At 38.7% G+C, this 61,426-nt stretch overlaps 1 protein-coding gene across 1 annotated transcript; it reads right to left on the bottom strand.

Moving 5' to 3' along the window:
• Positions 1 to 15,936: 15,936 nt before the first annotated feature.
• On the bottom strand, positions 15,937 to 59,484 carry FAM120B (family with sequence similarity 120 member B). Its single transcript, XM_088143275.1, has 10 exons — positions 59,446 to 59,484; positions 50,411 to 50,591; positions 44,669 to 44,764; positions 38,609 to 38,781; positions 37,047 to 37,139; positions 23,965 to 24,171; positions 22,578 to 22,686; positions 19,925 to 20,062; positions 18,422 to 18,479; positions 15,937 to 16,117 (listed from the first exon to the last, which is right to left on the bottom strand). Exons 2-10 carry the CDS (start codon positions 50,553 to 50,555, stop codon positions 16,105 to 16,107), a joined length of 1,032 nt encoding a protein of 343 aa, XP_087999401.1. The 5' UTR covers positions 50,556 to 50,591; positions 59,446 to 59,484; the 3' UTR covers positions 15,937 to 16,104.
• Positions 59,485 to 61,426: the final 1,942 nt, after the last annotated feature.

Genomic DNA, 61,426 nt, shown 5'->3' with positions numbered 1-61,426 from the left:
AATGTATGACCCTTGCTTCTCTGAAGCAATTGTTATAGCTCACACAAATGATCATTTCTTTGACTCTTCACACAGTTGCTATGTACAGCCTCTCAGATGCAGTTTCCGCTATCTTGCATAAATCCAGCATCTTCCTGGGCATCCCCTTTTTTACAGCAGATTGTGGCAAGGGGATTTAACCTAGTAATAAATGGTTGTTCCTTAATGGTGCAGGTCAGCAAGGAAGGTGAAAACAGAACCTCTGCATGACTATTGGACAGGAGTCTGACAAGTCATTCAAGAAAAGATAAGGAGGAGAAAAAAAGGAGAAAAGAGGGAAGGAGAATTGATGACTATAAAGTCATGACAAGAAAGACCATAAGAGCAGGAGTGCAGAAGAAAAAGAGATGGTTATGAATGCTGGGAGAAGCACCTGCCTAGAATACATGGAAAATATTTCCCAGTCAGCTAGGTTAATGAGCAAGGCAGTTTCATAAAATATGCCATTCTCTCTTTTTTCCCTGTTGTCAGTCAACTAAACAAAGCCTTTGAGATGTATTGGCCTGTCACTCCTCAAATTCCCAGTCAGAACAACTGAAAGTTGGGGAACTTTGAAAATACCAACCAGCAGCATCCCTGGGCTGGGCTGGGCTGGGCTGGGCTGGGCTGGGCTGGGCTGGGCTGGGCTGGGCTGGGCTGGGCTGGGCTGGGCTGGGTGAGTGCCAAACCAGCCAATCTGACAGAAGTAGCATCACACTGGGAATGCACCTGAAAGGGGATAGAGCTTGCAGCATGATAGTGTGACCCTATTTTCTTCATTTAGATAAAAACAGCAGGAGTTGTAGACAGCTAAGATTCCAGTGCATCTCGAGGGTGACAGTTTGAGGACGACTAATTTGCCCTGTTCCCCCTTGATCACAGGAAGCTGGCTTTATTGTTGTGCAATTTTGCCGAAGTAAGGAGCACAACACTGAGGAGAAGAACCATGTTTATTGCAATGATCCTTGGGTGCTTGCTTCAGAAGAAAGAGGGACCCTGAACAATGGAAAAGCAAAGGTTTTCATAGAAGTTGAGGGCTAGAAGGCAGGAAATCCTAGGGATCTGTTTGGCTGGGCAGTTTGGGGAAGCTAGGCAGGTCCTTGTCAGTGTACCTGGGGTGAGTCCTATTGTTAGGCAAAATGGGCCTTTCAGGAGGGCAGCAGAGCTGGGGAAGTCCATTGTTAAGGAGGTAGAATGTTGAAGTCATCAGCTGATAAGAAGAAGGTTGGGGTTTCTCTAGGTTGCAATTTCTTGTTGCCCATGGGCTGGGCTGTGAGCTGGTGGGGAAGCTTCTATTCTTTGGTCTAGATGGCATTGCAAGGGGACTTTGTCTGGGGCAGGGAGGGTCAATTTGGGTCTGATGGGATTAGGCAAAGAGAGGAACTGGGTTTGACCTTGGTCATATCTAAAAGATGGGGGGGCGGGGGAAGGGTGCAGTCTTCATTTAGTGTATGAGCTTTATTTTTTCCACTACACTGTTTCACATCTAGCCCAGGATTTAGACAGTCTTTTTTGCCCACACCACAAAAACCAACCATTTTTCGCCCCTTTTGAGGATGTATGCTCACATAGCTAACCAATCTTGATCAGCCACTGGAAGTGATGATATCTTATCGGACTGCATGGGCACTTCATGTCATTAGCTAGTCATTAGCCCATCCATACCCTCTTCTTATCACCATCATGGGATGTAATACATCTCACTGCCAGTCAGGATCAGCAACTAGAGTCAGGATAACATGTCAGCAAGATGTTATTTTGATTTTAGGGCTGACTGATATTAGGAATCTCCAGACAGGAAAAACTCTTGAGAGATATCTAACATTCCCATTATGTCACTAGGAAGAATAATATGATGGTGGTGGACCTATGACTTCAATTGTGCTTTGATATGGTCTTTGGTAGCCCCATAGCTGACATCATCTTTAAGAGGTTATATGCACGTACTTTTTATTTATTTATTTATTTATTTATTTATTTATTTATTTATATTTCAAATTTGGTCACTGCCCATCTCACGAGGAAGTGACTCTGGGCAGTTTACAATAAAAACAACAAATAAATATTAATTAAAATACAATAAAAATAGTATAAAAATACAATAAAAACCAAATACATATATAAATAATAATATCTTCCAAGATGTTGCTGGTAGAAAAGATATTAACATCCAGGAGCATCTTCAAGGAGTATAAAAATACAATAAAAACCAAATACATATATAAATAATAATATCTTCCAAGATGTTGCTGGTAGAAAAGATATTAACATCCAGGAGCATCTTCAAGGTGCTAGCCACCCCAGGGTTGGTTGCCCCTTTTCTCACTCATGCAAGTTGGCAGAACCAGGTCTTAACTGCTTTCCGGAAGGTCAAGAGAGTAGGGGCCTGCCTCACCTCTAGGGGGAGAGTATTCCATAGGGTGGGGGCCACGGCAAAGAAGGGTCTCCTTCTGGGCCCTGCCAGTCAACATTCTTTCATTGACAGGGTCCACAGTATACCCTCTGTGCTTGACTGGGTGGGACGGGTCAATATAATGGGGGTGAGATGGTCCCTCAGGTAACCCGGTCCCATGCCATGTAGGGCTTTAAAGGTGATATTTTCAAACAATGGACCGAGAAGGTAATTTTAAAAATGTCTGCCTCTATAGGTAGACTGTGTTTAAAAGATGTTATGGAAGAGGAGCAAGTTTTACCTAACAAAATTGAGACAGATTTGAAAGTGGATTTAAAAATGACAAGAATGACATGGAAAAAGATGTAACATTGGACATACAAAAGAAACCAGGTGATGTCTTAATGCAGTGTTGTCCAAACTTGGCCACTTTAAGATGAGTGGACTTCAACTCCCAGAATTCCCCAGCCAGCATGCTGGCTGGGGAATTCTGGGAGTTGAAGTCCACTCATCTTAAAGTGGCCAAGTTTGGACAACACTGTCTTAATGATAGAGGCGTATCAAGGAAGGCTTTTTTGGAAAAGAGTGTTTAGGGTGATCCCAGTTTGAAGACACCAGTTTGCCACTACCTATATAACTCCATCTTGATATCAACTGTTGAAAAATTCTTATTAAAAGTTGAACATTTACAGATTCAAATGTAAAAAAAAAAAAGTTAAAAAATGTAAAAAAGATATTCTCAAAAATCTATCTGTCATCAGTCTCTGGGGTCTTTTGTACAAGCTTTCCTAACCAAATACAGTACAAGAAGAAAAGAGTAAAAGTGAAAGCCTTTATTTGCACAATTCTTGAAGTTGCCAGCCAGCCATTGCCATTGCAATTCTGTAGCAATGCCTAAAATTAGACCAAGTGATTTTTGTCAAAAAGTCCACTGAACAGAAAGGATTCCATAATGAATCTTTTGTATTTAACATATTTTCCCCCCTTCAAACTAGACCCACATCACACATAAACTAGGTGATTCTAAAATGTCTTTGAATTCATAAAGGAAAGACAAGTTTCCTGTTCTCAAATAAATGGATACATTTCCAATACAATTACAATGGCCATCTGAGGATTATAATAGGATCCAGGAAAACAGGACTTTCAGAAAACAGCTGATCTGGGTTCCTGAGTTCTGTGAGACTTACTTCCCAGTAAATGTAAACTAAGAAACATATATTTCCAATGCAATCACAGCAACATATCTGAGGGTGATTACAGCAGCTAGGAAACCTGTAGGAGCCTCCATTGAGAAACCAAGGAGCTACAACAATGCAGTCACATTGCATACACGACCTGCATGGGACGATCCTCGGTTGAGTTCAGTGGGACTTATTTCCCAGGACGCCCCTAGAGGACTGGAACCTTAAACCCCTGTGGCTATTTTAACCTGGCCGTCTCTGGAAGAGAGCTGGTGGAGGAGAGCTTGAGCAGGGCAACCCAGCCCTTCCCCTTTCTGCCATTCCTTAGCAGGGATAAAAGTGAAACCAGAGCAGAGAATGTTTGTGGTGCCCTTCGCAAACAAGGGTTCCGTTGCCCCAGTAACCGGAACACTTCATCAGCTCAGCTAACAGATGGCCAGTGAGCAACAGGCAGCATATGTTCCAATAAGCCCTGACATCAGCACAGATGGAGGGTGGGCAGGAGGCTGGCCCTGCAACATAACCTGACATTTCCTTCTCACTTGGTGCTGCATTGTTATAGCTCACACAGGAAGATTAGCAGGGAAAAGTGAATAGCATTAGAGAATCTGCTCAAGAACCAATTACTCACACTTCAATGCAGTTTTAGATTTTTTACTTCACCAGAATGCAACATTGTTAACAACATTCAGCTGCACAAAAGGAAATGCAGTGGGTTTAACGGAAGAGCCTTTATCTTCATCCATGGCAGGTTTTCCCAGGAACACTAATTAACGGGGAAAGCCAAATCCTAGATGTCCTACCCTATCATCTATCTATCTATCTATCTATCTATCTATCTGTCTGTCTGTCTGTCTGTCTGTCTGTCTGTCTGTCTGTCTGTCTGTCTGTCTGTCTGTCTGTCTGTCTGTCTATCTATCTATCTATCTATCTATCTATCTATCTATCTATCTATCTATCTATCTATCTATCTATCTCTTCCTAGATTAATTAATTTTAAACCCAAACCATACACAGAACTTGGGATCACATCAGATTGTTTGCATTCAAGTTTTCAGGGGCTGGTCTGAGAACAGTATTATTTTATAAGTAACAGCTTGGCCTGTAATTTTGGTTCTGGTTTCTTCTTTGTACGTAATAAAAGTCATCAGCTTGAATATCACCATTTTTAAAATGTTAAGGGCAACAACACTTTCCTCAAGGTTTCATCAAGCCCTGCTAATAATCTTAGAAGATGTAAAGTGTAATGAATAGGAAAAGATGTTGCAAACTTAAAATATATAATCTCGGTATCAGAAAGACAGAAAACACACCACACACCACTAGCAGCAGCAGCAGCAGCAGCAGCAGCAGCAGCAGCAGCAGCAGCATGTCAGCAGTAGTCAATGGAGATCGAAGAAACCCAGAGTTAGAGACACACACACATGCTTGAACCTTTTCTCATTTCAAAACATGAAAACAAGTTGCTTATTTGGCCACCATGCTTCCCCTTTCCTAACAAAGCTGAAACACACTGAGAAAATAATGGTGAAAAGAACTAAAATATTCACATGTAGCTTCCCTCTGATATGCTATAAGAGGTGTGTGGTGCCTTTCAGTGTGTGGGAGATTTTCACAGGCGCTTTTCTCTAATGCTAATGAGACTTGTATTTCCATCCATCTTCTTTATGTCAGTCGGGGAACAGACTTAAGGCGCTTTCACACAGCCTAGCAGTGGGCCAACATTGGGACCCCTATGGAATGAATTCATTGACGACTGACAGACTGAGACAATCAATAGATATGGGCGAGCATTCTGCAAAAGCCAGGGACGATTGTCCATACCTTTATTCACCCTACAGTTCACAGCTTTCTCTGCAGTTAATAAGTCAACCCTGGAAAGGATATCTGGTGTTAGGCTGACACTGAGAACCTGATGAGCTGCTGACCAAGTGGTGACTGTTTACATAGTAATGAAAACTTGCTCTTTCAAAGGTACAGAGAATACATGGTGAGCCTTCTCCAACCTAGCACCTTCCCCATGCATTGAGAGTGTCTGCGTGCCTTTGAGTCCTTGTGGACTCCTGCTGACGGCCTGGACAAATTCCTGCAGTTTTCTTGGCAAGATTTCAAAAGTGGTTTGCCATTACCTCCTTCCTAGGGCTAAAAGAGAGTGACAGGCCCAAGGTGACCCAGCTGGCTTTGTGGCTAAAGTACGACTAGAACTCACAGTCTCCTGGCTTCTAGCCCAGTGCCTTAACCACTACACCAAACTGGCTTTCTTCCATGCATTGAGAGTGCAATGATCAAAATCCCCATAAATAATTTGGACTAGAAACACCAGTCTATTCACAAAAATATGTTTCAGTCTGTGGATGGGTATCTGAAACTTTCAGTCAGACTACAGTAATTGTGGTACAGAATGTATTATTTTTTTCACTTTCCTCAAGATACATGAGGAAATTTCTTGGCTAAGTTTATTTTTCAGCCATGATTTCAAGTCATCCTTATCCCTTATATCAGACATTAACTATAAGTAAGGAGAGTAGAGGATATGCTAAACCAATGTTATTATTGTGGATGTTGTTACAATGAATGCTACTAGGATTTTAATTGAAGAACAAAATTACTGATGTAATGAATCAATGATAGTATCAGCTGTGTTAACTGTGGGAATATCATACTGTGTATGAGATGCTAGTATACCATTCCATTACCATGGCAAGTCCAGATGCAACAACCTGATCCACCTCCTCTTGTTTCATGGAAAGGAAACTGTATTGCAAAGGAGTATTTCCCTTTTATGTGCCTTCTCCAGGAAACTTTATGATAATATCAATCATAAACCACTGGTTGTGTTCAGATACCATGATAAACCATAGTTGATTGTCATGGAAATGAATCTAATCTTGCCATCTGCAAGAAAGAGTTGAGAACGTTGGTTTCTACTTTTATTCTTTTCAACCCAACAGAACGTTGGAAATAAGTCCTATAAAAGGTCTCAGGGCTGTCTATCTTCTTTCAGCAGAACAGTCCAAAGACAGAACGGGATGTGATCAAACTTGGTATGGCAGGAGAAAGTGACAAAAAAAAATCAAGTTCAAAAACTGGGCTGGATTTCACTGGGGCTGCAGAATAAAAATGTACTTGAAAACGCCCTCCAATATATCCTTATGAGAATGGTTGTTGGACAGCTGTTTGGAATGCTGGCAACTGCTCCATTCTAAGCCCTGATCATGTGACCCAGACTGCAGTGACTAAAGCAGGGTTTCTCAACCTTGGCAACTTTAAGACGTGTAGACTTCAACTCCCAGAATTCCTCAGCCAGCATATGCTGGCTGGGGAATTCTGGGAGTTGCAGTCTACACATCTTAAAGTTGCCAAGGTTGAGAAACCCTGGCCTAAAGCCTACCCAGACTTTCCAGTGCACAAACATAACTCAGTACAAATGGAGAGCAGAAATGTGAGCACATAAATTGAAACAACAAATTAATTTGTTTCACAGAAGAAAATACAGATGTCTCCTATGACCACTGCTGGTAAAGTGGTTGGAAAAAATTGAAAAAGCCATGCTCTGCTTGCTTCCTTTACCTTGTTGATTAACTGCAGCTTGTCATTTCATTTCAGCCTGGACAAATTATGCTTCATCTTAATTATGGTGAATAGAAATAGGCCAACTTCACATTTATGAAGCTGGTTTATAATTTTATTCACACTTTAGAGTACTGATTTGTTTAATTTTAACCATTTTTTTTAAAAGTCAACAAAAATGGGAAAAAAGGAAAGCATATAAAAAAGAACAAGAAAGAACAATAACAAAAGATATAAGAAAGAAAAAATAACAAAAAAGGGATTACAAACTATATATGTCACATATTCATCAAATATTAAAAATTTTGCAGCAACAGAGTATTATCATTTATTCTCCTTAATTTAGAAACTTTTAAATATTAATACTCTGTTGCTGCAAAATATCATGAAAGCTGTGCCAAAGGGAAACACAATGTGTCATTTTTTGATTAGTAGATAAAATTGCTTTTCAAAACCAGATAAATTACACATCTCTTGAATCCAATCCTTAATATCAGGAATAATACTACTTTTCCCATTTCTCAAAATAATTCTCTTAGCAATGCCCCAGGCCTGGTATAGTTCCTCAAAATAGTCAGACTCCAAAGTTTGGGGACATAATTTAACATAACATTAACATCTTGAACATTAAAAGATTTCCCCGTAAAGCTACCATATATGTTAAAATATTGTTCCAGAAAGATGTCAGTGAGTCACAAGACCAAATCATGTGAGTCAATGAAACCTCAATTTTTTTATATCACCAACAAAGAAAATCTGATGTCCATTCTTTCAAATACATTCTTTGGGGTGCCCACTAGACTTGAAATAAAATCTATCATGTTTGGACAATTTGCTTAACTGAGGTTAATCTAAAATGGAAGTGGGAGATTCTAATCTCCACTTGTGATCATGACAAAAGAATGGAAAGTGGGAGAAACATAGAATCTCAAGTAGAAGATACACCCACCTTTGCCATCATAAATCAATCAAGCACGATCATGGGAATCTTCAAAATGTGATTTATTCATAATTCTTCTTGGGATGAGACTTAACAGCTGAAGATATTTTAGTTCTATGTTTGCTTGCTTTATTGTAATATTTTGAAATGTGACATAAAAAGAAAATATTCTGAGGATCTGTCATAGAACCATAGGGTTGGAAGGGACCTTGGAGGTCTACTAGTGAAACCCCCTGACCAGGCAGGAACCTTGACACAATGCCAGACAAATGGCTCTCCAACCTTTGTTTGAAAACCTCCAGTGATGGAGCACCCACAACTCCAGGTGGCAGGCTGTTCCACCACTTAACAGCTCTCATGGTTAGGATATTCCCCCTTATTTCAAGTCTGGCTCTCTCTGTAACTCTTCCATCCATGGGCTTTTGTCCTAAGGTTAGCTGAACACTGTGTGTATCAGGCATGAAAGGGTATCCCACTCCAAAAGATGCCTTTGCAGATTTCTGCTCTTTCCTTCTTATGCCTGTGAGAAAACATCCATTTGTGATGGGGCAAAGTCTTGGTATATCCCCAGCACCATGTAGATATTTGGTTTTTGATGAGCCTGACTCATTTTCTACATGCCTCTTCTCTTATTGCAAGGTCGCGGTTCTTGGCGAAATGACTGTCAACATTGTGATATGTTGTGCCAAATAAAACACAGCTGTTACAGAATTCTCTTGGGGACTAAGATCTTGACCAAACTATGCCAATGTTATGCCCCAGCAGTTCCTATGAAAGGGTTGCCCATGTAATGTTGAATTTCCCCATTATTCTTACTCAGGGTAGATGTTTACAGAGAAATCTAAAATACAAGTAACAACAAACAGGAAGTCTGTTGACATTCTCAATACAAACTGTCCAAGATATAACTGTCCTAGCTGGTCCTAGGTTAAGCTACCTTTCTCAGCCTCAGTCTCCTTGTCAGCAACATGGGAGAAAATACAATTGCGTTTTGCTTAAAAGGTAATTATGGGGCTGATTACTAGATAATGAAGGTATTAGGACTACTTTGGAGTGAGTTACAGCTATGTTTTTCATTCTGTATATACACCAAATACCTCTGTGGTTTAATCTCAAAGGAGTAGGCTTATAGGCACGCTTTCCCTATGTTATTTGATATTGTATGCAAAGACGTAATTTTCTCCTTCGTAATTTAATCTCTCCCATTTTTTAAAATAGCAGTATTATTAGCAAATGTATCAATGCAGCACAATATATCTGGAAAACCTAACACATATATTTGCTGATAATGCTGCAATTGGCTTCCCTTTTTTATAGTATTCCAGGATTGGTAAGAAGAGAAGAGAAGAGAAGAGAAGAGAAGAGAAGAGAAGAGAAGAGAAGAGAAGAGAAGAGAAGAGAAGAGAAGACTGTTTATTTAATTCTTGAGAGATAAAGGCAATTATTTTGATAATGGGGGATGCTTGCTATGCTGTATCACCAACTGCTGGTTGGTGTTAAATGCATCTGAGCCTTGTGAATAACTGTTCCTAGATGTTGCATACATAACAGAGCTGACTTTGCTCTGCTCCTATAAAAAGCATGTTGCCTTGAAGTCCTTTTACAAGCCTTGCAGGTGCCTGAAAACAACTTGGGGGGGGGGGGGGAGAACAGAGTCTCTCCCTCCCACCAACCAGCTCTTTACTGTAGTTATAGGGCTAAGAGACTGAATGCTTTGTAATGAAGGTATATTGTAACATTTCTCACCAGGTGGCACTTTGTTAGCAACAATTAGATCCTGATTGATCTTTGAAGAGCTAATTCTTACACAGTTTTGCAAGGGTCCTAGAAGAAGCAAGTGTTGAGTGGGAGCACTTTAAGAGTATTAGTGGGGTGGGGGAAGAGAAAAGAAGAATAGAGCTTCAAGACATTTGCAATACAATGGCAGGGTCTCCTTTGCACCCCCTTAGCAAGCATTAGTTAGCACAGTAATTTGCTCTTACTCCTGTTATTATCCCCTTGGGCACTAATGGTCACTTTATTAATTAGTTGAAAATTGTATTCTAGGTCAAATGGCAGCTTTGTTCCTCCATTGTTGCAAATTGCTACTGGTAGAGCCCAGATAAATAGGAGGGTTATTATAAATTGGGAGTGATCCTTTGCTGTTCAAGATAAAGGCCATAGACCAGCTGCACTTTCCAGGACTCCAGAAAGGATTTTAAACAACACCTTTCCCCAAATTGGTTTTTAAGCAGTTACATCCACTTTTTTGGTACAATTTCTAATCGTGGTCTGATCCAATTTTACTGTATGTGCCAATCTTACATAGCAAACTTTCCCAAATTCAGAAGTACTCCCAGCTTATGGGTAACAAAAGAATTCACAGCTCTTGCTTGGTATTTGCAGTGTTCAATGTTTCTTCTCACCAGTGTGACACAAAGGTTGAAACCACCTCAGCACAGCTTCTACCAACCTTCCCAACTTGGTGCCCTCCAGTGCTCCACCAACAGCTGGAATTCATAGCTATCCATCCTAAGCTGCAAAAACTTGCATGGCAACAGGGAGGTGCAAAATACCACTGCCTAGCAGTCATCTGGATTTTTGCAGTCCGGATCTAGTAGCCCAATTGTACCCCTAAAATATCTGAACAGCCTCTGGTTGAGAAAGAGCTGCCTTATCTGCATAAGCTGGGACATCAGTGGTGCCCAATTTTAATCAAACCATTTTTATGTCAAAGTTCATGGGCATCATAATAAAACATCTCTTTAACTTTGTTTGAAAGTGGCCCCGTAGCCTTTTCACTCTATAATGGAATCAGTAGTGGTCTTTAGAAGGTGAGGTGGGAACAGACCTCTGTTGGGCATGAAAATAGCTCCACACAACCGTCTTCTGTTCTTCCTCATTTAGAAGCTGCAAAGTTCATGTGTAAATTAAGCAAAGTTGCATGCCACATTTGCTGAGCTTACCCAGAATATGATGTAGATGGTGCTCGTCATACACATTACCCAAACCCCCAAGTAATGAAGACCAGTACTTCAGATTCAAACAAATTATCTCAGGCTGTATTGCTAGAATGATTTAAATATGATAATGCTGTATTTCAGAGTACCCTTGCTCGCCAATAAGGGAGCTGTCTGTCTAACTTACAATGCACATGGCATTGAGGTTTAGAGATGGACTGCTTTCCAGAGAATTAATGCTAACCACACTCAGAAATATAAAATCCTGCTACAAAGGAACTGAAAATGAGGTCTAGCTTGGCACTGAGGACAATGTTTAATTTTTGCTGCAGGTTTTGTGAGTGCAAGGCCTAGTACAATCTATTCATGATAAGGTAATTGGATATAAAGAGGGAAAAAAAATCAATGGAGTGTAACACACCATCCAACTGGCATCTAGTTCTAGTTATTATCCTGTGCTTATGCATTTCCAGGATTATGGAAATAATTCTTTTTGTTCCTCACTTTATAATATAGATCTCATGAAATGATTTGTATAATGCCATAAGACAATAGGTACTGACAGTTCAATAGCCGTGCTGCTAGCTTCTTCAGAGCACACCTGATACTGAACAAACATTATGTCCCAATATACTGCCACACTCAATACAGTGCAATTCCCACAGCCAGTTGCTGAATACCAAGCAGATGAGAGCTGATTTGGATCCTACAATTAGTGTATAGCTAAAGTTGATAGGAAATGAAAGCTCTGTCATAAAACAGGTCTGGAAAACTTTAGGATTCTGGTGTAGTGGAACAGATATTTCTTCAAATTCAGTAGAAAGGCAACATAAACTCATAAACATCCAAATGATTTAAATAGGAAGGCTATCAACTTGGTGGTTAGCTCTACTGAACACATATGGCTATAAGGACATAATCAAGGTCTAGAAGTAGTTTAGGACAGTTTTGATATTAACTAGGAAAAAGTCACACAAAAGTAGTCAAAGTAAAGATTTTTTTCCCTTTAATAAAATGTTCATACATATAAGTATACGTGTGGTATTTATGTTGTTCTTATATAATGTGCTAAACAATACTCTTCATTTAGCTGTGTTAAAAGAAAGAAGCGATCAGGGAGGCTGAGTCCATCAGCACGAAACCGCTGATATTTGGTTCCTCCTATTTAAGGGCTATAACACATACAAGCAGAGGTACTTGAAGTTGCATCTCTTTCTCCTCCCTTTATCTTTTTATTTAACATTAATTTCTATGCTAAAAAATGAGTGCATTGAATAAACAGTGAGGAAAATAATGTGCATTTACATTTGACTGCTTAATTCAAGTGGTGTGAAAATGTATGAGTTTTGTTCTTTATAAAAGGAACCGATTGTAAATTTACATAGTAAACTAATGTATTATATTCTAATGCTATTTCACTGCACAAAGCAACCCAAAATTACAATTACCCTCTCTTCTGAATTGAAACTCTCTAATTACAGTGGAGCTGATATATAATTAATAACTATTATCATTTTTCCATTGAGGATTTTAAAAAATCAGAATAATTTCCAAAGTGATGGAGGTGGTCTTTCTGCCACCCCTTGCTTTTCGGTCATTTGGCTCAGAAAGTGGATTTTCCTCAGGTTTGCTTTTCTTTCCCTTCTGGTTTCATCTGGACGTTACCTTATCATCTTCACACTGGAAATATTTTAGTTTGAACTGCTTGTATCCTGACTCCTGGGGTGCTCTGCCCTTTTAAAGGATTCTTATTCATATTTGTCAGCATGCATAGCACGAGTGTCAGAATCCTGGGCTAACAAATGGTTTGCTACAAATGGTTTCCATGCAATTCATGCAGCACGGCCCTGTGCCCCGGCCTGTGCCAGGGAGGCTCCTCGTGGAATAATGAAAAGGGAAGGAGGGGTTCTAAGGCTCTGGTGTGCTCCGAAGTTAAACTTTGTTCAGGGTACCCCAATAGTCCCTCAGTTGGTAAGAGTTTTCAAATGCTGCATGCGTGAATTATCGTATCTTTGATACGAGCTGCAGACTTTAGCAACTAGTAGCATCCTTGTGAAGATTTGATTGCATCCTGCAAAAGCACATGGTACTCTTTCTAAGGGGAATTTCACAGTTCCTTTGTTCCTGATGTAGGACTGGAGTGAGCATTTTATACTCAGGACAGCATGCAGCCCACTGAATCTTCTTTTCAGTCCCATGGCGTCCATTTGGATCATGACAGCTGAAAACTGATGGTACTGATTTCCCGCCCTTTGAGATGGGGGACAGATGAAAGCTAGCATATTACAGTTAAAAACAAAGACCATGTAATGGGATGGGAGAATAACCTTGGGAGACAGGAGGAAGAGCCACAGCCTAGACAATGGTCTGATAAGAGAAATCTGAGTCCAAAGCAGGACTGGAGATGGAGAAAGTGCCTCAGACAGGACCCTCTCTAGCTCTCTGGAACATAAAGGCAGTGGAGAGGGTAAGGGTTTTCAGTTTTACAAGATTCTTTACAGTAACCTTACAATAAAGGCAGTATTGGTACTCACGGTTTGGGTTTCCTGTCTGGACAACCTCAAAGGGCTGATAGACCCTCCCAATTTCTCCCCAAACCCACTTCTGTGATAGCCTTGCCCACTTTGCATATCTGTCCCCCCCCCAATATTAGTGCACCTCTTGGTTACCAAAGGTTATGCACTAAAGCCATAGAAAATCAGACAATCTTTCGTGCTAAGACATTATCTCCCCACTCTTTAACATGCAACAAACAGATGATGCCTTGGCAGTCCCTTCCCATTCCTGCCACTCCTTTCTTTTGAGAAAATACCAGGCAAATGCACGCAACATGAAATAAAGACGGGGTAGAAGCAGAACATTAACTGAATGCTGTTTTTAGCGATCTCCAAGTTAGATGGAGGGAGCAATGGCTGATTTATGGCATTTACTCTCCAGCACTTGAGAACTGTTTAAATGACTGAGGGTGGGTTGGTTTCAAACGGTTTTTGAAAAAAATTGGAACTGAAAATTGGGGTACTTAGAGGTGCCCCTAGCTACCTATTAAGACCCTGGCCTTCCATGGCAGCTTACAATGTAAATGTTAAATTATAAAGGCATCTTAAATATGTAAACTAATTGAAAATGAACTAGTTATAATTAAACCAAACCAAAGACCTACTGTGCATTACATAATTAGGGTGGCATTTCAATATAAAAAAAATTAATTTGGCCTGAAGTACAAGGACAATTAAAACAAAAGTGATAAAAACAACAACAAAAAATTGAGTTGATCCTGAAGGTTATACTGGAGATCCTGAATAAAATAAATAGATATTTCCACAAAGTTTCATGGAAAAATAGCACAAAATATGTACTATAGATAGGTAAGAAATTTATTTTTATATTTTTATATTATAATAAATATTATATTTTAATAAATATATATATTTTTTTCCAGGTACTGGCCAATCAACCAGACATCGTGGTAGTAGACAAGGACCAGAAGACAGCAGTGGTGATGGATGTAGCGATGCCAAGTGACAAGCAACATCAGGAAGAATGTTTATGAGAAGCTGGAGAAGTACCAAGGCCTGAAGGAGGAACTAGACAGGATGTGGAAAGTAAAGGCCAAAGTGGTCCCAGTGATGGTAGGAGCACATGGGGCTGTGACTCCTAACCTGGGAGAGTGGCTCCAGCAGATCCCAGGAACAACATCAGAGCGTTCTGTCCAGAAGAGTGCAGTGCTAGGAACAGCTGAGATACTGTGCAGAACCCTCAAACTCCCAGGGCTCTGGTAGGGGACCCAAGATTGAGGAGGAATCATACCACCCATAAGAGTGAGAGGGGATTTTTTTTTTCCTAGGTCTGAGAGAGAGTGACTGAACCAAGGTCACCCAGCTGGCTTTATGGCTAAAGTGGGACTAGAACTCATGGTCTCCTGATTTCTAGCCTGGTGCCTTAACCACTAGACCAGACTGGCTCTCAAGGATTCAGATAAGAATACTTCAGATAATAAGCCATAATGACCATGAATTGTACTTAGAGAATATAAATATATCTAGTACAGACATAAGTCCTATGAACTTTTGTATCATGAATATTCTCAGTTTATCTGAATTGAGTACTCCCTACTTAACCTTCAGTTCGATCTACAGTATTTGATAACTGTAGAGTAGTTCATTTAATTAATTTCAAGTGCTGCTTTTGTACAAGTGACATCAAGTTTAAATTCTTGTTTTGGGATACTGTCCACAAGAATAGGTATTATGTACAGGCCATGCTGGCATGGACACATGCCAGAGATCAGCTACAGGATGCCAGAAAAAAAAAATGACAGTAGACACAGTCTGCATTTAAACCTCTTTGATCTCTGGGCATTGCCAACTGGCATTCATCCAAGATGCTTTCTGGATATGTTAATGTATAGACATGTAAGCGATTGTGTTTACAAATGGCATGGCTATTTCCTGAGAGACTTGGCAGAAAAAAAAATGAGAGTAGTACTGTACTTCTAAAAGGTCAGTTATGTGTGACTGATTGTTGCAAGTGAGAATAAAAACAGAACCCCCCACCCATACTATTTAGTGTATTTGATTCAGAAATCCCACTGATTTCAAAGGGCTTTTTTTTCCTGATGTCTGTGTTCACATGTCATATAAACCATGTTTTTTTTAAAATAATAAAGAAAGTAGCACCTGCCCGTTCCTCCCCATGTTTGCTCTAGCAGTCACAAGAAGAGGTTCTGGCAGCTTTGGATTGTCTTCAAATAATGCCAGGTTGTCATATAATCCAAACCCAACAAACTGTGGTTAATCTCAACTACAGTATATTTGAACCATAGATTCTGAAACTGCATGTTTAGAAGAAACCCTGTTGTCAATGGTGAGACAATATGACAGCAAGCAGTTTTAAAGAGCAAGGCATCATGCATTTTATTTCGCAAAAGATATACTGTGCCTCGTTATGCTTTACAAACTACAAAAACCAATCAATTCAATGAATCAAACAATTAATTACATATATTATAAGAACTCCTCCTCTGCTCAGACTTGTCTTATTCATTTATAGCCTTGAGGAGTGTCATCTTGGCCATCTAAAAACAAAAGTAAATAGTTATGAAGCAAAAATGAACAATTCATTCCAGTAAGTGAGAACCACTCCCCTTGAAGCATTTGCATAGGAAATTAATCATCATCATCATCATCATCATCATCATCATCATCATCATCGTTGTCATTTAGCAACCACAATTGGGACCGGCAACTTGGTCACTAAGTGAAACTGCAACTGTGCTTACAATCTTACTTCAGCTTTCCTTTGCTTTACAGACCCACAAAGGTCATAAATGAGTGGATTGGTTGCAAAGTTACTTTTTTCATCACTGTCATAACTGCGAATGGTTGCTAAACAAGGACTACCAATAATAATAATAATAATAATAATAATAATAATAATAATAATAATGATGATGATTTGTTACATTAGTTACATGCACGTTACATTGTTACATGCATGTAAATTGCATATACAAATCTCTGTTATTTTACAATTGCAAATAAAAAGAAAGAAAATACAACATTTTTACATGTCTATACTATATTTGTCTCCTTTGTTTCAAAAGCTGGCAGCACACATTCCAGATTCAGATAGTGAATCTGACTGGATGTCAAAAGCACTGATACTGTGATCTTGGTAGCTGGATCTAAATTTAAAGTTCTGCTTTGTATGGGTTGCTATTATGAAATCAACTTTTTAAAATTGCTTTATGATCTAGATTAAACCATCTGCAAGAGAAATCAACTATTAAAAGTTTGGGGGTAGGGAAAGCATGTTGAGTCTCTATGATGGAACAACTTTTATACTGCTGTTAAACAGTTTAGTGGGATAATGCATCAAAAATCATTCAGCAACATTTTGAATAGTTTTCTTGTCTTTTCTCTCCAATGCAAACACATATATGAGAGAATTTGACCCCTGCTTTTCAAAAATAGGAAGTAACGTTAAAGACACTGTGGATCTACCTTGGTATGTTCATCATATTTTCTGTTATTATCCATAGTCCCATAAACTGAATCAAAAAGGCTCCCTAGATGGAATGCCTGAGCCAAGGTTGTTAGTAGATGGGGCAAGGAAAACCAAACGAGAGATACTCTTGCTAGGGCTGTGCAAATGCTTTCAAAGAGGAGCATTAGAACATGATCATTAAAGCAGCTATGTCCTTCCCCAGGCTTGTATAGTTCCTTTGGAAGGTACTTTCATCTGGCTGTGCATGCACATGAAAGCGGAGGCAACTAGAAGCAGCTTCTGAGAAAGCCACGTGAGCCTAAAAAAAGATGCACAGTAGCTGCTTCAACAATTTGAAAAGAGTTGCTTTGCACATATTGTGAAACATCTCCTTACAGGAATTGCACAGCCCCAGGACAGCAGTATTATTTAATCCTTGTCTTGACAGACAGTGTCCCTATTATGCTCTTGTGCTTCTGTTATGCTCTTTCCACACAAAGCAAAGGAAAATAACGAAAACGAAGGGCTCCTTTGCAAAAGAGGTGTACCAATTCTCCTTCCTTCCCAGAAAACAATTCTTCCATCATAAAAGCATAAAACATAGTAAAAGCCCCAAATCAAGATAAAACAAATCTTCCATAATACAACAGGTGCAACGGTGACCATTCACTTCTCAAAGCCTCTCAGGAACAGCCATTTTAAAAGCCTCTGGAATGGTAACAGTGAGGGGGCTAAACTAGTATCTAGAGCAGTGTTTCTCAACCTCAGCAATTTTAATGTGTGGACCATTTGGCTGGCTGGGGAATTCTGGGAGTTGAAGTCCACTCATCTTAAAGTTGCTACGGTTGAGAAACACTGCTCTACCATCTAGGCCACCAGAGTTTGTATTATTGGCAGTCTCTGAGTGGTCTTTAGGGCAGCTGCATGTAGAGCATAAGACAACATGTAGGGATAAAGGCATGAGTTACTATGGCTAGGGCCTCCAACCCCCTGTTGAAGCTGGGCTAAGGTCCCTGGACCAAAGCCTCCATGTATTTATCTAGTAATAGTCATCAGTTCAGGAGGATCTGGAAGTCATGAATTTGCTCTTTCGGAGGAGTGCCACCCATTCAAGAATTATCACTGGAGCTGACAGAGATCCCTTCTGTACAAACAATAACTCTATCTTGCTTGAGTTCAACTTCAGCCTGTTTCATCCCATCCATATCTGAACAGCCTTCAACTACCAGGTCAAGAATTTCATAGCACCTGCAGCTTGGCCCAGGTTAAAGATGTACAGCTGAGTATCATCAGGGTATTGATGATATCTCACCTGAACCAATAGATGACCTCTTCATACAGATGTTAAAGCAGGGTTTCTTTCCCTTATCTCTTTTCTTCAGAACTTACTTACCGAGGAGCAAGCTGGAATTGTCCCCTCAAGGACTGGTGTCTTGGTCTATATTGTGGACCTGTGGTTTGGGAACAGATTATCTTATAATGTTCACAAAAAAGAAAGAAACACCTTCTTTAGAACATTTCAAATGCCATTTATTTCTTTTAGGAACTAATATCCCCCAAAATACCCAGAGTGACGTCCATGCTTGACCATACAGTCTTTCTATTTCAGTCCTTGCTATTTTTAGCTCATGTGCAACCGAAAGGTTTGTCAATCAGTCACAAAACATCTCAGAGCTATAACAACAGGAGTGGGAAAAGAAACTGGAAGGTTATATTTTGGATTTTATCATGGATCATATGATCTACAGTCTGAGGAAAAGATGTTCATTTTTAAACAGAGAGAGAGAGAGAGAGAGAGAGAGAGGAAGTAACATAACAAACAATAATGCTAATATTCTACATATAATCTCTCTCTTACAGAGCAAGATTCTCTAGACCATCCTCCTCCACTCTGGGGCCTTCCAAGCATATTGGCACTGCAACTCCTGGAACCAGCCATCAGTGTGGCCTTTGTTTGAAAAAGTAAGATAAATGTCTATAAAAAATATTGTAGATGGATGATCTGTCTTCAGAATGATTTGAGTGAAAAGTAGTTCCAGGTGAATTCTAGTGTTCCTCCAAGGAGCTTGCTGGCAAATTAAGCTAAAAAGTGATACCCACAAAAAACCCTTCCTAATGTTACCATAATTTTTTTTTTTTTCACTAGTATCCTATTCTGCCTCTCTCACAACGCTTAAGCAGCTAAGAAGTGCTAGAGACTTGATCAGACAGTTGTTTAAAATGGTAAATCACACTTTTGTCATTTCAGCTGATAAATTAACAGATGCTCTAAGCTTGATGTTTTAAGAGGACTAATACAAGGCTGCCAACTACAGACAATTACAGAGCCAAATTGCAGACAATTAAGTGTGATATTTTAATTGTCCCATTGAAAAACTGAAGAAAACTCAAGCTTGAAAGCAGGAACCGCCTTTATTGCAATTCGGAGCTCACTTTCAAGTATGTCCAAGAACCATTCAACAGAGATTCTGTACAAAAGCTTTACTGAACTGAGGAACAAATTAGAACAAGAGAGGACAGGCAACTGGTGTGCTGGCTAGTGAAATTCCTTAAGAATTTGATACAAAACAAACACAGAATGGCTTTGCTCAAACAGGAAAATCCTGCAGATATGTGAGAAAGAAAGATATGCTGGAATAAGATAACTTTGTTTTCATGTGCTTATTTATTTCTGTCATTCTTAGAAAAATTAGTTTTTGCTTATAATTAAAATGAGCCCTCTTCTTGTTCACTCACTATTTTCATAGTATAAAATCAATTAACAATTGTCAGGGGTTAAGATCAAGACTCTGACTCATAGCTTAACTTAAAAAAAAAAGTGAAATGAAAAAAGTTGGTAATAAATAATTTCAAGATTGTAGCTTGGTATTTCAGCTGTAAAATGTGTGATTTTTACCTGGAGGCTGCGATTCAGAGGAGAAACCAGCTTGCTGAGGCCCTCTCCACTGGCTTTCCTTGTACTGGTGCTGATAAGAATGAGACTGCATTCTGCTCTGAAGATGCAGGTGAGAACCTCTGCCCCTTTCGTGCTTCCCTGAAAAAAATGTTTCAACAGTGATAGTACGCTAATGAAAAAGTTGCCCTATATTTACATCTAAAATGAAGTTCCTGCAGATGAAACAGTTAGAATCCTGTTTTTAAGCAAGAATAGAAAAAAATATGGAGACATGTAACTACTACCTCCTACCTATCTTCCTTCTATCAAATTTATATGGCTGCCCATCTCATGAAAAAGTGACTCTGGGCAATGTACAACAATTAAATAAAACAATAAATATATTTATAAAAAGTCATTATTAAAATGTAAAACAATCATTATTAAAATATAAAAAACCAAAGACACAGGAGAGAGGAGTGGATATTGACTGCAATGATGGAGCAACAAATGTGAAGTTTGTTGTGCACATGTTTCAAGCAAGTTCAGATTGATCAATTTTCTGTATAAGCAGGATTAGGAATACTCTGAGTCAGTGTTGTCCAAACATGGCCACTTTAAGATGAGTGGAGTTCAACTCCCAGAATTGGCTGGGAGGAGAATTCTGGGAGTTGAAGTCCACTCATCTTAAAGTGGCCACGTTTGGACAACACTGCTCTGAGTGCATCCTGTCCTACATGAAGAATGCATCTCTGTTTTGCTGAAAGAATTGCCACTCATTCACATGTATATGGAACATTCTCGTTTTTTTACATGGAATTCTATTTACATAGGAAAGGAAATATGGCATTTATTTCTAGTTTACTTCTTCTTTGAGTACTTTGAGTTTATATAACAAATATTGCTGGAGCAAAGCGCACCAACATTTTAACTGGGAAGTTTCACATTACTGGATCTTATTACATTTTTTTAATCAGTTAAAAAAAACACATACAGTACTGTGCAAAACTTTTAGCCAGGTGTGAAAAAATGCTGTAAAGTAAGAATGCTTTCAAAAATATATATTGTAATTGTTTATTTTTATCAATTTACAAAATGCAAAGTGAGTGAACAGAAGAAAAACCTACATCAAATCAATATTTGGTGTGACCACCCCTTCGCCTTCAAAACAGCATAAATTCTTCTAGGTACACTTGTACACAGTTTTTGAAGGAACTCGGCAGGTAGGTTGCTCCAGACATCTTGGAGAACTAACCACAGATGTCCTGTGGATGTAGGCTGCCTCAAATCCTTCTGTCTTTTCATGTAATCCCAGACAGACTCGATGATATTGAGATCAGGGCTTTGTGGGGGCCAAACCATCACTTCCAGGACTCCTTGTTCTTCTTTACGCTGAAGATAGTTCTGAATGACATTGGCTGTATGTTTGGTGTTGTTGTCCTGCCGCAGAATACATTTGGGCCAATCACACACCTGATGGTATGGCATGATGGATAAGGATCTGCCTGTATTTCTCAGCATTGAGGACACCATTGATCCTGGACAAATCTCCAACTCCATTTGCAGAAATGCAGCCCCAAACTTGCAAGGAATCTCCACCGTGCTTCACTGTTGCCTGCAGACAGTAATTATTGTACCGCTCTCCAGCCCTTCGGTAAACAAACTGCCTCCTGCTACAGCCAGATATTTCAGATTTTGACTCATCAGTCCAGAGCACCTGCTGCCATTTTTCTGCATCCCAGTTCCTATGTTTTCATGCATAGTTGAGTCGCTTAGCCTTGTTTCCACCTTGGAGGTATGGCTTTTTGGCTGCAATTCTTCCATGAAGACCACTTCTGGCCAGACTTCTCTGGACAGTAGATGGGTATACCTGGATCCCACTCGTTTCTGCCAGTTCTGTGCTGATGGCACTGCTAGACATCTTCCAATGTCAAAGGGAAGTAAGCATGATGTGTTTTTCATCTGCTGCATTAAGTTTCCTTGGCCAACCACTGCATCTATTGTCCTCAACGTTGCCCATTTCTTCGTGCTTCTTCAAAAGAGCTTGAACAGCCCATCTTGAAACCCCAGTCTGCTTTGAAATGTTTGCCTGGGAGAGACCTTGCTGATATAACTAACTACCTTGTGTCTTGTTGCTGTGCTCAGTCTTGCCATGGTGTATGGCCTGTGACATGAAACTCTCTTCCACAACCTCACCTTAGTAGCAGAGTTTGGTTGTTCCTCACCCAGTTTTAAGCCTCCTACACAGCTGTTTCTGGTTCACTTAATGACTGTGTTTCAACCTGCATATGAAATTGATGATCATTAGCCCCTGCTTGGTATAATTCATTAATCATACACCTGACTCTAATCCTACAAGATCCCCGACTTTGTGCAAGTGAACAAAGTGTGCAAGTGTAAGAATTGATGCTGGTTTGAAGCCAAAGGGTAGTCACACCAAATATTGATTTGATTTGGGTTTTTCTTCTGTTCGCTCACTTTGCATTTCGTAAATTGATAAACATAAACAAGTACAATATATATTTTTGAAAGCATTCTTACTTTACAGCTTTTTTTCACACCTGCCTAAATCTTTTGCACAGTACTGTGATGCTTTGGCAAAGGAGGATATATTCTCATGAGTGACAAATAGTGACACGCAGTGGATTTTCTGAAGAATTCAGATAACACGTACTCATCATCAAGCTGTTTGGTTGTGGTCTGCTCTGGATTTTCCTTCCATTTGCTGAGCCTACTTTGCAAATAAGGGTCATCAGATTCTGAAACTTTGTGCATCGTAATTCCTGTAGGTGAAGAAGCATTGGTAACTCTGACAAATTTTCACTCCTTTTAAGGCAAATTAAAATGAAATCATTAAGGTTTGGTTCAGATATTAAACACAAAAGTATGTGCTAGTAGCCATAGTTACCAGTCCATCCCTAGTCTATCCAAAGAGATGGACAAAATATGGTTAGACTAAAGTAGCTTGTCTACTTTCCTCTTCCAGCATTCAGCACATCCAATTCCGGGTATGGCTCATTTTAAAAAATGGCTTATTGTCTAACTGTGAATTAATCAAAACTCAACAGTTTTTAATCTTCCTTATACATGAGGAAAAGACTGAAATGGTGAGCATGAATCTTAGACTCATCCGTGAACTATTAAATCATGATTTAGAACTATGTGTAAACACAGCCTCTGGTATCTTAAAGGCTAATTTTAATTTATAAAAGCCTGGGCTTTTGCAACTGATCATTTATTTCAGATAGAAGCATTTTGTTCATATTTATGAAATACATTGAAATATCAATATATCAGCTCTCCAGTGGAGAGTTATCTTTGCATCAACATTTTGGCATTTATCTGGTCCATCCTTTATAAACATAATTTTTCTAAGAACTTAAAAGAGATTCCAAATATTCCATGACTGCACAGCACTTATAAAACTAGACCCATGATTAGTAATGCTCAGAGAAGATCACGGCAAACTTAGGTCCCACTGAATTCATTATGTCTACTCTAATTATGACTAAAGCTGGATCCATTTCTCTATATTAGACAGGAAAGTCTGAGAAGTTGCAGGAGCTAAATATAATATATGCATAATACATGCACACATACATACATGTTTTATTGATTTTATTTATTTATTTATTCTTCAAATTTATATATGCCACCCATCTCACTATACAAGTGACTCTAGGCGGCATTACAAGTAAAAAACTATAAAAAATATACAGGTTAAAAACGGCAAAAGCTTAACATTAAAACTAAAAAGAGAAAACTACAGTGCAACTAAAAAGGAAGAGAGAGCGTCCACAAGCTACCAGCCACCCCAGTGCTGCAAACCCCTGTTGGGTCCCCGTGCAAGTTGGCAGAGCCAGGTCTTAACGCCCTTTCAGAAGGCCAATCTCACCTCAAGGGGCAAGATATTCCAGAGGCTGGGAGCCATGGCAGAAAAGGCTCTCCTCCTGGACCCCGTCAGTCAAAACTCTCTGGGTGATGGGGTCTGTAACATACCCTTCCTGCTGGACTGGGTGGGACGAGTCAATTTTTAAGTATAACCAAGACTGTATACTTGCATCATGTTCCAGGAGCTGATGTAAAGGGCATCCTCTATGAGCTTGGTGGTATTTCTCTTGAAAAAGTTTTCCATCAAATACATGCCATGGCATTAAATCATCCATTCGAAAGGGGAATCCGCAGGCACTGTTGGCCATCACCAGCACACCCAAGCCCCGGATAAAGAGAGAACCAAGCTGTACTGCTCTTGAATCAATTTGGGCAAGCTGTTGAAAAGAGAAAGTGAGATAAGCAATTATTGGGGTTTAATATGGTTCCTACAGGAAAGAATTGTAGAATGTTACATTTTTATACAATGTATTCTATTCTCAATGGTTGGGTATGAATGAAAAATGCGGTAACCACATGTTCTGCAACAAGGTCTGGAAGAAATGTAATAATTTGTCTTACTGGCTTCCTCCATCAAGCATGAATCATGGGGCTACCACTATCATTCTATACAAGAAAAAGAAGAGGAAAATCTGCAGTTTCCCAGAGAGATGAGACTGAGTGCAGCTGGAATACATCACATAGAATTTCAGGCTACTAAGGAAGAAAATCTCTCTCTCTCTCTCTCTCTTGTTCCCCCCACTCTCTCTATCTCAGAACTCTGAGGATGTTACAACTATCCAGATCTGTAGTCCATCTACAACTGGTCAAGAACCAGCCTGATCTGGCAAGTTTCCTGCTCTATGATTACAACACCAGATATAGGAGAGGTCCCTCCTAAGACACTGCTGCTTGCTGATGCCCAATACGTTTCTATGTGGCAGCCTGTAGCAGTGCCAGATTTAGACTTGGTGAGACCTTAAGCTATACATTATAAAGTTTGGAGGCCCCTTGTTAAAAAGTTACACCAGAAAGTAAAAATTGAAAACATATATATATGCTTTTTAATTATTTAATAGCAAGGTATTTAAAGTGAAAATGTGATGGAATGCTTCGATGAAGGCCACGCTCGGGGAGATAAGCATTGCCTTAGCCCCCAGCAAGAGCGTGGGAAGGTTAAGAAGATGAGACTGGCACCACCCTAAGGAATTCGCGGGGGTTTGGCTTGCTGGCTTGATGAGTTTAGATTGAGTCTGGCAGGATTCTGTCTGTGGCCGGAAGCTAATAAAAGCTATCGACTAGACCAGTACTGTCTCGTGGAGTTCTTTGGGCTGAACCTGACAGAAAAATACAAATTATTTTCAATTGAATGCATCTACTGATTACATATTTATCATTTGGCTGGCTTGATCTCTCTCATAGATTATAATATAGTATATCTTATATATAATATGCCCTGGAAACAATACTTAAATGTAATTTTTAAAACAAATTCAAGATACATTAATATATATACAAAATGCTGACAAAATAAGTAATCAGGATCACTCTTATTAATATAAGTAATAATGAACTTGTTTGCTAAATCAGAAAACTGCTATTTTGAATTTTTCTGAGGCCCTGCGGATTGTGAGGCCCATGGCTTGTTTAGCTTATGCCTAAATCCGGCACTGGCCCCTAACCAGAAAATTTCAGGATGTTGGCTTCAGTCTTTAGAATCTAAATAATGTAGACTCTGGTTATCTAAGGGGTTTCCTGCCTTATTCAGTAGATGTCCCACTTCAAGGAGAGGCCCCTTCTAAGACACTGTTGCTTGCTGTTGCCCACTTGTTGTGCATATGGGAGACTTCTCTGTCGCTCACAACTTCAAAACTATAAGCAGCCCCCACTCTCCTGGCACTTAGGAAACTTGACAGATTTTAATTTGGCCTGTAAAGTAATTGTTTTAATGTCATTAATACCATTTTTTGTTGGTTTTTGTTGTTACTTATTATTTGTTATGTAAGGTGTTAGTGGCTTTTTAGTGGAATGGGAGCATTAAAATGCCATTAATAATGATATTAATAACAGTAATAATTACAATTATAGTTAGGTATTTTGTGGTGGATGCAATGGGGTGAAGAGGGGGGCAAGCATATTTGTTGGACCAGCACAATACTAAATGCAAATAATTTTAATATATAATTTTAACAAAATAAAAGTTAAATAATTTTACTCATCCTGGTGTGATGGTATCCAGAGTGCTGGAAGAAAGGTTTACCTTTTACTGAGCCACTAACTCCTAAACATTTCCTTTATGAACAATTTCACACAACCACTATTTTTACCCCCCCCCCCCAAAATGTAATAAAATATCACAATTATCCTCACTGCTACCATTCTTACAGTGCTGTGAATGGCTCATGTGCTGGCCTGCAGCCCCCTCCAGCTAAATCATCGGGAAGCACAAAATTGGTAGCCATCTACCCCCCCACTCTTTCCTGAAATATCCCAGAGATAATTCATGCCTGAGCCCATAATCTTATTCCATACATCTGGGGACACCAGACTAGGGACAGCTAAATTACACCAATGCATTCATAATGGCATAAATTCTTTCATTCTCTTTATTGGCCAAATGTGCTAAATGTAACAGCACGCATTGCCCTTCAAACCAAAAACAAGAGGAAAAAATTACTTTCTTAAATCTGGATCATAACAAAACAATTCAACGGCAGTAACAGAAGCCAATGAAGTTAGTTTCATGGGGGAAAAGGCTTTTGGTGCCTACTATTTATGACAGACATATGCTATCTTCAGCATCAAAGCAGCAAACTCTCTGTACACTAACTGCGAGGGAACATGATAGGGAAGTTGCCATTGTGCTCATGTTTTGTTTGTGGACTTCCAGTCAGAATCCCCAGTATTAGTAGGAACACTTGTTTACTGTTATGTGTGATATGACTTATGTCCCTGTTCTCTAGTTTTCTGGATGTCAGTGTGTGAGTTCCTAATAAAACCACAGAATATATGAATGTTTCCAAATCAAGAGTAAATGTAGTGGTGGCACAGACCCATGTAGCTCTGCCTGGAAAAAAAAAGAGTTGTGTTGACCCAAAATGGTAGATATAAAAGCCATTTCCAGTCAATGTAATGCAATCAGACAGTGATAGAATGAGGAGCGCTACAAGAACTTCTACTACAAGATTGTAAGTTTTAAAGGTTATTGGCAGCACCAGCATGGTATGGCTGGCAGAACTGAATTTTGATTACCAATAATTGGATTAAGATGCTTGCTTAGCTATGAAACTCCCTAGGTAGACACAACTTAACTCTGTCTTACAGAATTGTCTAGTAAAAGAACAAATTGAGTTTAATTTATTAAGAGCATGTTATCAAAGGAGAATGCTGAAGCAAGGATATGGTGATAGAAAGTTTTATGGTACTATTCATCTGCTTTGTACTGAAAGGTCAATAACATTTTAAAATAATTATTTTCTTCCTAATGTCTCTTCAATAAAAATGCTACCAATTGCCTAAAACCATAGAAAACTGAAGGCTATTAATATATATTTCGTTGGCCTGCTCCTCCATAGAGGTGGTAGGTTCAGTTCCCTTCAGTCAATTTAAGTGACATAGATACAGAATATTACAGTTCTGTGTACCCTATTCCCACCAGAATGCAGTGCTATTTATTTTGAAAACACAATTAATACTTTTTTTAAAAAAAAGAAGACTAGAGCTTATGTTAAGTTCTTCCTGCCTAATCAAGACAAGAGGGCTAAAAATAAGAAAGATCTTACAAACTACAGCATTTGCTGGAAGAGACAAACTAGAATAACCAGTTCTTAAAACTCCCTAGAGCTTCACAGTAAATATTTAACAGTAAACAAATCAGCAGTTTGGGGTTTATATACTACAAAAGGTTTATTTGCTGAGCTTCACAAAAGCAGATTTGTGTAAAGTGATACTTTGGTGGGACAAAACTCATATTTACTGTAAGCCGAGGCTCAGGAGTGAACCTAAACAGACATCCCAATATCGCTTTACATTTCGGTGTCCCAACGGAGAATTCAAAAATCAAAACAGACCAAGAAACTCACTACAAATAAAGCCATGTTTATTCATCAAACCCAAGCCAATTAAATTCCTTTCCAAAGTTCAAAGGAATTTCTGTTTGGACAAACCCACACAGCAGTTTCCTGTGTGCCTGTTTTGACCAAAGGTAACGCAGAAGACGGGCAAACGGGCAGGTGGAATATTGGAGCTCTGGTAGGACTAGGCTGCTTTTCACTTGAGGAAAAGAGGAAGCTACACATCGCCACCTGCCATTTGGATGAACTGCTGATCAGCCCAAGCCGAAAGCGTTTTTTCCAGTGAACCCAATAGCAATTGCAGTATACTGTACATGCTCAATTATCTTCTAAATTAGACCCGTATAGACATTTCTTTAAAACCAGTTCCCTTGGATCTCACATATAGTGCTCATATACATACAGTTTAAAACAGCCTTCCTAAACAAGGTACCCTGCAGATGTGTGAACTCCCAGAATCCCCCAGCCAGTATGGCCATTGCTAAGAATTCTGGAAACTGAAATTCATACACTGGAGGGCACCCAGATCGGAGAAAGCTGATGCAGAAATCACAAATCCCCAACTTTCAATTCTAACCCTTGTGCTATGAAGTCACTACATGTGTTTTAGAAAGCCCCTCCCACTAACAAATTCCTTTCCCTCCTTCTGAAATACGGAATGGAAAATACTAATCTGATAGGGCTGTTTGTTATGTATGCTGAAACTCAGATCTGCTAAATAAAGGCTGTTTTTGTTATTGCAAAGAGCACGTGGCTACAGATTTATGTATTTGTTTTTTGAAACTCAGAAACTGAAGCCTTTGTTTTTCTGATGCCCCTCCTAATTTTAAAAAATTAGGCATACCTCTAATACTACATATATAGCATTATCAATGGATCACGCACACATTTAGTACATGAGCTTGTATACCTAGGCACAAAAGGTAAAATTAAAAATTGGAGTCCAGAGTTGAAAAACCCATTTCTTAAGAAAATCAGCATTAGTAACATGATAGAGTAATGTAAATACTCTATAATATAATCAGTTTTAATGTAGAATTGAAGGCAGGTGTTGGTGGGACTGAGGATCAACTCAAACCAAGAGGTCTGAAGTCCGGGAGTGCTCCCTGATCCTCAGTTGTTACTGGATTCATAGGAAGGAATTGTAGTTAGGAGTGCTTCTGCACGATTACACCTAGTGTACTAGCAGCAGTAATTTTTACTGCAATGGGCTACCATTGAAAAGTGTTCAGAATACAGTGCAAAATATGGGAACTAGGCTGCTAGCTGGGGCATGTACAAGGATCACATAATGCATGAAATTAAAGATCTGCATTGGCTGTTTACCATGCACAATTTAAGATGCTGGTATTAACTTTTAAACTAAGTAGAAATAAAAAAAAGCACAGTCAATTATATTTAACATCATAGCTATACCCATGGTATGGACAACCTTTTATTCCCTTAGGGTTAAGCATGTCCAGAGCAACTGTAGGTGATGCAGTGAATGGGACCACAGAAACTGCTTCCCTCCCCTTGTCATTCTCTCATACCCTTACATACCCATGCTGTAAGGGCTGAAGTTGGTGAGGAGGGAACCAGTGTTCCTTGGGTCAGACAGAATTGTTCTGTAAATAGGTGTCTTCCAGTCTCAAGAATGGGAAAAGAATGGGCTAAAATCATCTATCTATCTATCTATCTATCTATCTATCTATCTATCTATCTATCTATCTATCTATCTATCTATCTATCTATCTATCTATCTGCTAGATTAGATCTATCTATCTAATTGTTCTGTGTTCTATAGTGGGCAATTCTTCTATGTATATATGACTTCTACAATAAAGCAACTTACCCAGCAGTGTCGAATCTTTGAAGCTTTTGCTGGTATCTAATTCGTGATTGTGGGGTTGGGCTTCTGGAGAACAGAGATTTGTAGCACTACTTCACATGAGGTCAGATACATGAAAGTTATACTTCTCCCCACAAAGTCATACGTACTCAAGAGAAAAGAAAAACTAACAGGAGGGCAAAGGATATATTCCTCTTCCCTTTGTATATATCAAACATTACAAACATGCTACCCTTATCAGGTTGTGGGGAGCACAACATTCATGGGAGAATATGGGGGCAGTGGATGGGGAAATTTAAAAGGCCTTAGCCCCTGTGGTAGGCTGTAATGGAGGCTTCTAACAGGCTATGCTGTCCACTGACTGCTGAAATAAAGAATGACATAAAAAATCTTTTTTCATGTTGCATTCTTTCAGTTGCTTTTAAAATGGCAGAGGAAATGCCAGTTGACATAACAGCAAACATCCATAAAATACTAATGCAATCACAGTAGACATCCATAATGCACTAGCATAATCCCTCAAAAATACTAAGCAAGGTGGACATCTGCTTGGTGTGGCACACCTTTAAGTATTATCCTGCAAAGTCTATTTTATTTTATTTTATTTAATCATACCTCACTCTCCGCAGATATGATACTACATTCTCTGGCAAATAAAGCATAGCTGCAGACATAAAATGCCGCATTAATCAGGTCGGACAAGATCAAAACTAAGAACAAAGAGAATCTTTGCAGATCTTGCTCCATCCGGCAATTTTTAGTTGCACTTAAGGTCCCTGCCTTTGTGGTCAATCTCATAAATGCAATGGTATTTCTAGTCAAACTAATGTTTTTCAGAATGCTACAAATCTTTTTCCCCCTGTAGTGTGCCTACGTTAGATTCTATTTTCAAAGCAGGATGGATAAGTATAATACGTGCTATTTAGGAAATGCCACCAAGCTGGCACAGAAGTTCTGTGAAATCATTTTGTATACTACTACATCATTATTATGTTGTTAGGTTAGCAGGGATGCTGAATAAAATCTAGAGGTCATTTTTCACAGACTATCTACTGAACCGCACCCCAAGCAGTTCTCATGGCATAAATGCATATCAACTTACAGATCCCAATGTACAAGTCATTTTGTCTTACATAACTTGGATAAATCATGCAGGTACACTATGAATCAAAACTGTAAAACAGGCTAAAATGCCATTAAAAATAAGATACCCAACACATGAGCAAATGAATGTGGAGTGCTAAAAATGTTCCTCATCCTTAGGCCTGTTCTCAGAAGGTTTGTGCAACAAGGTAACAACTTGTAAAATAACAACGCCTAAGCACAGTAACTTGTTTTACGTATTGGACTAGGCCGTCTTATGATTTGATTTTTGACTTTGTATATTATGCAACACAGTCAAGTGTGGTTTAGTCAATAAACCATAGTTAAACAATCCATGGTTTAGCACAAAGTGTGAAATCGATCACTGGTCCTCCGTTTTTGTTAATCTCACAAAGCTAGCATTAGAACTAAAATGAGAATGAAAAATGAAACAATTTGCAACAATAGTGAGAAATGGAGGCATATAAGTAATTTCTTTCCTTATTTCGACTTAGGGCAGTTCCACACTACCAAAAATGTTCACCCTTCAATCTTTCACAAAGTAGTCTGAAACTGATCTGCAACAATCTTCACTTCTCCTGACCTTGAAACACAGAGAACACTATGAACCAGTCATTGCTTACCTGCTCCCTCCAGCTGGCCAACAGAAAGACACAAAAACATAATCAAATCAGTATCTTGGCTCTTGAACTACCATCAGTCCCAGAGTAATAAACATCTCATCTCCACTTCACACGGAAGGAAAGGAAGAAAAGAAAATTCTACCACCCTATCCTTATTTGTTAATAAACATGTATTTGTGCATATTCATCTGCTAGCTAATAAAACATCTGAGAAGTTACTGTGAGTGGGAGCTATATAAATGTTGGGTTGATTGCAAAAAATGTAAACAAAAGGATTGAAAAATCCAAAGGTCTTCCTGGCTGTCATGCTGTCATTCTTCTGGTGCATTAAAAAAAACCCCAGGAATGGTGAAAATGAAATAATAGCAAGTTGGCAATTTTACAATTGAGCACTTTTCCCAACAGTTATGACCACGGGATATGCTGTTACGGCATCTGGACTGAGGAACATAATTAACACAGCAAGAACAGGATGCTAAACTCCTATCAAGCAGTAGTAGTTATTAATAACAACTGGTTTGAGTCCAGGGGAGGTAGGGTGAAAGAATTCCCACCAAGGAAAAAATAGATCATTCACAAGGTATGGACAGCTACAGCAATTCCAAAGAAAATAGCAGCTTTGTTGTGGTTCCCAATAAACAGCAATATTGAATACAAATAAATTGACTTAGCTTTCCAAAACAGACAGTACAGTGAAATCAGCTGGGTCCAGAGCTGATCCCAAAGACTTCCAAAACACTGATGTGAATGCATACTTACTGTGATTACTTTGCACTGGCAAATACAAATCACCACTTCAATCTTTTGTCCAACTTTCCCCACTTTGGAGCCATCCTGGTGTATTAGCATTCAACACATTAGTTATGTTGGCTGGAAGGTTGAAGTCCAATACATTTGGAGGGCACCATTTGGGAAAAGATTGGACAGTAGAGGCTTGATAGCACAGGGACATTGTATAAAGATAGTTTGAGTGTAGACGTAGTAGCAACAATATTGCCTTTAGTGATGATTAATTAATCTTCTGATTTCAGTTCAACACAATTCAACAAAGTACTGTAGCTCCAAGCCTACCACACCCTTTACCTGACAACGTGCCTAACCTGAAACTTTGTGCCCATGACCAATATGGAACAAGAGTACATGAAAGAATGCTTTCCTGCATACTGAGATGATAATCTAAGGTCATACTTCAGGTATTTCCATCATTGGAAGAAAAATGGGCAGCTATCTAGTATGAGCATGGTCTTCAGAGGAATGTTCCACTCCCCCCTACACTGCTGTCTTTTCAGCAAATATGTTCTCCTACTTGGAGTTTAATTATTACTAAGATTATATAATTGTTTTAAGCTGTAAAATCCAGAGTTGTACACTTTTGTTTTTTTGATTGTTGGAACAAAACCTTTGCCGGTAAATACAAAGAATGTGCCATACGTATCCTTGATCTTCCTGAGTTTCACCACTAGCCTTCTACACTATCACCCCCACTCCAAGCATAGGCAGATGTGAAAACTTGCATTCCTGTTCTTGTGTAACAAAGATAGGCAGACAGGTGCAGAGAAGCGCAAGAGCAGATGACAAGCAGGTGAGCCTGCTGTGACTTGCTTACTACTGGCTCCCTTCCCCCATGCCACACCTGCCAAGCACAGGTCACCACTGGAGCAGTATACATTAGCCCAATAAACGCTATCTTCTCTCTTTATCCAACCCTTTTCAGATTAGCCTGAAGAAAGAATGTATTTCAGACTCTCAACTACCTAGTCATTATACACCAGAAGTTGGTATAATATTTAACAGGCAACGCCAACTGATATGCAGTTGTTAATTGTGTCCATCAGTTATGTACTAGTTTTCGGAAACTCTCCTCCATTTTTTTTTTTTTTTAACTGATGGGAGTTGACAAAAAGAAAAATCTGACATATGCTCTGCTTTCAAACCCAGTTTAAGAGTATAATCCTAAATCTCTTTACTTATAATAAATCTTACTGAGCTCAACAGAACTTTTTTCCTAGTACAGTAATAAATTGACCTGGGAGTAAGTCTAACTAAACAAAATGTAACTTGCTTCTGACTAGCTAAGCCTAGCATTGCCTGCCAAATGAATTATTCCAGGTGAGCAAAGTTATCCCTCTCCATTTCAGAACCTAGGCATAGCATAAAAATTAGTATCTACTACTCTGGAAAGCAAATATAAGGGATGCACTGTGATTCAAGGAAAGTGTAATGGATCATCAGTAAAATTCCAAGGTGAAGTATATTTTAAATAACAAGGAAAATATCTAAATACTTCTCCATTGTACTAAACATATTTAGATGCATTCTGAAAATATCAATCAAAAGAATTTGTAAAACTATCGCAAAGACTGGAAGAAAAAGGAGAGGAGAAGCTGAAACATCCAAACATTTATTAGACACCAAAGTCTGTGTTTTCAGGCCTGTTTGGGACTACAGAATTATTGTATTTGATTGAAAACAGTCCAAAACGTCAGACACACCAGTACTTCTATATACAGTGAGAACTTATTAAGGGTCATGAAAATTAAACAATAAAATGAACCAAACTTGGGGAATGACCCAGGTTCCATTTTGTGGGGTAAGATTATTTAACGGAAGAGACTTTTCTCTTTTGTCCCATTCTTTCTTTTGTACCCATTTAGAATTCTACAAAAAGCTTAATCAAACAAACAAAAAAAAAGCATGATCTCTATTTTCTCCAAAAGCTATTTGGATTTATAAAAATGCAGTAGATTCAGTTACTTCTCTGTATAGTTTTCTGATCATTGTATTAAGTGATCAGCAGTAATCAATGTAAATTAACTAGTTAATGAGAGTGAATACTTCAGGTTAAGCCATTATTTATTTAATAACCCATAACTTGCTGGCTTTACATGTGAATGCTCTTCCAAAAATCATAATCTACAAACCACAATGTCTATGGCTGGTGTGGGTCTTCCGGGCTGTGTGGCCGTGGTCTTGAAGTCTTGTTTCCTAACGTTTCGCCAGCACCTGTGACCGGCATCTTCAGAGTGCAGGAGCACAGACAGGAGCAGTTCTCTCTGTGCCCCAGTTCTGTCTGTGCTCCTGCACTCTGAAGATGCCGGTCACAGGTGCTGGCGAAACGTTAGGAAACAAAACTTTCAGAACACGGCCACACAGCCCGGAAGACCCACACCAGCCATCGTATGCCGGCCGTGAAAGCCTTCGACAATACACAATGTCTATATTCGCCTATCACATTAAGGCAAAACAATAAACTATTCTTATGTCTTAGTATGATGTATAAATACGTTTGTATATTCACTGGTCTATTTTTTTCTTGCTTTAGGTAGAAGGAAAAAGCAAAATTAAGCTAAAACGCTATGACTGATGATATTGTACAAAGAAAGAGAGGTCTCTTTCCCCAATTTTCTTTTAAAATAGGAGGCCTGCCTTACATTCACTGAGAATGTATGTATGTATTTATTTCAATGTATTTCTTTAATTATTTAGTAAGTTTACATACAGAATGTGGTGATGAAGGCAGATGAAAAGGGGATGTTACTTTTTTAGTCATCTTAAATTGAAGATAATTTTCTTTTCAATGAAACTTAGTACTGATCTGCAATTTTAATCCAAGCTATTCATTTTTATATGCATTTTAGCAGGATACTCCATAAATAATTCACTTCTGTAAATATTTGCATGATTTCTATAACTTATGGAATACAAATACACAAAATTTGATTATGTGATTCTTGTGCTGAAAACAGAAGCATTTTAGCCATAATTCCCAGCTGGGATGAGACAGAAATTGCCCAGGCATACTTGATAATGTTTCATTTACTTTTTGTTATCATTATTTGATGATTTTTCATTTACAATCACAATAGCAAATGTAAAACAGGAAAAAAAGGAAAACTGTTCAGTTTTCTGATTTTAGTGGGAGGCATCATTAATTGTGTATAGACTTTAGGAATGGTCATCTAGGAACAGCTGCTTCTAAGCAATTTGTAAGCCTATCTAAAAAGTACTCATAAATATGCCAATAAAATATGTCAACATTACATGTTCACATTCTATTTGCTTTATATTTTTTACAGTGTAAGGCCATAAAGCCAGGCAGTTAACAGTTCTATAATATAAAATCCTGGGCTGTGTGACACATGCTTTTCTTTCCCCCCTACAAGGAGAAACATTAAATTAGAAGCCACATTGCTTTAATTACAACCCTTGATCTCTCTTGCATGATGCAGATATATGACACTCAAATTCTTTGTTGGACTGAGCAGGTATAGCTGCCAAATTAAAACAAAAAACAAAACAACCCAACCAAAATGTTTTTTAGCTGTCAAGAATAAGACAAGTACTGACAGGACATAGAAGGAAGGTAAAGGATGCTTGGAATTTCAGAGTAAATACACCAGAGAACAATGGGAAATGGCATCGACACACGACCTGCGAGAGGCTCATTTACCTTGCAGTCAAACAAGGGAGTGTTAAGAGAGAAAGAAGAGTCAGTTCAAAGCAACCCAACATTCCAGAAGTGAGGCTGGTTGGTAAAGATGCCCCACCCACTGTCTTCCCCAAGAAGTAGCACATGCCTGAAGCTACTAAACATGCAGACATTAAAACAAAAAAGAAATGCATATACACACCCTGTTTACCAGACAAGTGACTCACGAGCGCAGGATATATTTTAAATAAATATTGAATAGCTTGCTTGAACCATAGCAAAACTGTAACACAACCCCCGACAAACTAGTTTGTGACTGCAAAGTGATTTTTCATACAGGTATATACAATTAACTGTACTTGCATATGTTGAGTGGGAAGTACTATAGATACAGGTGGTGTACATACACATATACACACACACATGCTTAAACTGAACCACAGTTTACAGAATTGCCTAAGTTGGAACAACACTGGGAACAATAATAATCAGTAAGTTGGGTTTCTACAACACAGTGAGTTACAGGGTAGCCACCACATCTTGGTTTAATATATTGTGCACACCCAGCCAGAGGGAATTCAGGTTATCAACAAAGAACTGCTATTCATGCCATTCAATAGAAATCCCCAAAATTCAGTTATGTGTTAAAGGCAACTTAAGTAATATTTGCCCTAGGAAGTCTTAATGATTCTGTTGGCCAATGGCCATGTCAGCCGAGAACTGCGTGCAGGTAAGGGGGAACCAAGATCCAATACATCTAGAACACATAAAATTGGGAAAGCTTCTACAGGACAAGCCCAATAGATCAACCTATCTTAAGAGGATGATGAAAAATTTGGAAAACGGTGCCCCATCAGAACACCAGTGAAAGTACTTGAACTTTCTATAGTTTGATATATCTGATCTGCCCAAAAGAAGATGTTGTACAAATAATGGAGAATTGAGAGTCTGAATTAATTTCCAACTCAGCAATCTGGGTAGTAGTCACTGAGAAGCAAGGGCTCCAAGTTCTTTATAAAATTTTAGCCAGGTCCAAGTCAGGTAAGAATGTCTAATAAATAGCTCAGCAGCAAAATAAAGCAGGAGAGACAATAGACCTCCTGACCCCAAATCTAATCTCCTGCATATCTGAGTTAAGTCAAAGAGAACACCATACAACATTCACCTTAGGGATATCATGAGGATTACATTAAGGGTTGTGTCAAGTCTATACCTGCAAGTCTGCAAGCTGAGCAGCTGATTTCTCCTCAAGGCACAGAGCCTGAGCCATAAATGCATGCAGGTCTTCTAAAGAGAGGGTGTCCACCTAAGAGACAGAGAGAGTCTTCAGACAGAAGTTTAGCTTTCGTTAGATGTGAACAAAAACATTCATGCTTTTGTACATTATCTGCATTCCCTTTTAGGGGAATGTCAGTGTTATACCATGTCTTTATTTGTACATGCTTATTTTAAAATCTGAATCTGCAGCAGAGGCTTTTGCAGCTATAGTTGCCATACCCTGCCGTACGTGCCTTCATTTTTCCTCCAATCATAGTAAAATTTAATTATCTATAACTATATATCTATATCTATACACAGAGAGAGAGACACACACATACATACACTTGCCACTTTGGCTGGGAATCCGGAGAAGTACAATCCAATATTAAGCACTTTAGAAATCAATCTAAGGCTACTTTTGCTCAATTGTAGTTCTATTTTACAATAGATTGTTTTGGTCTCTGTTAATCAGTTGTTATTTTATACAACATTAAAAAATGGAGTTATCTTTTAAAAATAACTCCCTTCATGTCTTGACTAAATTAATAGACACATGACCGAAGGGTGATGGGATGAAAGCAATAGAATGTTCGCTACAAAGGCAAGAACAAAGGTTCATGTCACAGCAATTTCTTTTAGTTGGCTCGCTTGCTGTAGGCTACAGGAATTTACAGTTTGGTAATAGGAATGTGAACCACAATAGCCTTGAAGTAGAATCTAGCTTTCCCCAGTCTAGTATTCTTCAGATGCATTGGAACTGCAATTTGCAGAATTCTCAAGTAGCAAGTATGAAGATCATGATGGGTAGGAGTTCTGGGATTCACAGCTCCAACGTATCTATACAGCACCCAGTTGGGACTGTCAGCTGGGAGATGGGCAGCATATACATTTAATAAATGATGATGATGATGATGAATACAAGCAGACATCAAAATACAATTAACATGCTAAGAATTGTAACCCAGCAGTATGGCAAATAAATGCCAAATAATCTGCAGAACAGGCACAGCTTACATTTTCAACATTTATTTCACTATCCCTCCAATGGGTTTCCCATATGAAAAATTCAACTGTATCCCCCAGAGACTATTTGAATCCAGACTGGTATTTGTCTGCCAGTGCTTCAGTTACACAAGTAGTAATGGAACCCCTTAATGAAATCCTCACAAACTATTTTCCTCCAGCCCTGCTCCGTGCTCCGAAGATGTGATGTGGATACATAACTTAAAGTAGTAATAAAAAATGGGAGGTGATATCTTCCAGGAAAAAGATTGCAGCATAACCATAATCTCAGATTACACAGCTTTCCGCAGATGTAAGGTGCACGAGTGATAACTTCAAGACAGGGAAATCCCATTACAGGCCCTTCCCAATAATTCAGTTTATGATTAGACACAGCCACAGTCCAAGACATCAAGAACTAATTTAATTTGCAATTTAATTTAATTCTAGAGTATATAGAGAAATAGGCTGAACATGCAAAGAAGGTAGTTACAGAACTAGGATTCTCTTTACTTGCAAAACAAAGTAGAGTAACAAGGAGCAGACAACAAAGACAGGAGTTTCCAGAGTCTGGAGATCCTCAGCGGTATCTTGAAGTTGAAAGCATGCCAGAAATGTCCAACGACGTTGCTTTTCAGCCTCAGCCCCCCTGTTGAGCCACAGTGATCTCAAATTAGGGTTGCCACCTAGGAAAGAAATCCATTATGGGTGTCACCATTGTAGAAGCAAGCTATGGAAAACTAGGGCCATGGCACTTCAATAAGAAACAATGACTTACTTCAAGTTTGGAATAATTGTAACGAGCTACAAAGAGTATCAGATTTAGGAAAAAGATAGCGTGCTGCTGCTGACATCTGAACAGTTGCTCTGGTTCTTTGTGAATTGCTCCGCTGGTGGGGTGAGGCTGTATTTTACAGTGCACAGGATTAGAATGCTGAAATATTTTGCATGATTCCTAAAATAAATGTGTTGGCTTGTGTAAATGACATAACCCTGCTGAAAGTTTAGCAAATATGTAGGAGACAGGGAGCCACTCTGACCTTTCTCATAATATTTTGAACTGGAATCCAATCATTTATGAAGTGATGTCACAGGGATCCACTTTAATCTTTCTTTTTTTCTCCACCAGACACTTCTTTCCTTGTCAATCACCTCTGTATTTTGCATGCAGCTACAATTTCAAATATGTGCAACCGACAGTCTTCTTTCTCGAAATAGAGAATCTTACGGATATCGTATTTACAGCATCTGCGAACTGGTTCTACCCCTCACCTCCACCCCAACATGACTTTATTCCTCTAGCATGGAAGAGGTCATTTCAGGAAAGAGAATGAACTGTCAAATGCAGCTAGGGATTCTGCTGATGCAGGATGATCATAACATATATTTGTAAAATGTAACTGGATGAAAAGTGTCCCTGCTGCATCCTAGTGAATGGCTTTTGATAAGATCAATTTTCACATTCATTTCGAAAGCAGCTGATCAATGAGTACTAAAGAATGGAACTGTGCATCCTGCTTTCTTCTAAAATAGCAAACCACTTGTTCACATGTGTGTTCATGTATGGAGCCATCCAGCTTTATGATTGCACCATGTGTCAGAAATTGCTGGACAGGGCATTTCATTTACATTATACGAGTATCTAGTCTTATTATAAGAGGATCCAATTTGCATATAGGAAATAGTCTCAAAACAGTGGTTTATTATTATCTAAGGGATGACATTAGAGAATGCAAAACCAGAGTACATCCATGAAGATACTATATACAATGCTTAATAAGTTTACTTTTTAGTCCCTTATATTATACTTCATTTTATATATCTTATGAGATATCAAAAAAGAAAAAGAAAAGAAAAAAAAGAGATTTAAATGTTACTTTTTATCATGTTTACTTAACTACCAAGATAATAATGAATATGAAATGAACAGTTGACATCTAGTAAGTGGATAAATTCTTGCAGACAGTATTTTAATTCTATCTTTCAGATAAATCCAGGTACCATTTTAAGATCTACGTATCCAATCAAGCTAAGTTGGTAGCATGTCTTTTTTCCTCTTTTTATCATTACAAACAGAAGTTGCATTCCTTTGAGTAAACTACTTGGCTACTATAAATCATTACAGTGTTGAGGTATCAAACAGTGAGTGAAAAAAGAGTGTTTATTTAGCAAACAAAACTCACTTAACCAAATGGTACTTTTGTCTGAAGATACAAAACAGAAAATAAATATTTTGTCCTTCACCTTTAAGACTAGTTTCTTTCCAAGTGTGAATTTTCTTAAATTTAGGGCCCCAGGCTTAGAGAAAATGTGTACTTTCCCACCCAAAGCTATATGGAGTTGAACAAAACCACAGCATGCTCTGCTGCAAGAATATCTAAATATCCCACAATTAAAAGGCACTTCTATTTCTCTCTCTTTCACACCTTACATAAATTGCTTGTGATTTTTTTTTCTTCTCTGAAAGAACAAATATGAGCAAATTGCTGCAGGAGCCTTTGTACTGAGGAGCAATTTAGAAATACTTTTAATTAGCAAAATAATACATGAGAAAAAAAATAATAAAACAGAAAAAGGAATTTATCATTAGGAGCCAATGTGACAGTCTTCAGGTAACCTCTACAAGTCACTGACAGTAATAATGATGGCAATAATATAACTATTTTAGGAGACCTTAAACGTGTTCACTCAAAAGCCTTACTGAATTCCATGGGGCTTTCTTTCTAATCAGTATATTTAATATTGCAACCCTAGGCTATTTAGGAGTAAGTCCTACTAAAATAATATATAAAATCTCAAACCTTTAAGTCCCTGAGCAGCTTGAGGCCTGGTTATCTGAACAAAGATCTTGTCCCATATAAACCAACTCAAACTCTTTAGAAGTCCTTTTCCAGATACCACTGCCAAATCTGATGAGGCAAGTGGTTATTAAGGACTGGGCTTTTTCAGGGGTATCACACTGGTTCTAGAATGCTGTCCTAGATGGAATCGCTGGTGTCTCCACTTTTTAGGACCAAATAAAGCATATCCTTCTTTTTATTCAGAGAGAGGGAGATCAGGAGTTCTGATACTATGTTTAAAATTTTAGAATGTGATCTTTAGGCGAGGGAGAAAGATCTCCCTGATCTTTCATGGATGTTAATAACTGATTCGGACTCTTAAGTCACCATTTTGAATCTGATTTTGGCTAGTAGACCTCAGGGTTTTAGTAAAAAAGCAAAAAAGATTCTAGAACCCTTAAATAATGCTCATCGCCTTGTAGGTTGCCACACAGCAGCCAGACAATCTTCCTTGCAAGCATCTTAATGTACCCTCAGCAAAGAATTATGTAAGATATAGATATATATTGTAGATACGGAAATCAGCTCAGGTTGAAGAAGGATGTCCCTTGACTGCCAATACCTCATCTATGTAGTCACATTTGCACATGCTTTGCAAAGGATTCTTTTCTATTAAATTGACAAAAAATCAGTCCAAATTTTACTATGTCTACTAATTTAATTACAAGTTTAACTCAGTAATTTAGTAAAGGCCGCATGAATGATGACTTGTTTCTCACCAGTCATAATATGGTTTGCTTGCTATGGATTAGTATTTTGCGTGAGCCAAAAATGTTGGCTTATTAAATAAACTATTATTAACCAAACTATGATTTAGTATGAGGTGCAAGCTCATTGTTAAATAGCAGCAACGTTTAATGGAACGTGATTTTAACCTAGTTTTGTTCTGCCTTATAAACAAGAGATGGGTGCAACTATATGTATATGCATATATGTATGCATTCATTCCAAAAAGATTCTTTGAACAAATGTGGACTTAAATTTGTTTTTCTCCATTTGACTTTGACTGAAATGCAGTAACTGCCTATCAAAGCATTTTATGATTTAAAGTGTCACAGTGCCAAGCTCCTTATTTGGTGAGCTACAGTTTCATCTTGCAGAAAATAAAAATGCATGAGAAAATTTCAAGCTTACAAAGATAGACTGCTCACTTTTTAGAAAAATACTTGCTTTGGAATATTGCACTAAAAATAAGTTCTGGAACTCTTCTTGGCTAGTCTGAAATAGAATAGAACAGACTTTCCTTTCTGAGGAAGTCGCAAACATTGCTCAAAGGGAACCTGCAGTATAAATCCTCCTTTCGAGGGCATGTTTTATTGAAATTTCTCATACTTATAGTCAGCCCAAATATGATTTTCTGCAAGCAAATTCCATAAGAGATTGCTTGGTGTTGCTGCATCCATAGAAGGAAGAAATAGCACAGTACAAAATTCTTTCCAAATGCTGTGTGCTGTTTGCAAATAAAAAGCATTTTAAAAATGGGCTATCCCTCTTTTTAGCATGCCAATCCTCACACCAGATTTAGGGCAGATATTTCTACCATAACTGAAATTGAGTCACTCCCACCCAAAGAAAAGACCATATCTGAGTAGTCTGGGTATTTGTATATATCTAATATGCAGCTGGCCCAACAAGAGAAGCAGGGTCAGATTTTAAGACTTCTTAATTTCATGTAAATTATTCAGCCAGAGCATTCAGGACAAAAGTGAGAGATAGAATTAAGAGTTCAGCTGCCCTGAATTTTTATTAAGAAGTTGATTCTATTGCTTCTGTTTCCTCCGTATAGACACTGTATATGATCTCTCTTCATTTTCATCATTTTTTTCTCTGTCATTGTCATTATCAATGCAATGAATGAATGAAGCAGCACGAAGGACCCTAAGGATGCTCCTACAATATCTTTTTGACAGTCCTGGGTATGAAATAGGAAGGGGTCTGATTCCAAGTCAGACCACTGGTCATCTACTTCATGTGACTGATGCTAACTCCTAGCAGGATTTCAAGCTTTCCCAGCTCTACCTGCAAATGTCAGGAACAGAGCCTGAAACCTTTGGCATGCAAAGCATCTGTTTTACTACTGAAATACAGTTGTTCCTCAAATATATGTTAATTAGCATTTTCTTTTCATTTAGATAGGAAGGATTTACTTTATAACTCCTGGAATGTGTACTTCTTTGTTTATACTGGTTTCCCTGGGGATGATGATAAGAATGGAACTTATCAGATAAATTTATCAGACAGAATACCCTATGTCATTAAGGTGAAGGTCGATCAACCACTTAAATTAAGTTTAAGTCCCATGACATCTAATAAATTAGGCTCTTATTCTGGGAAACGTATGTCATGCTATATTTGTTAACAGTGAAGGTAAAAAAAAATCTATGTCTATAGACTAAACCTCTTGAAAATATATATATTTGCAAAAACATTTCAAATCCTATTCTAATGAAGAATTAATTAGAAGTATCATAAATATGCAAATGATAAGTAATAAGAAATGTCTGGATGAAATTATCTAGATCAGCCTTCTCTAACCTGGTGCCCCAGGAATCCTAGAAACGAATTTCAACATATCTGGAGGGTAACAGGTCAGGGGAAGACTGATCTAGATCCTGAGCAATCTAGTTTCTGACTTGATTAAGAACAGAAATTGTATTACTTACCCTGGATAAAGATCTCTGCCAGGAAACAGACAAGCTGTTCATCACTAAAATCTCTTGACTTCTCCTTATTGTTTGATACTATTAACTATTAGGGTTGCATTCTACTTAAAGGACTGGAAATACAGTCATGGAGTATTTTTGGATCTAGCATATAGTAATTAATATATTTTCTTAAGTTTGGTCCACACATCATTGTGGCTGCTTCTAGCAATGTGTGATACGTGTGCACATATACATACATACAGAGCACACTACTTATTAGGAACACAAGAATAGCCTTGTTGGATCAGGCTTATATCTAGACAGCATTCTGTCTCACCCAGTGGCCCACCTGATGTATACAGGAAGTCCTCCTCTCACAGGTACCAAACATGTAGAAGTGGACTGCCCCCATGCTTGGAAGCAGCATCCATCAAGATTAGTAACCTAGGAAGAATGATTTGCAGATAGCATCTTTATGCTGAAAGAACTGTACTGGCTCTCAATCTATTGTTCAGAGTTGATTCTTGGTAATTAAAAGCTTATGGGTCATGTTCAGGATACTGCAATGAATGCTTCTATCAAATGTGCTTGAGTACTAAATTAGAGCAGGGTGGCCTCATAAAAGGGAAGCCTTTGTTGGAAGTGGCATCTTAACTATGAATTTCATCCCTGGATAAGATAAAGCTGACTCTTCTGTTCACTCTCGAATAGGACAGTGATGACTATTTTAATCTAACTACCTGTGATAATTGACCCAGTCTGAATCTTTCTTGCTTCCTGCCCTTATGTTTTATTTGGAAACAGTGCTGGTTGCTGATATGTTGTTTTTTTAAAAATTATTATAAAGTTGTTCTTCTGGTTCTTGATGAGTGGAATTTTACTGATGTTTATTGTTTTTACAAGTCACAAGCCTCTCTGAGGCTTACAAAATCATCTTGGCATGCTACAGATTTAAAAAATAAATGTATTTATGTAACTTGACTTTTTAGAGATGTCTGGTTCCCAAAACTAAAAGGTCTTATAGGATATTTTTAACAAACTTTTTATATTTAGTTCATATTTTAATACAGAATGAAATCTTGTTCTACCTGGAAGTTGTTTGGGTTGTACTAGGTCTGGCTGCTGCAGGGAATTTCCAGCATACACAAACCACTCCTTGACTACAGGATAGCCTCCACTGGCATCTGAAGAACAGAGAATTGGTTCAATGAGCTTAAGTGAGAACAGACATTGTACAATTTTTAATCCTTTAAATACAAGGGTATGAAGATTTAGGCTCAATCTCATATCCTCTTAAAGATTAAACCCAATAGATCCTATACCAACTTTCAAGCCCACGGCTGGTACATTTAGAGCAGGGGTTCCTAAACCTTTTGCCATCACACCTCTCTTTAGTGTAATCTAAATGTACACACCTCCTCTAAAAACCCAAACACCAAAATGAACACAAATGAACAGTGAGAAAAGTACAATGAAACTTTGGGAAAGGTGGATGTATTGTAACAACATAACTAAAAGGTTCTTCACGCCTCCCCTGGACCTGTCTGCATCTCCCCGAGGGAGGTGCATCTCACAGTTTGGGAAACCCTGATTTAGAGCCAAATTAACCAAGAAATTCATTAATTTAGAAATGAAAATAAAAATAATAGCTTGATCATACAGATTTACATAGCCACAACGTGACAATATGGAATACATTATGTGCTCAGTCAACTCTGTTAGCACTTTGGGTGACGGTGAGCAATATTTGTTGTGACAAAGATTCATGAAATTGCAATGCTGTATTAGGGGACTTCCATATTTCAGATATGTGTAGTTGCACCAGAATCCCCCTTTCTCCCCAGGCATGCCTTCACCCATACTGTAAGCTCCTGCTTTTGATTTTCTATGAACAATTCACAGTTACCTTTAGAAAAAAAATGAGCGAGAAAGAACAATAATTATATTATTACTAATAGCTAGTTTAGGCATGATCCATAGAAAGGCAGGACACAATTATTTTAAATAAATGCTCTTTAATCCATTTAAAATAACTAAATAGACCAGAAAGTCCTGCCATGTAATATTGACAGTACATTCTATTTTTTCTATGCTGCAGCTTTCAATGTCGAGCAAACTGCTGTGGGAATTGAAGAAAACCCTTTCCTTGTTTCAGTTTAGGAGGTGGCTTAAATACACTCTCTCTCACACACACATACACATACCAGCCACACAAAACCATTCAGAGGTTGGCAGCAAATAAATGTGTCAAATAAATCATAATTGAATGCTCCTTTATAGGTTTGCTCAGATTTTGTCTTCTGAGGTCTCAAGTAGACTGCCAATCTTAAAGGAGGAAATCCACCATTTTTATAATTGCCTATACTCAAATGACAGTATCATTTTTGCACTGACTTTTTAAATTATAAAATACATCATCTAAATTCACCGTAAGAGACATATACAGTATGAAATCTGCAACATACAGATTTCAATTAAAATGTTTCAACTGCTCTTTAACTTATCTCCATTTCCCACATGATCATTTCCAATTTAATATAAAAGTTCAACATATTTTGAAGAATGGAACTCTCCTAGACTGAGAATCCTAGGAGCTAGTTCTAACACTTCTAGAAGATCAGAGGATCATGTTGGGTAAAGATAGTAGAAACAGACTCAGTATTCCATATTTCAGGAGCCAATATTGTTCCTGTTAACCTGGGAAAAATCCAAGCACTCCTTGAGGAAGCAAACTACCCTGGCTTTTCAAAATAAGCTATGAGTTGAGATTGTTTATTATTATTGTATACTGCCATAATCAACATGGATTCCCGGTGATTATAATTCGACTGATTTTCTTTGATTGTTCTGCAGTTTTCAATACCATTAAACATGGTATCTCTCTTGATCATCTTGGAGATTCAGGAATAGGGTGCACCGCTTTGTAGATTTCTGGTCCCATCTCCTAAATAAATTTCAGACAGTGTCACTTGCAAACATATATTCCTCAAAACAGGAAAAATCTGTATTGTGCCTAATTGAATTAAGCACGTCAATAGCTTTTGCGCACCCCAGATAAAAATGATGCAAAATTCCCATCAGCTTTCAGCTGTCATGATCTGAAAGGGCACCAGGGGACCAAAAAGAAGATTTAGTGGGCTGCATGCTGTCCTGAGTATAAAATGCTCACTCCAGTCCTACATCAGGAACAAAGGAACTGGGAAATTGCCCTTAGAAAGAGTTCCGTGTGCTTTTGCAGGATGCAATCAAATCTTCACATAGTTGCTACTAGTTGCTAAAGTCTGCAGCTTATATCAAAGATACGATTATTCACGCATGCAGCATTTGAAAACTCTTACCAACTGAGGGACTATTGGGGTACCCTGAACAAAGTTTAACTTCGGAGCACACCAGAGCCTTAGAACCCCTCCTTCCCTTTTCATTATTCCACGAGGAGCCTCCCTGGCACAGGCCGGGGCACAGGGCCGTGCTGCATGAATTGCATGGAAACCATTTGTAGCAAACCATTTGTTAGCCCAGGATTCTGACACTCGTGCTATGCATGCTGACAAATATGAATAAGAATCCTTTAAAAGGGCAGAGCACCCCAGGAGTCAGGATACAAGCAGTTCAAACTAAAATATTTCCAGTGTGAAGATGATAAGGTAACGTCCAGATGAAACCAGAAGGGAAAGAAAAGCAAACCTGAGGAAAATCCACTTTCTGAGCCAAATGACCGAAAAGCAAGGGGTGGCAGAAAGACCACCTCCATCACTTTGGAAATTATTCTTAGAGCATCCTTTAGATAAAAAATATGTTAAATTTAATTTGTGGTTTGAAAAGCTATGAATATTTGAAAACAACTGAAAATACAGAAGTATATATTGCACCAGAAAAGTATTATTGGATGGATGGTGAGGAAAGAGGGGTAAGATAACTTTGCAGCTTGGAGGGTTCACTGAATCATCAGGTTATCCTATACACAGTCAGATTGCAATAGATATGTTTCTAATTTAAAATGCATTGATGGCTGATCATCAACTCAAAACAACAACAGCTGAGTTACAAATGGGAACCTTCTGTTTGCACTGTACCAGTTGCCAATGAGGTTTCAGTCTTAGTTATACTTTGCAGGTGGTATCATTCTGCTTGAACTGCAGATACCCCATTTTCCACCCACGTGCAAGTATCAACTCCAATACCTTTGAGTCTCTTGTGCAAAGTTGCCTAACTCTGTAGAGAACTCATTGCAACTTTATCAGATTAAGTACTGCTTATAGTAGTTACTCCATCTGCAGAGAGGTGAGCAGTTTGCAGCCTCATAGCTGCATGCCATCCTCAGCTTAATCTCAGTCAGTGGTGACAATGTATGAATGTATGTGATCCAGGGGGGAAATCTTATAAGTGACCTGAATGGATGAGTGGGAATGAGATGACAGAATAAAGAAAAAGTGATTGGGCTATTCAAAGACCCTAGAATGAATTAGAATGAGGCTCTTCAGTGAGCATCTGCTTAGAAAAGGATTTGTTTGCTCCAAGTAGGTTTAAACATAAATGTACTCATAGGTACATGTGGCAAATGAATGAATATAAGTCTAAAAGCATAATTTTGTTGTTTATGATGGAAGATTAAGAGAAATAGTGAAGGAAACAACGTTTCTGAATGCGGAACCGATAAAATTTAGGTTGTGTCAAGAATGGATCTTCTGAAAAAATAGAAATGGAAGAAAGTGACAGAAACAAGAGAGAAAGCAGAATAACTGCAGGAAGATAAAGCCTAAAGTATAATAAGATAAAGTATAATTATTGTGTGGAAAAGTTCTATACTAGAAAATATATTAATTTCCCAACAGAATGAAAGTGGAAATAAAGAAAAAAAGATGGAAAGCTGCTGAGAACAGAGCAAAATGAACTAAGTTATGGAATGCCACAGAAATGCGGAGAGCTATTTTAATGGGAGTTACGAGAAAGAATGCTTGGTTAGAATGACGAAGAAAAGGAGGCTGCAAATGAGGGGAAAAATCTACATCAGAGAATGACTGCTGAAAAAAATGAGGATGAAAAATAAGTTTATAATGTATACAGAGACAAAAAAAACAGTTGAAAAAATATTATTAAAGAGAGAAAGGAATGGCTAAAATTAAAAGATGCTGAATGAATTATTTTGATGGACGTAAAAACTTTTTTGGGGACATAAATGAAGTCGGCTAAACCTGGAGCCTCCAGCAGAGTGAATGGAATTAAACATAAAAGTAATAAAATTATATGAAATTGAAGCGAAGGAATGATGGATGTATATTTTAGAGACTTGTATCAGAATTATAGTGCTATATCAAAAGCAGAACTGAAGCAAATACCATAAATCTTAGTGTCCAAGGGGGAAAAAATTGATGATAAGGAAGTCATAAATGCTATCAGAGTGTTGACAAATGCTAAGGCTGCAGCTATAGAGGTGCAACTGGAGAAATGTTAAAATCTGGGTGTGGTTTCTAACGGAGTGGCTGGGCAGCTTGTTTAATGTGTGTGGGAAGACTGCACCTGTGCCTCATGATGGAAAGAACACTGTACACAAAAGGACAAGTAGCACGAATGAATGCAAAAAGTAAAGGGGGGGTCAGTTTGTTAACTGTAGCTGGGAATGTATTGGGCAGAAATCTGATCAAAAGAGTAACAGAATGGATAAGTGAGCAAAATGTGTAACATGCAAAGCAGCTTTACATCAGGCAGGGGTATGCAGGACTCATTTTTGGACTCAAGCATGTAACTGAAGAAGGTATGAATGTGAGAAAGTTTATTGTATATTTGTTTAGAGAAAGTAATAAAGCAAATAGGTTTACATTATGAAATGTTTTGCATGATTATGGAGTTGATGATTGGTTGCTGAATGCGGTAAGAGTGGTATATGATGGAAGTAAAGTATGTGTGAGAGTAGAATGATTAATGAATGGTTCAATACTGAGCAGGGAGTAAGACAAGGATGTGTGGTATTCCCTTGGCTCTTTAATATATTTATAAATACAGTACATTTATAAGGAACACTTTTGATGACATTGGAGGTATTTGGCTGGGGACATGAAAGTACAGGTACTTTTGTAGCAGATGATATCATGTTAACTGATAACCTGAATCATTTGCAGCGAATATTAGATAGCTTATATGATGCAGAGAGGCTTCGATCTGAAAATTAATCTCTCAAAGATCAAGGTAGCTGTGTTCTGTATTCCTAGAATAAAAATATATGCTTCCAAAAAATAAAAAATCATACATATTGTTGCTGTTTCATCCCAAGTTTTGTGCTGACTAATATGACTATGCAATCCATTTAGGGAATTGCTTCACCTTAGTTGTATTATTTTTTCCTGTTAAATTTCTACCAAAATTCATTTTCCATCATTATTATTCTAAATGTAATTTTGAAAAAAAGTTAACACCTTAGGGACAACTCCCCAAACTCATTTAGGATTATTTCAACACTTGGGAGGAAAACACACATTTTTGTTAAAATAACATTTAAAAAAAATCTGCTAAAATAGGCCAAACGAAACTGTTTTGCTTTGCTTTCTGATTATTAACAGCTTTCATGAGTATTTGATTATGGAGGTTTTACAAGACCTCCTTAAAAGGTTCAAAAATGCACCAGCCCTCAAGTGCACACTGTTCCCTCCAATTATTTCCAGTAGCCTTCTCTTAATTAATTACATGTGGCTTGTCTACAGTATCAAGGACTAAATTGTGTACCTATGTGAGCGCAAATCACTTTTCCAAAGCTTGTGCATAAGGATATGGGTCAACTGCAGTTCATTCTTCCCAGCTTCAAGGATTCAATAGTAAATGTCCGTTGCACCTTTTACCTTTTGCAGACTCCAGCAGGATGGAATAGATGTGCTGGCGAGCAGGGCGATAGATAAGTGCCTGTCCAGGAAGTGATGTATCATGTTCATCTTCCAATGTGTTGCTGCACTCAACCTCTCCACAGCTTAGGACATTGTATACCATATGATTTTCAGCTTGTACATGCTGCCCTTTAGCTATCTGTCACAAGCAGAATAAAAAAATATTATTTGCTTTTGCTCTTGTCATTCTATACTTAAGACTCCCTTTAGCCTCAGAAAACATCTTTAATTCTTTTTCTTTTTTTCTGCCTGTGAGGGCCACAGAGAGCCTAGCAGTGATGTGGTGACATCTTGGTGGGAGTGAAATTTTCAGCCTTTTTGATATGGGGGAGTAAGGTAAAATAGATGGACTAAACCTAGCACTCATTTTCTGTACTTGTGTTAGCCTTTGTTTCACTGATGTTTGCAAAAAAGGAAAAGCATGCCACCCAACATCACCTTTTGTTGCCACCTTCAGCAGCACATTCTTGAACTGCTCCAGAGGCCATAAAAATGAATCTAAGGGTCATAGGTGGACTATGAGTAATCCAACTTTGTTGCATATCATTTGGAGATTAATGAGTATTTAATATAATAGGAGAACAAATTATCCCGTATTCCCTCCAAAGAAAACAATATAGGGAAGTACTAGCACCCAATGCACTTGATAAAACATCCATCTGTGCATCTGTAACAGCCAAAGTACCAGCTATTTGTAATTACCTGAATTCAGGTAACTCAGGTGAGGAATTACCTGAAAGATCTCCTGATCCAAACAAAGAGGGATATCCTTCTTCAGCTCTGCTACTGAGTGAGATGTAAAGTCACAAGGAAGCCATGGAGAATGCTGTCCAGGCAGCAAATAAGATTCTATTCCTTTGCGTAATATTGATTTGTCTGATCCCAAAGGCAGCATTTTTTCCAGAACTATCAAACTCTCATGTACATGTGGAATAGTTGAAATATAATTTGCCACAGCAAGAATAATCCTTGTTTTTTTGTCACAGGCTTGTCTTTTTACCTGATATGAAGATAAACATTGATTCCGAAAACCTTCCATAGCACTTTCTGGGACAATGTCTGTGCCAAGGAGACAAGCAAAAAGGGGAAGGTCTGGGACACTGAGACCAAGCCAACGGCAGAGATTTTGTCTTGAGAACATTACTGTTTCCAGTGAATCCAAGTGTAGTTTATTAATGGAAAAATAAGGAGCAGTATCATAAATTAGGTAATCTGTGTCTTCTCCAAGAATTCCCATGCAATTGTTCTTTTGTCCATAACATGCTATTTCATAGTCTGCTTCTTGCAATGAACATATAGTCTCTTGACCAAGGGTTTTCAAGGCAAAGCGTGTAAATGTGGCTAGCCCAGATGGTATAAAGAACATTCCTCTCCCAGGTTGCTGCTTATTGGCTTTGATAAACTGAAAGATCTTAGCTATTTCTTTGTTATTTTTCAGTCTTCGTCTGACCCATTCATCTCGTTTTTTTTGCTCTATAAGGCCATCAAAATAGAATACTAGTTTGATACCAGCAGTTGTAAAGCGATTTATGAAACTGTCCAAGTTGGAAAGATATTCACACCACTGGCCCCCACAGACCCAAGACTGTGGTGTATACCACTGTCGAAGACAAGACATAGCATCTACTACAAGAACAGGAACAGATCCAGGATAGGTTCTACAATGGTTTTCAGCCACTTCTTTCAGGTTTACTATTAGGCATCCATCCAGACAGGCACTGACCACAAACGAATGCAAGCCTTTAACACCCATACTTGTATTACACGGAAAATCCTATTTCTTCTCCCAGCTAAGAAAGAAAAAGAAGAGAATAGTATGTCATAATTGTTTCCTAAGTGCAATTTCAATCAATTTCAATTTCATCATAAGGAGAGATAAGATGCTAGGATTTTGAAGAAGTCTTCTACTAAGCTAAAAATGATGTTTCAGCATTATTTTTAATTCTTTAAAATACAAATGATTTTCACAAATCTTCAGATTTGGGGGCATTAAAAACATTTTTATTTGCAGTACCACAGAAGATCAAGGTGCCGTTACTTTTTCAGAAATACATTTAATTTGGGAACAATATATTATTTTTGAGAAATGCTTTCAGCAATTTAGCAATGAGGAATCTCAGACATATACAGTGGGGCAAAAAAGTATTTAGTCAGCCACCAATTGTGCAAGTTCTCCCACTTAAAAAGATGAGAGAGGCCTGTAATTTTCATCATAGGTATACCTCAACTATGAGAGACAAATGGGGAAAAAAATCCAGAAAATCACATTGTCTGATTTTTAAAGAATTTATTTGCAAATCATGGTGGAAAATAAGTATTTGGTCAATGTCAAAAGTTCATCTCAATACTTTGTTACATATCCTTTGTTGGCAATGACAGAGGTCAAATGTTTTCTGTAAGTCTTCACAAGGTTTTCACACACTGTTGCTGGTATTTTGGCCCATTCCTCCATGCAGATCTCCTCTAGAGCAGTGATGTTTTGGGGCTGTCGCTGGGCAACACGGACTTTCAACTCCCTCCAAAGGTTTTCCATGGGGTTGAGATCTGGAGACTGGCTAGGCCACTCCAGGACCTTGAAATGCTTCTTACGAAGCCACTCCTTCGTTGCCCGGGCGGTGTGTTTGGGATCATTGTCATGCTGAAAGACCCAGCCACGTTTCATCTTCAATGACCTTGCTGATGGAAGGAGGTGTTCACTCAAAATCTCACGATACATGGCCCCATTCATTCTTTCCTTTACACGGATCAGTCGTCCTGGTCCCTTTGCAGAAAAACAGCACCAAAGCATGATGTTTCCACCCCCATGCTTCACAGTAGGTATGGTGTTCTTTGGATGCAACTCAGCATTCTCTCTCCTCCAAACACGACGAGTTGAGTTTAGACCAAAACGTTCTACTTTGGTTTCATCTGACCATATGACATTCTCCCAGTCCTCTTCTGGATCATCCAAATGCTCTCTAGCAAACTTCAGACGGGCCCGGACATGTACTGGCTTAAGCAGGGGGACACATCTGGCACTGCAGGATTTGAGTCCCTGGCAGCATAGTGTGTTACTGCAGCATAGGCAGCATAGCTTTTGTTACTTTGGTCCCAGCTCTCTGCAGGTCATTCACTAGGTCCCCCCATGTGGTTCTGGGATTTTTGCTCACTGTTCTTGTGATCATTTTGACCCCACAGGGTGAGATCTTGCATGGAGCCCCAGATTGAGGGAGATTATCAGTGGTCTTGTATGTCTTCCATTTTCTAATGATTGCTCCCACAGTTGATTTCTTCACACCAAGCTGCTTGCCTATTGCAGATTCAGTCTTCCCAGCCTGGTGCAGGTCTACAATTTTGTTTCTGGTGTCCTTCGACAGCTCTTTGGTCTTGGCCATAGTGGAGTTTGGAGTGTGACTGTTTGATGTTGTGGACAGGTGTCTTTTATACTGATAACAAGGTCAAACAGGTGCCATTACTACAGGTAACAAGTGGAGGACAGAGGAGCCTCTTAAAGAAGTAGTTACAGGTCTGTGAGAGCCAGACATCTTGCTTGTTTGTAGGTGACCAAATACTTATTTTCCACCATGATTTGCAAATAAATTCTTTAAAAATCAGACAATGTGATTTTCTGGATTTTTTTTCTCATTTTGTCTCTCATAGGTATAGTTGAGGTATACCTATGATGAAAATTACAGGCCTCTCTCATCTTTTTAAGTGGGAGAACTTGCACAATTGGTGGCTGACTAAATACTTTTTTGCCCCACTGTACCCTTGGTGTAAGGGTGCTCTTATTCACCTCTGATTTATTGAAGCAGCCTTCTCCAATCTGGTGCTCTCTAGATAAGTTGGGCAACTTCTAGAATCCCCAGCCAGTATTACTGCCAACGCAACTGGACAGCACTAGGTTGTTGGGTTGTGTGCTATTAAAATATATTGCTGCAGAATATACATATAGCAAAGCAAAAACAAAAGCCACTGGAAAGTCTCCCAAGAATGACTTCATGAGAATTGTATTCTTCAGGTCAGTGGGATTTTTGAAGAAGAAATTAATGATGAAGTGTGATTATTTCTAGTCAAATAGTCTTTCTGCTTCATGACTCTCCAAACTTAATTAATATATAACAGAAAGGATGAAAGGTAGGATTTAGCTTGCACTGAGGGTGGGCGGAACCAAATCTTGCAATTCAAAACAGATTTTTTTTTTTAATATTAGTAAATGGCAAGGATATACTTATTCATGTTTAGTTAATTTAGTTCATAAGATTAAATCCATGGGTTTAGGAAAAGAACCTATTATGTATAATAGGGATTGGAAACTTGTAACCTTCTAGATCCTGAATAGATCAAGACTCATTTTATTCCAGCAATTTCTCATCATGGACAACCAGGTACTTCTTATGCAGAGGAGACAAACCTTTGTCAAAGACTTTTTGAAAATCCAAGCATACCATGTTGACAGAATTGCCTCCATCTGTGAGTCTCCTAACATTGTCAAACAACTAAGATTGGTGATACAGAATTTACCTTGCAGACTTTGCTAATGCTTTTCCTTCAAGAAGCTTATGAGCTTAGTTGTGTTTTCTTTAATTACCATTTCTACCAATTTGCCCAGTACAAATATAGTATTAAGTAGGGCAGCCTTTCCCATTTCCTAAAAGAAATCACATATTTTTTATAGCTTCCTACATAGTACTAGAGAGGCATGATGGTCTTTTCCTGGACTTGGTTGCCTTTTCTTATGCTATGGAAGATATTCCAGTTAAACCTCAATTGTTATTTATTTATTTATTAAACTTATCCCTGCCCATCTCCCCCCAGTGGGGGACTCTGGGTGGCTTACAACATATTAAAACAATAAATAAATATACAGTTAAAATTTATAAGAGAACCCATTTACACAGAATAAAAGGAAAAGAAAAAATCCAGGAGGCCGATGGAAGCAACACCAGGCCTCTAGGGGGCTAGCCAACCCCATATCTGATGACCTCCCTCCCCAACCCAGGCCAGATGGCAGCGCCAGGTCTTCAAGTCCCTCCAAAAGGCCGGGAGTGAGGGGGCCTGTCTCACCTCCGGGGGCAAGATGTTCCAAAGGGTGGGGGCTACAGCTTTCTGGATCCCGCTAGTCGGAGTTCTTTTGCCGAGGAGGTCCGGAGCATGCCCTCTCTGTGTGATTGGATGGGACGGGTTGAAATCGTGGGGAAGAGGCGGTCCCTCAGGTAGCCTGGCCCTATGCCATGTAGGGCTTTAAAGGTGATAACACCTTGAATTGGACCCGGAAGCTAACCGGTACCCAATGCAGCTCATGGAGCAATGGTGTTATATGGGTCCTTCTTCGGACCCCAAAAATAGCTTGTGCAGCTGCATTCTGGACCACTGAAGCTTCCGGATACTCTTCAAGGGTAGCCCCATGTAAAGCACATTGCAGTAGTCTATCTGGGAGATAACAAGGGCATGAGTGACAGTTTGAAGGGCACCCCGATCCAGGAAAGGGCATAACTGGTGCACAACCTGGAGCTGTGCAAAAGGCCTCCTGGCCACAGCTGCCACCTGCTCTTTGAGCAGGAGCCGTGAGTCCAGGAGGACCCCCAAATTACACACTGGGTCTGTCTGGGACAGTGCTACCCCATCCAGCACCATCAATGACAATGTCCCGGATACAGAGGAGCCATTAACCCACAGCCACTCTGTCTTGCAAGGGTTCAGCTGGAGCCTGTTGTTCCCCATCCAGACCCTTACAGCCTCCAGGCACTGCGAGAGGGCGGTCACGGCATCACTTACCTCACCAGGGATGGAGATATATAATTGAGTATCATCGGTATGCTCATTCCCTCCCCACAGAGGAGGGGCCAAGGATGGGACCTCTCGCTCCCTATCACCACCGATTAATACCGTTATGGTATTAAATAGTCTCTAGGCATTATGGAAAGATTTGGTCCTCTTAAATTCTCCTTTCGATTTCTTTTTCATCAACCCACTCATTATGAGGTTTCCCCTTTTGTAGTCAAACATGACTGTGTTGGACCCTGCTGGCAATTTCCCATTTGCACACGTACAGTTGTTGTTGTTCAGTCGTTAAGTCGTGTTTGACTCTTCGTGACCCCATGAACCATATCGCACCAGGCCTTCCTGTCCTTCACTGCCTCCCTCAGTTGACTCAGTTTCATGCTTATTGCTTCAGTGATGCTTTCTAACCATCTCATCCTCTGCCGTCCCCTTCTCCTTTTGCCTTCAATCTTTCCCAGCATCAGGGTCTTTTCCAAAGAGTCCTCTCTTTGCATTAGGTGACCAAAGTATCTGAGCTTGAGCTTCATTATCAATCCTTCCAATGATTATTGTCATTGTTTCCTGTTAATTCCACAATATTTACACATTTCCCCTGATCTACGGTTGCCTCATCTCTGATCAGTTCTAGGACCAACTGTTCTGAGGTAGATATCTTAAAAGTTGGTTTATTTTTCATTGCCTAAATATGGCCCTATCTAATATACATGAGGATTATTCAAGTACTCCTTTACTCATTTCTCATGTGAATACCTCCCTGATTTCTTTCACCTTGCATCAGTCTTAGGTTGTACTCAAACATCTGAATAGACGTAGAATCCAATCCTGGTTACTTATGTCTATCAAAAGACTTAATTCCTTATGTTTAGGTAACTGTAAATTTTAATAAAGCAAGTACAGAAAAGTTTTCATACTATGTACAATGAGAATAATTAAAATTAAAACCATTATTTAAAAATATATTTCATTTTTTAAAAAATATTTTCCCAAAAGCAAGCCTTATAATTCTGGTTCTTAATCACAAAAGACTTTTCTTTTGTTTTTTATGCTACTGAAAATAAAGTCTCCTAATTTCTAATACAGAGAGAGTAGAAATTAGCAGCACTTAATTAGTCCTGCATCATTCTTTCACACTGCTGATTTCTCACATTTTCTTTACAAACTACCTCTGAAGTGTTATATTCAGTATGTTCTATTCAAGAAGGTGATTACAGATTTTTAACTTGCAACTTTAAAAGATGCCTCTAGGTTTTCTTTAATCATTTCTATCTCTCATGTGCTATTTACACATTCCTTTTTACTATAGTGCAAAAATAAATATTTCAACCGATCTAGAAGTAACATGAAGCTACTGATTCAAAAAGCTGTTATTGAATGTATTTTGGGGAACACTGTCTTCTTTCCTGCAATCTGAGCACCGTTTAGGAACCTAGTCTGTGTCACAATGGTCTTAATGAATAGCTGATTCTTTATATACAAAAGTGCATAAAGGGAAAATATGAGAATAAGGAGTTTTTCTTAAAATCTGATCAAGATACAGTAGATAACCTGATTTAATTCTAAGTAATAACCAGGATTTTACTATGAGATGTGGTGCTGAGTACCAACATGGTTGGCTTTAAAAAAAGGGATGGACCAATTCATGGAAGTCATGGGGATCGCTGTCTAAGTCTTGATGGCAGTGTGACTGCCTTTGAAAGCCATCCACTGGGAGACTAATGGGCTTCCTTATGAAGTTGGTTGACCATTGTGAGAACAGATTGCTGGACTAGATTGGCCAGGTATCCAATCCAGCAAGCCAGTGCTTATGTTCTTACAGTCTCCAGATGTTTCCACCATTACTTTCTAACAACTCTAGCCCACATGGTCAACGATAAAGAATTGTGGAAGCTATAGTCCAAAATATTTGCAGTGCATCATTAATTCAATTCAACAACTTTCAAGTATCTCATATGATGATAGACTGTACCATGTTGCTGCCATTAGATAGTAACACTCTGATTCTTTCTTCCTTTCCAGCATTTCAGAATAGAGGTTACCTCTGTAAGCAATATCAAACAAGTACTGTAGTGGTGTGTACATTTTAAATATGATTCACTTCAAATGTGAAAACTCCCCATTTTCAGTTCAAGACAGTTTCAAGTCCAAAATAGTTGCTTACACTCAAAATTGTGGTTTTGCTCATTCTAAACTCAAAAACCTTCCAGAATGGTCAAAACAACTCATTCTGAATGTGAAATAATTGCTTCAAACCTTTTGCACACAAACAGGTTTTTCTCAAAGGCTTGTTCTTGCATATGTTTATAATTTATTGGTATGCTTAAATATGGTTCATTTCCATTATGATTGTTAGCTGCATTGAATGTCATTTTTATGGAGAGGTGGGGGTACATTTTCATTAAACAAAAACTCAAGGACTTTCCTGGCACTCTCTCAACAGAATGCTTTGCCTAAGAAGAGTCAATGGATTGGTTCACTTCCAATCTCTAGAAAAAAGCCACTGGAAAAAAAAAGGCATTTAGTGTGCTCTGGGTGAATAGAATTAATCCATGTTAGATGGAATTCATCTCACTAAGGAGATAAAGTATAACTTTGGAAAATGGCTGCCTAACTTGGTCAGGAAGACTTCGAACTCAAATACTAGGGAGTGGGAATGTAAGACCATCGATGAGTAAGAACTGGCAACTAGTAGATAAAATACAGCAGCAAAGCTGTTCTGGAAACTATTAGTTTAACAAAGCATACAGAAGTGCAAGGGAAAGGGAGACTGAACACAGGAAGTTTAACCCATTATTCTACATTAATGCATAAAGTATGAACAACAAGCTAGCTGAAAGTCATGAAACACAAAGGCAAGTATAATATAAGGGGAATTACAAAAACACAGTAAGATAAATCCTGCCAGCAGAACATTGGGCTTTGAGCAACAGGCAGTATAAGAGATGGTGTAGTGATCTACATCAGCAATGAACTCACTTGTTCAGACATCCACTTGGCTGATGGTAACATTAATGTTGAAAGCACCTGGGCTAAGATAAAAGAAGAAATATCTTGCTAATAGTCCACTGGAGACCATCAAGCCAGTCAAGGAGGAGATGGAGCACATAAAAACAGCTCTGCACTTGCACTAAAACATCTGTCCACTTGAAGAACACACGACAACCCAGAAAATATTATGAGCAACTACCATTTCATTTCCACCCTCTGACACCCTGATCAAGTACTGTACTAACCAGACTTAAGGGCCTCTTCGACTTCCTTTCCTTTAATAGGATGAGAAGGGCTCCAGTCTGCATGTATTTCTAGAGACTTCTGGTTCCTGATTGCCTTTCATACATGTGTGGTGAGATACACAGAACTTAAATGTAAAACCTCAAATAAAACAAGTAGCATTTTGAAACAAAAGTAAAAACAAACAAAGTGCCAGCCCCTCTCAGCCCTACCTAAGGACATTTTATTTCAATGGCATTTACTTTTCTTCTGGTCTTTAGTCTCATAGCAAGCAGAATCTTAAAAGGTGGAAATATTTGGAACAAAAGGCTTTTGTTCATTTGTTGAACTTCTATCTTTGGCCTCAGATTTAAAGACACAGTAATGTTATTTACAGCACATAACAACAAATGAATAAATCAGCTACATAATACTAAAATAATGTCAGTAGGATAGGGCAGGACTTCCTATCACATTCAGGAATGCGTGACAGCCAGAAACTCAATCAGTGCAATTCCCCTCTTGCAATGGAAATACAGTAAAGAAATGAGGAATCTGGACCTGTATTTTTTTTTACATATACAGTATCATTATACTGTTGGTGAATCCTTGATCTTCATTTAATTTCAGTTCCAACACAAGGACACTAAGTTCACATCACGCTAAATCAGGATTTAATTCCAACTTTTGAAAACATCTGGGCATAAAGGCCTGGCTCACTCATAATATTAAACTATAAACTATGGCTTACAGATTATAATGGATCATGTACATGCACATTATGCCAGAAGCTAATGAACCACATTATAGCTTATTGTAATGTGATGTCTGAATTCAATAAAACAGTTCATTTGTATTACTCAAAAGTACAGACAACTAGGTTTAATTTGACATACTCTCATGCTTACTACCAGGTACAGTAAGTGAGCACAAGATTTCAGCTTTTCACTGACGCCAATACAGGGACCCTCATTAAACCTAAAAATGTATTTAGGGTTTTAAATTTGAAATGTCATCTTATTTATATTTATGTTGAAAACTACTAAAAAAGTAAAGCAAATATGTTTAGGATTGCATCCCACCATTGCACGAATAACCAAGCCTCCAGGTACGGTAAAAAAAAAAAAGTCAGCATAGTGGCCATGATGGTGCCATTAAAGTTCTGCCAGTTTTGGGATGTGTTGCACGTGCATCGCACATAAAAGCACGCAAAGCTTCGATCACACCATCATGGCCGTCTTGACTTTTATGATCACACCCTGCAGATGTCCCTGAAACCTGAGATACTGCCCTCCATTCGGCCCCTTGCATGGTTTTTCTGCCCTCAAAAAGAGGGAGAAACATCTCGGTGTCCAAGATGCACAGTTTGCCACTGCCTTCAATAAATCAAATCAGAATAGGCTGCATTTGCACAAGATGCTCATCCGTGGTTCACCGAAAAATACTTGCTTCAATTAGCCTGGGTTCATTTTCTGGATCCCCACAACCCACTGCAGGGTAAACTGACCAGATGGCCGGATCCTTACAACACAGTCAGTTAAAACGTGGCTCCGTGTTGTATGAACCCAGCTATTCCCTATGTCAGCAGCAATTAGGTTCTCCACGCTCGGTTTCCTTTCTTTCTCAGCAGTCCCAAAGCTCACGAGCCCCATTGATAAAATGCCTGTTGCGAGAGGCCGCGAGGAAACGGGCTTCGCTGTGAACCGGGAAGGAATGGGGGCAGCACCCTGCAAGGGGGGCTTCCCCCTGGACAGGTGCTCAGCAAAGTCCTTGTCGGGGGCTGCAACATCCTATCAGCCTCCCGGGCAACTCTTGAGTGCCTGATCCTCCCAAAGCCCTGCCAGAGAAGAGTTTTAATGCCACCCTACAGCATACTCAGAACAGTTTCACGGCCCTTTATTCAAAAATAAATCTGTTCCAGGGAATTGACAGTCTAATAAGTGCTCTTAGGACAGCAGCCTTGAGGTTGTACCTTGTTTTTTCTTAACTCTCGGGACTCTAGGC

This window comes from Python bivittatus, unplaced genomic scaffold (genome assembly GCF_059951505.1).
Source record: "Python bivittatus isolate LINGU-HERP-01145 unplaced genomic scaffold, Pbiv_v1 ctg000020_np1212, whole genome shotgun sequence".
Classification (NCBI taxonomy): Eukaryota; Metazoa; Chordata; class Lepidosauria; order Squamata; family Pythonidae; genus Python; species Python bivittatus.
The sequence above is the reverse complement of the archived record's forward strand: the minus strand, read 5'-3'. Positions and strand labels throughout refer to the sequence as shown.

Bases quoted from the DNA above. Each gene is read 5' to 3' on its own strand.
- FAM120B (XM_088143275.1), bottom strand. From the start codon at position 50,555: ATGGTATACAATGTCCTAAGCTGTGGAGAGGTTGAGTGCAGCAACACA. The intron at 37,140-38,608 runs GTAAAGAGAATC...TCTGTCTCTTAG, and splicing joins TACTCTACTTTGTTTTGCAA to GTGGACACCCTCTCTTTAGA. The intron at 22,687-23,964 runs GCAAGTATACAG...CTTCACCTACAG, and splicing joins ATCAGCTCCTGGAACATGAT to GAATTACGATGCACAAAGTT.